A 72,089-nucleotide genomic window follows, 5' to 3' on the forward strand; every position below is an offset into this window, starting at 1 on the left:
ATTACCGGATTAAGTGTCATTACTGTGATAACCTCGGACATAAAGTGATGGAGTGTCAAAAAAGGATAAAATTTGGGAAACAGAGGAACCCGAACGAAAGTCAATCAGCCGCTACATCCAAGGTGATATGTTTCAAGTGTCGAGAGGAGGGTCATATTGCGCCCAGTTGCCCAATGTTGCGGAAAGGGAAAAATAACGGCAGTACACCTAAAGGAGGCAGTAACTCCAAAAACGAGAAACGGGTTGATTTCTGTGTAACGGAAGCTTCCATTGGTAAATTAATTCATCTGGGTGAGTCGTATCCATTTTACTTCGACTCAGGGGCTGAGTGTTCGTTAATTAAAGAATCCGTGGCATTGAAATTTTCCGGTAAAAGAAAGACTAATACAGTAATGATGCGTGGAATAGGAGATACCTGTGTTAAATGTACTTCGCAAATTTTGTCTTTAGTATGTATTAATGGATTTACATTGGAGATAATTTTTCATGTTCTTGCTGATAGTCACTTAAAATATGATATAATGATTGGTCGTGAAATTTTGAGCCAGGGTTTTGATGTAAATATTACTCAAAACGGCATTGTTATTAATAGAGCAAAAATAATTAGTGCGTGTAGTAAAGTCAAAGAAAACGAAATCAATATTAATGAGGTTGACACTGATATTATAGGGAATGATAAAAACCGTTTGATTTCTGTTCTTGAAAAATTCAAAGACTCGTTTATTACGGGGTTTCCACGAGCTCGCGTTAATACGGGACAATTAGAAATACGGTTAATAGATCCTAACGTCACTGTGCAAAGAAGTCCTTACCGGCTTAGTGAGGAAGAGCGAAGACTTGTACGTGAAAGAATAAGCAAATTAATAGAGGCGAAAATTGTACGGCCCAGCAATTCTCCTTTCGCGAGCCCCATATTACTTGTTAAAAAGAAGGATGGCTCAGAGAGACTATGCGTGGATTACAGAGAATTAAATAAAAACACGGTTGCGGATCGGTTTCTTTTACCTCTAATAGCGGATCAAATCGCGAGATTGCAGAAAGCTAAGTACTTTATTTCCTTGGATATGGCCAGTGGGTTTCATCAAATTCCTATTCATCCAAATTCCACGGAGTATACAGCGTTTGTTACTCCAGACGCGCAATACGAATACATAACAATGCCGTTTGGGTTGAAAAATGCACCGTCCGTCTTTCAGAGAGCAATTTTTAAGGCCTTAGGAGATCTTGCTTATTCGTACGTAGTTGTATATTTGGATGATGTACTAATTACCGCTGATTCGGTTGACCAGGCTTTAGAAAGATTAGATATCGTATTGAACACCCTTGTGAACGCTGGATTTTCTTTTAATTTCTCTAAATGCTCTTTTCTAAAAACTTCGGTTCTCTATTTGGGTTATGTTATTCACAACGGTGAAGTTCGCCCCAACCCGGGTAAAATACAAGCCTTGAGTTCTTTATCCGCACCGACGACCGTTACGCAGCTCAGGCAGTTTATTGGTTTGGCTTCTTATTTTCGAAAATTTGTTCCAAAATTCTCACAAATAATGAAGCCTTTATATGCACTTACTTCTAGTAATAAAAATATAAGCTGGACGGATAGGCACGAAAAGATAAGACAAAGAATAATATCAATTCTCACCGATGAACCAGTGTTGATGATATTTGATCCTAAATATCCTATAGAATTACATACCGATGCCAGTCTAGATGGATATGGGGCTATTTTGATGCAGAAAGTTGAAGGGAAAAACAGAGTAGTGGAATATTATAGCAAAAGAACTAGTCCTGCTGAATCCAGATATCATTCGTATGAGTTGGAGACGTTAGCAGTAGTTAACGCTATTAAACATTTCCGACACTATTTGCATGGACGAGAGTTCCTTGTTGTAACGGATTGTAATTCTTTGAAGGCGTCCAGCAATAAAGTAAATTTAAATGACAGGGTTCACAGGTGGTGGGCGTATTTACAAACCTTTAATTTTAACATTATGTATCGCGAAGGAAAACGAATGGCTCATGTAGATTTCTTTTCGCGGAATCCTATAGATATTGATCGCGTAGAAATTAACAAAATTAAAGAAAAGGAAATTAATCTGACTGAAATTTCTAAAGGATGGTTGTTAGCGGAACAGCGTCGCGATCCTCAAATTTCGGAAATTGTTACTAAGTTACAAAATGATGAACTCGCGGAGGATATTGCAAGTACGTACGAATTACGGTCTAGTACCCTTTACCGCAAAATACAAAGAAAAGGCAGGACTCTCAGTTTGCCTATTGTCCCAAGAGGTTTTAGGTGGTCCGTAATTAATCATGTGCACCAGTCAATTATGCATTTAGGTTGGGATAAAACGCTTGAAAAGCTGTATGAGTATCACTGGTTTAGAGGAATGGCGAAATATGTTCGTAAATTCGTGGAGAACTGTCATGCTTGTCAGGTTTCCAAGACGAGTTCAGGTAAAGTTCAAGCTGAACTATATCCTATACCTAAAATCAGCATACCTTGGCATACGATTCACATGGATATTACGGGCAAGTTAAGTGGAAAGAGTGATTTGAAAGAATATGTTATTGTTTTGATTGATGCTTTTACGAAATTTGTATTTTTGCACCATACGCGTAAGTTGGATTCCTTTAATACTGTTAAAGCACTCAAGTCAATTATATTCTTATTCGGGAGTCCTTGCCGAGTAATAGCGGATCAAGGTAGATGCTTTACTGGTAAAGAGTTCAAAGATTTTTGTAGTGAAAAACAAATTAAACTACACTTGATAGCAACCGGTGCCAGTAGAGCTAACGGGCAGGTGGAGCGTGTTATGGGTACTTTGAAAAACATGTTCACTACAGTGGAGACGACCGGCCGCACGTGGCAAGATGCGATTGGCTAATCGCAATACAATTGGCTTTGAATTGCACTACCAATCGTGTGACAAAATCAAGTCCATTAGAGTTATTGACCGGCAAAGCAGCAAGACCCTTCGGTTTGTTGTTGCCTGATAATATGGAAGAAAGAGAAATAGTTATCTCCGATGTAAGACAGCAAGCTATAAAGAACATTGAGATTAACGCTAAGTACGATAAAGAAAGATATGATAAAACTAAGGCTAAGGTAGTTAGATTTAATCTTGGAGATTTTGTGTTGCGCAAAAACGAAGAGAGAAATCAAACCAAATTGGATCCAAAGTTTAGGGGCCCATTTGTAATAGCAGAGATTTTAGAAGGAAACAGGTACGTTTTAAAGACGTTGGATGGTAAACGATCATACAAGTACAGTCATGATAAGTTAAGGAAAATGCCAGATAGTTGCATTCCTGCTGAGTTGGATATCTGTAGTAATGGTGATGGAAGTGACAATGACAGTTTGAGTACACCGATCCAGGAGGAACATTAACACTATGACCATAACATCTAGCATAGTGTTTCCTCGTACACAATGTATTATGTTCATGGTATCTAGTATCGATTTTTGAGGAGCATTAACACTATGACCATAACATCTAGCATGGTGTTTCCTCGTACGTTATGAACACCTAGTACGTTATAACGCCAAGTTCAGTGTTCTCATGTGCATCCAGTGTGGTGATGAGAACGAAGTTCAGTGTTCTCATGTGCATCCAGTGTGGTGATGAGAACGAAGTTCAGTGTTCTCATGTGCATCCAGTGTGGTGATGAGAACGAAGTTCAGTGCTCTCATGAGTGTCTAGTGTGGTTGAGAACGAAGTTCAGTGTTCTCATGAGCGCCCATTGTGGTAATGTGATGAAATTTAGTGTGTACTTTAGTGTGTACGACCATGTACGACCAGTAGTATTGAGGTGTGAACAGGTGTTAAATTGAATAAACTGATGACTGGTGGTTCACAGGATGCAACTAGCACTTTGGACGAAATTGTAATGTTACTGATTGTTGTGTTTCGATTTATTAAAGAGCATTTCATCGGAATCTTTGTTGTTGAACTGGGCCCTTGACTAATTGGAATATTTAGTTAGATTGTAAAATGTCAATTGTGTTAAGTCTAATGTTAAGAAAATCGAATATTTTAGATGCACCCGAGGACGGGTGATTGTCAGGATGGCCGTGTCGGAGATGTAGAGATGGCGGGCCTTTCTTTTGGAATTTTGGGAAGATTCCCAATACTTTCGGTTAAACTGTTTGTTTAAGCTGTTCAATAAAGTATTATAACAGTGGACTTGAGGTTGAGGTGACACTGCCGGTCACCGAACGTAGCCACGGTCTCGGGATGAACGTAAAAGTACTAATGTTGAGGGACACACGTTGTATTAACAAACAAGTCCCGAGGTGGGAGCAATAACGGCTCTACGCGAGCCTAGTAACGGTAACTGGAATTTTGTTGATAACCCTGATCAATATGCAATTGACAAATGTGATCGTGTCAGTCTTTTATTTGTATGATCACCTTGGAGAGTTGATACACAACGTCAAACGATTAGTCTAAAAGATACCGAACGTCATAGCTAACGTCATTTCAAGAATAGCTTATAACTAAATGTTCAAAAAGTTGTCCCGTTGACCGTGGATTCGTTAAACCCGAGAACATGGTATATTTAAGAGTGACTTTACATTATACAGTTAAACCTTGTTTAATCAACTCCTGTACATATTACTGTAAATATAAACCTTTGAACAACTATAATGGCTAGTCCTAATGAAGAAACACAAGGCGCCCCAAGAACCAGCACCAACCCAACAAACCCGATTAACCCGACATATGTATACCCCCCCCTCCATGTATCCTGACATTTACGAATTTCCTACTACGTCGGTCTACAACCTTCGTGTTATTCTTAGGCAACAGAAGCAATATTTATTAAGAACTAATATCGATAAAGTTGTTATGCGTAAAGGTAAGTAAGCGTAAACGTACATATAGGAGTGTTGCAAAGGTATCATCAAACTTGTAATGAATTTGTCTCTCGTCTCTTTTCGCGTTGCAATCTATTTACATATTATGTTTATTTTTGGTAGAGTCTGACATTGATATATCTACTTCCCGATTGGTATCGATCGCTTAAGATGGATAATCATGAAGACAGTGCGATGCAGGCTTACAAATAAAATGTTTACAGTGAAACTGTTAGAAACTTACAGTTCTAGAAAACTAGATTTAAGTGATTTTTGAATACGTTTAATTTTCTTGTAAAGACTCAACATTTTGAACAATTTTTTCCTATACATGCAAGAGTCTGTCGGCCATAGTTTCCAAGATATTGCGAGCAAAAAAACTATCGATACCATTACCGTGAGTAGTACTGCCTGTAATAATTGTACGTTCGTGGCAGTGTATGCGCTCGTATTAGTTTCCAGCGACCAGATAGAGTGACCTGACCGAAACCTGACGCTTATTCTCTGTTTATTGTGTATACCATATGATGTATACGAACGAAGGTGGGCCGAGACCGGGATACAGCTCCGTGGCCCAACTGCACATGGGAGGTTCTAAGAAATGTCTGTCTGTCTTACAATTCAATTAAAGATGAATATCATTAACGTATTGAGCTTAGCTTCTTTAAAAACCAGTCACCACGAGGAGGTCGGCAACACTTACATAAAATATTTTGTAAAATAATATCAATTATTTGAGTCATAAGTTATGACATGACAGGTATTTTTCTTGCAACCTCGAATACGCAATTGTGCATGGAACCTTTAAACTCACCCAAGACTCTTGTTCATAAACAGAAAATACACTGACACATATGCCACTACGGATGGACAACGGGGTACAAGACAGCTTTTTTACAAATATCTCTGAAAACAAAGTCGAGCTGGAGTAATATATATATTAAAGTTTTTCAAAATGTTGATTTCTACCACATATTTGAGAATCGTCGAAATTGGTAGGGTGAGCTTCTCTATAAATAATTATAAAAATTTTTTTACGCTTGCATATCAAAATATAGGTGTCAACAAGATAACATACAAGCTCGGATTTAATAAACCGATTCCGAAATAAGTCCATATTTCTTTATCGCAAACTAAAAATGTCCCGTTTCCGTGTGAAGTTGACAAATCGATTATGAAAAATGTACTTTTTCGCACATTTTACTAATTTACAATATAAAAATTGGGATTATCGTGACGCAACGAGTCTCATTTTACAGATTATTTTATTAACTCACAAAGTTCTACTGAAACTTTTTCATGTCCAACAAATAGCGTTCAAGGTATAAAACGATATGTGAAAAAAGGTTGTGTTTTTCGTTTAATCGGTATTTCTTTTATAAAGCATCAAGGGAAAATTGTTTCAAAGTCGCTTTATATAATATGCAAAAATATTTTTACTATCAATTTGTTCCTGAAAAAATATTAATTCAAATAGACTAGAAGGAAAACACTAGTGTATATGCCAGCTAATACGTTACCACATACATTAGAGAGAATATATGGTTTTTCGTATTTGTTATCTTATACTCGTACACACATACACATGTAAATCTTAAGCATGAAAAAGAGAATGATGCGCGCGCGAAGGGAGATGTTGAGTTTTTCTCGTTGACTGTTCATACTATTTTAAATATCGTATTATATTATGCAATTTGAGTCTGATTGTCGAAATTGTATTGATCTTACGCGCCAAAAGTTATTTGATCTACACAAAAACCGAACTGATCGACTTATTCGTGTTAATCAAGATTAAAGATTTGCTTTTGAAAAATAAAACGTTGTAGATGCTAAAACAAAACAATTTTCTAGACAACCGAGATAATCTCGGTGTAGCTTCTGCCTACCAGTTTAATTAGACGATTAATTAATTATTAGTTGTGGTTTGTGCAGTGTCGTTAGAAGAAGGTGTATCAAATACAAGAATTAACAGACTCGTTATTGTTGACAAGTTCTTAGCGATAAATGAAATGGTAAATAAATAAAAGAAAAGATAGTTTGGCTAATATGTAATAGACACGTAAGTGGAAAGCGAGATGAGAAGGCAACCAGTATGTAATTTCTAGAAAGAAAGCAAGGTTTACAATCAACGATCCGATAAAATTCATAAAATTCTATTACATAAGTGACAAAATATTCTTTAGCAATTCCGCTACTATTATTAAGAATCAAACACCTTTCGCGTTGTTCTGCGAAGTTACATAAGGGAAAGTCTAGCATGAACCCCAATAGAACGACAACACAAGGCGAGACAACACGACGACGAGGGATTTATAGCTATATACTGCAGATTGTAGATGTATGCTGCTACACGCTGCACGAATTGAGAGGATGGAAAGAGAAAGCGAAAGAAAAAGGCGAGTATAAACCTGTTTCAGTACAATAACGGAAATTCTTGGTTCAATTTCTTACGATTAAAGTCATCGGATCAAAGCATTAAACTTAAACCAATTTTATTTGAATCGGCGTTACTTTTATTACCACATTCGTTCTAAACAAATAACTCATTTTCATTTTCCTAATATTAAGTGGTACAAATTTGCTACGCAAACGAGCAAATCACAATTAAATTGTACTTGTTTCAGAATAACAAATTCCAGAAGAATTATTCGATTTTTTAACTTTTCACCGCGCAGGAAACACAGGAAAGCTGTACGGACAGACTGTCCGTTGGTCAACTACGATTAAGTGAATATGTACACACACACATATATGTTATACACTATATGCTATTCACAAAATTAAACAAGAAGAAGAAATTAGTCTTCTCGAATATTTATCATCGATCAATCTATCGAATGAACTTAAGTGATACAATGCCTGTCATTTTACTCTGTTCTCAACTTCCGATCTTTACAAAACAAACAATGTTAATTAATATACTTTATTGTTTTTTATGCCAACTTACCTATTTCATTGGGAATTGCGGCTGGGTATCGGTATCGTGTTTCCAGTGATGTTGCCTCCATTGTTACTAACGTTACGGGTATTACGTTCATCGGCAGAGGACCTGGGTAGTCTAGGACTTCCAGCAAACACGATACCCAATAAACATGTGGCAAGTACTACAGCTTCTCTCATGATCGAACAATCGCAGAGAATGAAAGGAATATGAAAGATATGGGAGTGAATGTATATTTAACGGCAATGTCAATGGCGAGGAAGTATAAAAGGGAAAGGAGAAAGAAAAGAAGAAGAAAAGAAATAGAAGAAGCAGAAGAAGAAGAAGAAGGAACAGAAGACAAAGAAAGAGAGAACGGCAGAAATAAAGAACGGAACGAAGAAAAATACGCGATTTTAAAAATTCACGTACCCACGGCACTCCCGACGAAGATCACTTAATGTTCGGTTAGTTGTTCGCATGCAAGTTCTTCTTCTTCTTCTTTTTAAGCCGAACATCCATTCATTCTCAACGCTTATATATATGTACAAAGCAATAAGTAAATTCACCAACGATAATGTTTCTAAGTGAAGATATATACGCGAGAATGTAAATGTTCTTTTCGACTGGAACAAAACCAATTTGCTCGAAGCACAAATCACGAAACACTCGGCAAAGAAAACACGACTATTACAAGTTGCAACAAACAGGAAAAGATCTTTCTTTCGCCATTACCAATTTTAAATTGTTTCATAACAATTCGTTATCATAACGAATGTTCAAGGTGATCACAGCGGAGTTTATCCCCATCCTCTTCGATATAACACTTTGATCACCGTATACGCACCAAGGATAAGATGAGATGATGAACTTAAGCGAATCCTATATTTTTCTCATTTTTCTCTTTGTAGCAAAATCATTACTTGTTCTGTTGGTTTCGCTCTACTTTTAATATTCGTTCGCCTTGATCGAAATATATACGACCGTTGTCATTACGAACATTGACATTCCCTTGATGAAGACACACACACACACACACGGTAAATGAGTAATTAGTATAGTCTCTTAGAAACGACTTAAAAAAGAAAGACAAAAGACCGTATCAATTTGTTGTATTTATATGTGCGCAACTGTTCCACAGACAAAATCAGAACCATTATTTAATTCTTTTGAATCTCGATGATTACGCGCACTTCGCACTGAATGTTGTGTATGACACCTGTTCCGTTTTCTTCCAAGTTCGATGATCTATCCGTTCTTCTCTTCTTCCTAGATATATAAGTTCGATATAAATTGAAACATAGATAAACTCTATGTCATATACGATTGTGCATCACCCTTCCTTATTCTAATGTTTTTCACTTTATTGTTCGTACGTCTCCTGAAATAGCGAGCAAAATATACAACAGTAATACGCAATTATGCGCACCGTATTTTAAATTCGAAACAAACAATCAGACTGCCGACACCATAAAGCACCAACAAGTTCCCGATCGCCGCTAAATAGTAAGAGTTACTTTCACGTACATACGTGTCCGCTTTGAAAGAGTGCTTGTACCTCTCCCCACTGATCTACCGACCATTCTGTGGTCTTTTTCCGTCCTTTCCCTCTGTAAGGCTATGATCCGATCTGAAACGGTTCGATCCGTTTGAATTCGTACTGTTCCGTTTCGTTGCAACTTCTTCTTCCCCTTCCTTTGCGTTGCCCTTCTCTTTCTCACCCTACCTACCACTCTACCCCTTCTTGACTGATGTCGTTGCCAGCGTCACCAGGAGAAGTTCCTATCGCAGGAACAAGATGACGTCACTTATAAAACGAAGACATACATGTATGTGATCATACGCGAATACGACTGTCAGTCCCCATCATTGTCTTGCCCCTTCGCTTATTTGAGTGCATCTGTAGTACGAGATATTCCGTCATTCTATGCTACTACTACATACACCATAAATACTGTTTTAATTCTTACTGCTGCCGTTCTTCATGCTTCCAAACTTTCAACAGTTCCAACAGCCATTTTACTCCTACTTTTGACTTTCTGACAATATCGATTACAGTTGATTGAAAAATAAACAGGAATAAACCGAACATTACCTGCGTTTGATATATTAATTTGTAAATACATATCTATATCGCATCGATATCTATCTAATATTTAATATATTTGCATCTAACGTATTGATAACTTTCATTTTCTTCGTAATGATTAGAAATCATCTTTTTATAAATCATTATTTATCTTTTAATTAAAATGTGTCAGAGCGCAGTTGGAACGAGGATTAAAATTACATAACTTAAACGTAAAATGAAGATTAAGGAAATAACTATTATTAAGGTGAGCTAATTCAAAGGTGAAAATTGCTTTTAAATAAGATAAATGTCGTCAGTTATTTATAGCTGAGCTTCTATCTCGTATCTATACTCTTCGTGTGAAATTACAAACAAATCAAAACATTATTTTCCGAATCTAAGAGAACTTGTGTGAAATATTTTGAGAATGTCATGATCTTACATTCTAAGAGAACATGTCAGACTTTTCACCTTGATCGAGACGTCGATACAATTGTTGATCAAGAAACGAGAACAGGCATACTCGGTATTACTGTGAAATGTGCATTCCATGATTATCAGGGCGCATCGATGTGAAATATGCATTAAAATTCCAACGACAACGACGAGAATGAAGAAATGGAAAAGATTAAATAACGAATCTAATCAAAATCGAAAAAAAGAATGCAATACAGTAATTCGGTAAATGCGATAAAGGAAAAAGTAACAAGATACGATCGGAAAGAAGATGTACAAGAAAATTAGTAAACCGACAGACTGGCAATGAGGTAGATCGTAGTATAAAAATGAAGAGAGGAAGAAAGCAGAGGGGAAAGGGAAGAGTACATTATAAATTCAAGTATACATAGGTATCGTCATATATGTATGTATGTAGATCGGTAAAATTGTTTCACTTATCGACACAAATTAACCGGAATGCTTTGTCACGGACTGAATACAGGATAGAGCTGATACCTGTCGCTGTTTTTACGTGTCCCATGTTTGGGGGACCATGTGACCTGTGAGGCGTGATATATTCCCTATGTTAGGGCAATGTATCAATCAGATCGATCAATGTAGATGCGCTTAAGCACGCTTGTCCAATGTAATAGGAAATACTCTAATTTTTTTGAAGTTGGTATTCAGTTGGAATTCGTGAGACACGAAGTCCCATATAATTATGTTACGTCTACTCTGTACTTAATCGATGCTATTACAATCTAATACATATCGCACGGTGCATCAAATATGAAACCTACGTACAAATAATATATGTAACAAAACATTCACAGTTCATATTTCATTTAATAATTCTAATGAGCATTCATAATCGTACATACATACAATAAGAAAAACAGAGTAAACATCTATAGAAATAGAAACAAGATTGGGATTTCATTTATTATGTCACTATAACTGTAACTGTAATCTGTACGTTCAGTATAGTATGTCAACTATACAAAATAATGACAATTTATCTCCCAACTAAATGGAACATCACGATATATAATACCTCGAATACGATCTACTAATGTCACCTTCTTCTCAATAATAAGGTCTTCGAGGATTGTTCTAAAAATAAAAGGAAGAAAAATAAACATTTGATTAGTGGTTAAGTATATGAAACATAACTTTGGTATTGCGAAATTTTTTAGATGTTTGACAAAATTACCAAAGGATTAGGCCTAAATCTGTAGGCAAGCATCATTCTCTTTCTGTAGGCATCGAATTCATCGTCGTCCCTGGATACACCATCCGGTCTTTCGGAACCTAAACCAGCACTGTCGAATCTATTGGTTGCTCTATAGAAAAATGAGAAATGTCGGTACAACATCGAAGATATTGGTATTAATAAATGAAGTAGGAAATGGTCACAGATAGATCAAATAAAATGCTAAGGAAATTCAATAATACGGTAAACTTCTATCATAAAAATAATTCACATGTATTATATGTTTATATGTGAAATTAACGCGAATATAATAAGTACAATCAGTCAGGAACTACTTACTTATTAATAGGTTCGATGCGACCATTGCCTTCGCTACCTAATCCTTGTCCTTCGCTCCAACCAAGTTTTTCTAGCATGTGAAATCCTAAAGAATTGCAAACTTCGTTAATTTGGTTGTCAAACATAACTTACTGACAAAAAGATACATATATATTTTAATATATGTAAATACATGGACGCGCAAAGAAAGGCAGGCTGCGTACCGATGTTATCTTCTTTTAGTTTGTACTCCTTGTAATCGCTAAGGTCAGGTTCCTTCCCCTGATTAACTGCGTTATATTGTTCCATAAATTTTTTAAGTTCATCCGGTGGCAAGATATCACCAATATGATGCTTTCCTTCTGCTTGGGCCGTCAATTCTTCAGCCCACATTTGAGTAGCCTCCATTTCGGCAGATTTGAGTTTGTGTTCCCAAGTACCACCTTCCGTCTCTTCGTCACTGTCGTATTCGTATTTGTGCTTACCCTGTGCTTCTAAACGTCTTACTTCTTCTCTTTTTCTTAATAAGTTTTGGTAGAGAAGATTTATCTGAATGAAGGTTAAAATAAACGGTGAGTGAGTTGGCAGAAATTACACATAGTTGAATTAACAAAGTACTAAGCTCGATCTTAATCTTAAATCTTAAATGAACGCTTGAAATAAAACAATTTTTAAATAAACAATCTTGTCACCTTGTAATGATCTTCGGCTTTTTTCCTTTGCTCTTCAGTGAGATCTAACGTCCCCAAAGTTTGTCGTGCATATTGTATCAAGGCTGGATCGTTCCTTGATATTTTAGTTAACATAGGGTTCTTTGTTTCCGTGCGTTGCACTTTTGGTGATGGAATTATAACAGCCGGTTGTCCAATTTGTCCAGGAATCGCGATACCTGGCTGTGAAAAGCCACTGCTACTTTGCTGTTTATTATGGCTGGTTAACGTGTTCATTTCTGCTACAGGCACCTTATTATCTGGATCACCCCATCGGCTACGTCTTTTTCGTTTACGTTCTTCCTTGTTGTCTTCCTTTGATCGATCTGTAGAATTGTTATCGCTCTCTCTCTCGTTTCTTTTCTGTTTAATGTACAAATAATTATAATCAATAATGGTAGATGATGACACGATGCAAAAATAAATATACATTATATATACCTTGTGGTGAAACATGCTTGTTAGAGGTAGGACCTTGATCGCTATCGTCATTATCGCTGAGAGCTTCTTCCGGACAATAGAGTTCCGCGCCGGTGTTTTTATTTTCCTTAACGGATTTTTCGATGCGAAATTTTGCCAATCCCCTGTACTGCATATAGGCTGCACTTTGCTTTTGGTGCAGAAACCTTGATTAAAACAAAACTTAAAACTTCTGACGAGTAACATAGTCTCCTAAATTAAATTCCTTTAGATTAAAAGAAACACAATAAAGAGGGAAAAAAATAAAAGAAAAAAAAAGAATAAGAAGAAAGAATAGAAGATAACAAGTGTTTTATAAGAAAACAGCTCGTATATTCGTATGTTCGTCCAATATGTCACGCCTTTGATTCGTCAATTACATTGAAGAATTTAGGTATTGTCTTTGTTTTATAAAAGAAATATTTTATAAACTAATTAGGGGAACATACTCTAACGTATGTTGTTTTACAGAGGATAAAATAGTAATTATAAATAATTGTAAATAAGAAATGAAGATAGACATTCACGTTTTGGACGCACGATATATGTATGATTAGAAAACTTATTGGTCAAATTTTAATTACAATTTCACGTATCGTTATTATCAAATATTATCGATAAGATTTCGCTATTTGATTAAAAAGGAAGTAGAGAATGGAGAAGTGATACAGACAAAGCAAGCATCGTAATACATTACACCTAGATGCTGTATCTAGTGCTTGAAATAGAGCAATGTTGTACAAAAAAGAAATAAAGAAAATGTGATATGTGCAAACGCTACACGTATAAAGACACTATAGATGGGGGACCAGAGAGGACAGTAGTTACCATAATTTAGGATCTTGGGCATTCTTCTCTCGTGCTTCTTATTCGATTTCATCCCCACAGTCAGTGACTATGCGTGCCAGCTGCTCAGCCTCTAGGGGACACACTTAGAAGCCTTTGTCAGACATGCGTAACAACGCTAAAAACTCTGGATTTTGTTTTTGTTTCTGTAGTGTAGAACACGTATTCGTCTACACGAATGATCAGCACGAATTTGCTTTTTGCAAGTTTCGTATTCGCCCACGCGTCTTGTATTCGGCGTATCGCGCGCGCGCATACGCATACGCACGCACACTTACATATTCTGGACTGCGCGAACAAGTAATCCATTTTACAAGAAATAACTTGTTCTTCGTAAATATAAACATCCGGCGATACGCCGAAACGAAGAAATAAATGAAAATAATCGACATATCGTACCTAGCTGTTCAGAGGCTTGTAGATCAGTCAATGGCCTCACTGGTGGTGGCACTTGTACATTAGGTGGTCCCATAGGTACCTGAGCGACTTGATTAGGAAGAGGGTAACTGGTCGACATTAAAGAAAGCGGCGGTCTGGCGTTTGGAATTAACGAAGGGGGTGGTACATTCGGAGGTGGAATATTAAGATTGGGCGCTGGAATTGAATTCATATTCGAGGCAACATTGTGAACTGGTGGTGGAGCGGACATCATCACAGATGGTATTACATTTGGCTGTGGGACGTTTGGGACATTTGGCACGTTTGATGCATTCGGTACATTGACCACGATTGTCTGCGTAGCCGGAATCGATATTACGCTTGGTGGCATTTGTGTCATTCTCGATAATATATTAGGAGGAGGAATGTTTGGAGGTGGTAAGTTTATAGGTTGTAATGGTGTAGGAGGTGGTACACCGCATTGCTGTCCGGTTGAAGCTAAGTGTCGTCGCGTACTCGATTCTGATGACACCAATAATGTGGACGATAACGAAGATAATGACAAAGAAGTTGATGGCGATGATGACGGTAACGACGACGACGACGACGACGTCGATGACGACGACGACGTCGATGACGACGACGACGACGACGTCGATGACGACGACGACGACGACGACGAGGGTGACGACGGCGGCGGCGGCGGCGGCGGTGGCAACAATAACGACGACGACGACGGCGGCGGCAGCAACAATAACGGCGATGGCGACGACGACGGAGTCTAAACAATATATATATATATATATATATGTCGGGTACACATTGGAATTAGGATTAGGGGCGTGAAACGAATCGTCGTTTGGTTTACGCATTGTCGATAAGCAATAGAGAAGACATTGACTAGTGCAGATACGATTATTATGGAATTGGACAAGCAACCGTGGCAATTAGACACTCGAGAAACTAATGATAATGATCCTAGGTTCAATAACGAATCCGCGGTCGACGGGGTGATGGATGAACGTGCCCACAAAATCTAAGTCGGACTCTTTGTTAAAACGGTGAATACCCACCGAGCGTACAGACGCTAAGTGAGTCGCTAATACGATCTCGCGAGAGAATGACTTTTCGTCGCGACGATGCTGCAGAGGAAAACTATGATGGGGTGTGTCTAAGGACACGAGATCATCGGATTCGTCGAGGATAGTCCTCGTTCGGAAAGTAAGGGAAATTAACGTTGCTGCTAATTGGTCAATCTCCATATCGGTGGTTAGAAAAGATGCCAGCCGCCCTCGAAGGAAAGTTGCTAGTGGGAGACGCCGTTCGTTGAAAGAAATAGATCTCCCCTATCTTCCCGTAGTTGGGACAAAGACTGTTTATCTGTTTGAAGGACTTTAGGTAACTAGATCTTAGTGTTTATAACGGCCCTCGGGCTAGCTGATCACGTACTGTGGAGACACATCGACATCTGGCAATCATCTTACTCGAAGAATAGGGACTGCGTGTGGCCACGGGACAGAGACCGTTGGAATGTTTACTGTCGCGTGTCGCCAGAGATATTTCTTTTAAGGAGAGCTATAGAATTACTTCATACCTTTGTTAGGCAAAGCGTTCATCCCGTGACCGCGGCTACGTTCGGCGACTGGCTATCGCCTCGAGCCCAAGCTCATTATCACAAATCTTGAACAAATACAATCGGATCGAAAGACGACAATTGTTTAATTACGCCTATGATAGAATCTAGATTACGGTGTTAAGGGATTTTCCCGGGGTTCCAAAGGGAGGACTCCGATGTCCTTTCATCTCCGACATATATATATATATATATATATATATATATATATATATATATATATATATATCGGAGATGAAAGGAAAGCCGAAGCCGTTCCTTGGAAATTTTGGGAACATCTTCTAGTAGTCTAGCCTGGACTTTATCATAGCTGTAATTGTTCGAGATTTGTGATATCAAGATTGGGTTCGAGGCGACAATTGGTCGCCGAACGTAGTCACGGTCACGGGATGTACACAGGCAGAAACTGCCTAACAACGGCGTTTGGAATTTTCTCGATGCTTCCAACGAGTCTGCCTAACAACGGCGTTTGGAACTTTCTCGATGCTTCCAACGAGTCTGCCTAACAATGGCGTTTGGAACCTTCTCGATGCTTCCAAACGGGTATAGAAAAACAAATGCAATTGTACAGCGAGAAAAATCTCGACGAGGCTGGCATTCGTCTTGTGACTGCTTTGGAGAGTGACACGTCGTGTTTCTGTGCTTGGGATCGGTCTGCGCTTGGTGAGGAGTCGTCCCGTTGATCGTAGATTCGTTTGAACTCAGAATTATTGTTTATAACGATTATTGACTTATTGTTTGTGAATCATATTATTCATTGAACTTGCTATCCGTTAAACGTATTATTCATTAGCTTTATTATTTGTTAGACTTAGTAACCATTCAACTTATTATACACTAACTTTATTTTTTGTTTAACTTATTGTTCGTTAGATTTATTTTCCACTAACTTTGTTATTTGTTAAGCTTATTATTCGCTGGACTTGTTATTTGTTGATCTTTGTAGTAGACTTGTGTATACGTGAAAGTATAGTCTCGGTTGTGTTGAACAATGGATGGCTCACGTGGGGAGTTGTCGCGCGCCCAAGATTCCAATCTCTCCCCGACATCAGAAGTGGGATCAGAACCACTTAAAGTGATGCAAGAACAGATGGCATTTATGCGCGAGTTAATTCAGACGCTAGCGCAAAAACGGAGGGAGCTTGAGCCGAATGTTAAACCCGGAAAATTTTCATTACCACGCTTTAACCCCGAAGTCGCAGGCGCCGATCCCGCCGCATCGTCCAAGGTGGTTTGATTCAAGTGTCGTGCGTATGGCCATATCGCACCTGATTGTCCGCTACTGCAGAAGAGAAAACCCGGCCCCAAGAACAAACGTCGAGTTGACTCCTGCGTGGTGGAGTCTCCAGCTGGTAGTTTAAGTCATCTGGGTGCGTCGTTCCCATTTTGTTTCGATTCCGGAGCCGAATGCTCATTAATTAAAGAATCTATATCTTCGAAATTTTCTGGCAAACGAACGACTGATGTAGTAGTAATGCGAGGCATAGGAAATATTTGTGTTAACAGTGCATTTCAGATCTTGTCCACTGCATTTATTAACGGTTTTACACTGGAGATAACTTTTCATGTCCTTGCTGATAGCTACATAAAATAAGATATCATGATTGGTCGTGAAATCTTGAGCCAAGGTTTTGACGTGAATATTACACGAAATAGCGTAGATATTTGCAAGACAAAAATGGTTAACGCCTGTAGCAAAGTCGCGGAAGATGCGGTCAACATTAACGAGATCAACACTGATGTAGTTGGTAACGACAAAGATCGATTGATCTCTGTTCTCGAAAAATTCAAAGAGTCATTTATTACGGGTTTCCCGCGGACGCGTGTGAGTACGGGCCAGTTAGAAATTCGGTTGATTGACCCTAATGTCACCGTACAAAGAAGTCCTTACAGACTTAGCGGGGAAGAGCGGAGAATAGTGCGCGAGCGGATAAGTGAACTGATTAGGGCAAAAATTGTAAAACCTAGTAATTCGCCGTTCGCGAGCCCCATGTTACTCGTGAAGAAGAAGGACGGATCAGACAGATTGTGCGTAGATTTCCGGGCGCTAAATAAAAACACGGTCGCGGATCGGTATCCCTTACCCCTTATTGCTGATCAAATCGTGAGATTGCAGAGTGCGAGATACTTCATTAGCTTTGACATGGCCAGTGGATTTCATCAGATTCCTATTCACCCTAACTCCACTGAATATACAGCGTTCGTCACCCCCGACGGTCAGTACGAATATGTAACGATGCCGTTTGGGTTGAAAAATGCACCAGCCGTTTTCCAGAGAGCCATTTTCAAAGCCTTAGGCGACCTTGCTTATTCATACGTCGTAGTTTACTTGGATGACGTCTTAATTATCGCTGACTCGGTAGATCAAGCCCTAGAACGATTGAACATCGTATTAGATACCCTTGTAAAAGCCGGATTCTCTTTCAACTTTTCAAAATGTTCTTTTCTAACGACCTCGGTACTCTATTTGGGTTATGTAATTTGTAACGTAGAAGTTCGCCCCAACCCGGGTAAAATACAAACCTTAAGCTCTTTACCCGCACCGACGACCTTTACACAGCTTCGGCAGTTCATCGGTCTAGCTTCTTATTTTCGAAGTTTCGTTCCAAAATTCTCACAAGTAATGAAACCTTTGTATGCACTCACTTCCGGTAACAAGAACATAAATTGGACGGATAAACATGAAAAGATAAGGCAAAAAGTAATTTCTATTCTGACCGATGAATCGGTGCTAATGATATTTGATCCCAATTACCCAATAGAGCTACACACCGACGCTAGTTCAGAAGGCTACGGGGCTATCCTAATGCAAAAGGTCGAAGGTAAAAATAGAGTAGTAGAGTATTACAGCAAAAAGACTAGCCCAACGGAATCTAGATATCATTCCTATGAATTAGAAACGTTAGCAGTCGTAAACGCCGTCAAGCATTTTCGCCACTATCTACACAGGCGAGAATTCCTTGTTGTCACTGTTTGCAATTCCTTGAAGGTGGAATTCCATGACAGGATTTACAGGTGGTGGGCTTACCTACAAACTTTTACCTTTGACATTATGTATCGGGAAGGCAGACGAATGGCTCACGTCGATTTCTTTTCGCGGAACCCCGTAGACTCGGATCACCATACGATCGTCAAAATTGCCGAAAAAGAAATCAATCTGGCCGAAATCTCCGAAGATTGGCTCTTGGCGGAGCAACGTCGCGATCCTCAAATTACGGAAATCGTCGATAAGTTGCGGAACGACGAGCTTGCGGACGACGTCGCGAATACGTACGAATTACGATCCGGCACCCTGTACCGTAAGATACAAAGGAGAGGCAGAACTCTCTGCTTGCCCATTGTCCCAAGAGGCTTTAGGTGGTCCGTGATCAACCATGTGCACCAGTAAATCATGCACTTAGGATGGGATAAAACGCTCGAGAAACTGTACGAGTATTATTGGTTCGAGGGAATGGCGAAATATGTTCGTAAATTAGTTGAGAACTGTCATGCTTGTCGAGTTTCAAAGGCTAGTTCAGGCAAAACACAAGCTGAATTACATCCTATACCTAAGACCAGCATACCCTGGCATACAGTTCACGCGGACATAACGGACAAACTAAGCGGTAAAAGTGATTCGAAAGAATATGTCATTGTTTTGGTCGACGTCTTCATTAAATTCGTATATCTGCATCATACTCCTAAAATAGATTCCCTTAGTATCGTTAAAACACTTAAGTATACTATATTTTTATTCGGGAGTCCTCGCTGGATAATAGCGGACCAGGGAAGATCTTTTAAGGGCAAAGAATTTCAAGACTTTTGGCAAGATAGACACATTAAACTCCACTTAATGGTAACCGGTGCTAGTAGAGCTAATGGACAGGTAGAGCGTATTATGGGTACGCTAAAAAAAATATGTTCACAACAATAGAAACGACCGGGCAGTCTTGGCAAGACGCGATCGGGGAAACACAACTGGCTTTAAATTGTACACCCAACCGCGTGACTAAGTCGAGCCCATTGGAACTAATAATCGGTAAAACAGCGAGACCCCACAGCTTGCCCGTACCCGACAACATCAAAGAAAGAGAAGTAGATATCTCCCATGTAAGACAACAGGCGATACAGAACATGGAGACTTGCGCTAGCTATGATAATGACAGGTTCGACAAAACGAAAGCCAAGGTAGTTGGGTTTAACCTTGGTGACTTTGTGTTACGAAAAAATTAGGAAAGGAACCAAACGAAGTTGGACCCGAAATTCAGGGGTCCATTCGTGATAGCAGAGATTTTGGAAGGGGACCGATATACTTTAAAGACCTTAGACGGTAAACGGACATACAAGGACAGTCGTGACAAACTAAGAAAAATGCCAAATAGTTGCGTTCCTGCTGAGTTGGACGTCTGCGACGATGACAGCGACGGTGATAATAACGATGCGAGTACACGGACCTCAGAGGATCATTAATACCACGTTGTGGCCGTGCATCCAGTGTGGTGCTCTGTGCCTTCGTAATATGTCCAGTGGGACACTCTGCGCCTTCGTAATATGTCCAGTGGGACACTCTGCGCCTTCGTAATACGTCCAGTGGGACACTGCGCCTTCGTAATACGTCCAGTGAGACACTCTGCGCCTTCGTAATACGCCCAACGTGGTAACACGATCCAACAATCTGAGATTCACCCGTGTACGAAATCGAAAATGATCTGTCGTGTCGTTGCGGTCTGACTGGTGACTCACAGAATGCAACTAGCACTTCGAAATACAAACTATGACACTACCAATTTGAGTTCTCTTTCATTTCTTTGCTTGTTAAACCTTCGAACAAAATCTTGCTGCCGAACTGGACCCTTGACTTATTTGGAACATTTAACTGAATGGTAGATAATATCAGTTACAACGAGTCTAATGTTAAAAAAAAAAACTCTGTATTTTAGCTGCACACGAGGACGTGTGACAGTCAGAATGGCCGTGTCGGAGATGAAAGGAAAGCCGAAGCCATTCCTTGGAAATTTTGGGAACATCTTCTAGTAGTCTAGCCTGGATTTTATCATAGCTCTAATTGTTCGAGATTTGTGATATCAAGATTGGGTTCGAGGCGACAATTGGTCGCCGAACGTAGCCACGGTCACGGGATGTCTCAGGCAGAAACTGCCTAACAACGGTGTTTGGAATTTTCTCGATGCTTCCAACGAGTCTGCCTAACAACGGCGTTTGGAACTTTCTCGATGCTTCCAACGAGTCTGCCTAACAACGGCGTTTGGAACCTTCTCGATGCTTCCAAACGGGTATAGAAAAACAAATGCAATTGTACAGCGAGAAAAATCTCGACGAGGCTGGCATTCGTCTTGTGACTGCTTTGGAGAGTGACACGTCGTGTTTCTGTGCTTAAGATCAGTTTACGCTTAGTAAGGAGTCATCCCGTCGATCGTGGATTCGTTTGAACTCAAAATTATTGTTTATAACGATTATTAACTTATTGTTTGTAAATCATATTATTCATTGAACTTACTATCCGTTAAACGTATTATTCATTAGTTTTATTATTTGTTAGACTTATTAATCGTTCAACTTATTATCCACTAACTTTATTATTTGTTAAACTTATTATTCGTTCAATTTATTTTCCACTATCTTTATTATTTGTTAAGCTTATTATTCACTAGACTTATTATTTGTTAATCTTTGTAGTAGACTTGTTTTCCCGTGATATCCATGTGAACCGTGTGCCAAGGTATGCTGGTCTTAGGTATGGGATGTAGTTCGGCTTGTGTTTTGCCTGAACTAGCCTTTGAAACTCGACAAGCATGACAGTTCTCAACGAATTTGCGAACGTATTTCGCCATTCCCTCGAACCAATAATACTCGTACAGTTTCTCGAGCGTTTTATCCCATCCTAAGTGCATGATTGACCGGTGTACATGGCTGATCACGGACCACCTAAAGCCTCTTGGGACAATGGGCAAGCAGAGAGTTCTCGCTCTCCTTTGTATCTTACGGTACAGGGTGCCGGATCGTAATTCGTACGTATTCGCGACGTCGTCCGCAAGCTCGTCGTTCCGCAACTTATCGACGATTTCCGTAATTTGAGGATCGCGACGTTGCTCCGCCAAGAGCCAATCTTCTGAGATTTCGGCCAAATTTTGAACGGGAGATAGTTACGTTGCTATAGTTTAAGAATGAGTCTACAACGCGTAGACTATTTTCATTTTCTTCCCCTACGAGATCTGACGAGATAAAGAGACGAACAAGAAATTGCATATTATATTAGTATTAACAGATGTAATACAATCATAGACAGAGAAAATGATTATGCGTGCTTGCTCCCAGGTTATAATCGAATTTTCGCAGTATTGTTAGTTCGATGTCACCGTCCTAGAATTCTAATACATAATATTGGAATTCCAATATCGCACCGCATCAGGTTTGCCGCTTTATTCAGCTTTTATTCGTCACAATCCTTCGATTAAACTTTCTTTACTCCACTCAGCTCCAAGATAAGTGTTACTCTTTCTTTTATACTGATTCTATATCTTGAGGTTAACACGAACATGAAATAAGAGAAGGCGAGTAAATGGTATATACAAATGTGCTTGAATTACGAAGCTTTTCATTAACAATTAAAAAATTTGCCTTGAGATGTTTCAGCCACGTTATCCATATTAACAAATCCTTCCTGTATTTTGAACGTTAAGAGCGGCAATTTAATCGATTTAGCTTCCACTGACACAGCGTGGAATCACTTTCGACTAAAAGTACGACATCTGTCCTAAACACGCGAAAACCTATCTTGACGGGTGTGTCGCAGAAATTGTTCAGCAACGAAAAAAGATCAACCGCATTCCTCCAAATGGAACAACACCTTTCTGAATACAATAATTGATCTGTCTTGTAGACACTTATAAGAAATTATTAAAGTATCTATGGGCTATTTAGAAAGTACAAATAGCTGACAGACGAAATACCTGAAGGCGTTCAAGAGCATGAAGAGTATAATGCGCTTCGAATTGCCGACATACCTCTAATTGCGGTGAATTGAATATTTCAGCCAAAATATGAACAACTGCATATACATTGGATTTGGACGGGACCGGAGTTGATATAGCGTAAACCGGCCGATGTACGCAGTATTTGGCAGCAAATATGCAGCATAACACACATCTAATTGTCGACATATCTGAAATAGAAGCGGAGATATGTTGATTTGAATATTTAAGACAGAATCTGTAAAGCAGTAACTACGCTAAATTTGACAGGGAATAGAGTCGATATAGCGTAAACCAGATGATGTGTGCTGTATTTGGTAGAAATTGTGGATTATAACGCGCATCGAATTATAGACATATCAGTAATAGTATCGGAAATACGTCCAAATGGATTTTGAAGCCTGCATATGCAGTACTGCAATAACATTGGATTTGACCTCGACCCGAGTTGACATAATGTAAACAGGAGCAGGACCGCTGTATTTGGCAGCAAATGTGGATTATAATCCGCATCGAATTGTCGACATACCACCAATAGCAGCGGAGATACGCTTAATTGAATACTAAAGCCTAAATGTGGAAAACTGAAAATACAAAGGATTTGGCGGTGACCGGGGTTGATATAGCAAAAACCGACTGATGCGCGCTGTATATGGCAGGAAATGTGTAGTAATACGCGCATCAAATTGTCGATATATCAGCAATTGCAACCGAGATACATTCAAATGAATATTCAAGCCTGAATACGCCGAACTGTAATATCACTGTTATTTGACATCGAACAGAGTTGACATAGCGTAAACAGGAGCACGTGCGCTACATTTGGCAGTAAATGAGGAGTACAACTCTCATCGAATTGTCCACATACCACCAATAGCAGCGGAGATACGTTGAATTGAATACTTAATCCTTAATATGCAGAACTGCAATGACAGTGAGTTGGCGATAGACCAGAATTGACACAGCAAAAACCTGCTGATGCGCGCTGTATTTGGCAGCAAATGAGGAGTATAACGCGCATTGGTTCGTCGACATACCACCAAGAACAGCGGAGATACGTTTAGTTGGAATACTTAAGCCTAAATATGCAAAACTGCAATTGCAAACGATTTCGCAGGAACCTGGGTTGACATAGTGAAAACCGGGTGATACGAGCTGTATTTAGCAGCAAATATGGAGTAGAACGCGCATAGAATTGTCGACATATCTCCAATATAAACGGAGATACGTTCAAATGAATGCTTACTGCTAAATATGCTACACTGTAATCACTATGGATTTCAGAGCACACAGAGTTGACATTGCACAAACCGGTTGATGTGCGCCGTATTTGGCAGCAAATTTGGAGTAGACCGCTCACCGAATTGTCCACATATCTCCTATGGAAACGGGGAAGCGTTCAATTCAATATTTAAGGCAGAATCAGCAAAATTGCAATTGCGCTGGATTTGACAGAGCACAGATTTGACATAGCGCAAACTAGCTCAAGGGCGCTGTATTTGGCACCAAATGTGGAGTATAACGCGCATCGAATTGTGGACATATCTCCAATGGAAACGGACATACGTTTAACTGAACACTAAATACAGAATATGCTAATCAGCAATTACGCTTTATTTGACAGAGAACAGAGTTGACACAGCGCAAACCGGTTGGTGTGCGCTGTATTTGGCAGCGAGTTAGGAGTATATCGCGCATCCAATTGTTGACATACCACAAATGGCCGCGGAGGTACGTTTAATTGAATATTGAAACCTGGATATGCAGTACTGCATTAACATTGGTTTTGACCTCGACCCGAGTTGACAAAATGTATACAGGTGCAAGTGCGCTGTATTTCGCCGCAAATGTGGATTATAACGCGCATCGAATTGTGGACATATCTCCAATGGAAACGGACATACGTTTAACTGAACACTAAATACAGAATATGCTAATCAGCAATTACGCTTGATTTGACAGAGAACAGAGTTGACACAGCGCAAACCGGTTGAAAGGCGTGGTATTTTGCAGCGAATGAGGAGTATATCGCGCATGAAATTGTCGACATACCACCAATAGCAGCGGAGATGCGTTTAATTGAATATTGAATGCTGAATATGCATACTGCAATAACATTGGATTTAACCTCGACTCGAGTTGATATAATGTAAACAGCACATAATGCATATAATGTAAAACGCGCATCGAATTGCCGACATATCTCCAATGAAACGTTCAATTGAGTATTTAAGACAGAATCTGCAAAATTGCAATTACAATGAATATGGGAGGGACGTAAGTTGAAATAGCGCTAACTGGCTGATGCGCGCTGTATTTGGCAGCGAATGCGGAGTATTCAGGCCATTCACCGCGGGCAGACGGACACCAGATATCCGCTCATCCTTACTGCGTACCCTCAATAGTCTTAAGGACCCGTCATAAATCCGAGTAATTTGCTAGCTAAGGTCCTTCAGACCGAACAAATATCTTTTTTTTTATTACTTTTTAACGACTATTGTCTACTACGGCTTGACAAGGGAAAGCTAGTTTTTCTCACGTACGGTGCTTCCTGCTAGCAACTTTCTATCGAGGGCGGCTAAGATCTTCCTAATCCACCAACCTTCGTTTGGCCAATCAGAAGCAATGTATACTGCCCTCACTTTCCTGTCCAAAATGTCATGATCAAATCCGATGGTCTCGCACCCTAGACACACCCATCGCTAGCTTTCCTCCTACACAGCATCGTCACCCAACTTTACTTGTCCTACACCGCAGGGAAAGTCAACGACTTGTCCTACACCGCAGGGAAAGTCAACCACTTGTCCTACACCGCTGGGAAAATCAACTACTTCTTCTACACCGTTAGAAAAGTCAACTACTGCTTCTACACCGTTAGAAGGGTCAACTTTCAACGTCGAAGTCTAACATCTAAATCTAACGCTATGTAAATTAACATACTAAATTCAACTATAACAGCCTTGTTCTATTGTACATCTATATTATCTTCGTGCGCCAATGTGTCATCTCGGAATTGTATCTACTCAACAGTGTAACTTAAGTGTTGGAAATAAAACCCCTATTCTCACCCCTATTATCTTAACGGAAATCAGGGGATCGATCTACTCGTGCTGTCGATTATTATAATCGTAACGGGAATTTACGACTCCAGTTGACGCCTCTCCTCACGATTGCGTCTCTTCGCGATTGGTCGAAATTACAATATGTATATAACATTCAATAAGCCTACCAATAACCGACTCGCGATTTGAACAAACTAATTAATAAATTACTACACAACCTAACAATTAAGCAAGAATAACCTATGATTCGACAACTCGGCGAAGAATAAACCTTGATTCGAAAACTTAACCAATAACACTTAAGATAAAATAAAATAAATAAAATCGATTAGTAAACTGATGGAAATGTCACAGTACGATTCGAAAACCTAACCAATAACAATTAGTATAAAATAAAATAAATAATATCGATTAATAAACTACACTAGACGTGAGCCGATCAAATAAATCAAGAATAAGAAGGATTATATACGACAAATTAGCAAAATAAAGGAAAAGCAACAAGAGGAAGATATACGGCAATCAATTAACGAAGATAGAATATGTAAAATACAAAATAAGAAAATAAAAAAAAGGAAGAATTAAAAATCATTGAATAAAACTAACTACTGAATTGAACGAGTCGCGAACCGAACAAATAAATCAAGAAATAAGAACAATCACATACTACGTAATAGTAAGGGAGAATAAACGGAACAATAGGAGGACACATTTTGATTAATCTACAAGTATAAAATATGTAAAATGATTGAAGAAACTAATTAATAAACAGTACAAGCCGTAAACTGCCCCGATGATTCAAAAATAAGAATGACTACAGAAAGGAAATAATTGATACAACAGGAATACATATTTTTAATTAACAAATACAAGGAATAAAATAGATAAAATATTAACGACTAAGCAAACCTGTTAACAAATCAAGCGATTAAGAACAATTAACACCATAACAAACTTGAAGATTTACATACAGAAAGTCTACCGTCAAGTATAAACATATATGTAATTCACATTAAACAAATAATAACCTAGTAAACATTAGAAATAAAACTGTCAATGCTATGTAACAAATCCAAAATTATCACATTACAAAATCATTTATGTATATATGAAATCAAATAATTAACATTCTAACGAATACATAACCTAAAATATACAATACTACATTATTAAAGAATTTTATATGAAAACCACACTGTCAGAAATATATATATGTCTGTGTGTGTTCTACACTATTAAATCAAAGAATTAGTAATCTAGTAAACATAAAATAAAATACATAATTAAGACTAGCCAACATTTCAGTAAATTTAAAGATTTATATATGAAAACTACATTACGAAACATACATGCATACATATTTCGAACCAAACTACTAATAATCTAAATGAACATAAAAGAAATAGAACACACAATATAACACTATTGAAACTAACTTTTTATTTTTTTTCTTTTTTTATTAACGTGGAGGAAATCCGCACGGACACCAGGACGCTTCTGGGGAAAAGCGGCGTGGTAGTGCCAGACTCCAACCGAATAAATCCTCCACGATAACCGTCCCGGCTGCGATCGAGAGGGGGCCGGGAACCGGTGAAAGCGATACACCGTGCCCCCCTCCCGCGCTCAATACGTCCCCTAATGGAGTGATGTGCGGCCACGTCACACCGCGCCCCGTCGCCGGAGCCGCCGTGCCAGGCAGTCCGGTTCCTCTACCGGGCTTCTTTGCGGCCCCAGGGCGCTGAGCTGCCAGCGCCTAAGCTTGCACCCCACCGAGGGACGCGGCGGACCTAGTGCGTCTCACCGAATCGTGTCCATGGCCTATGCCGCGCCCTCGCCGTTCAATCCTCTCAGGGTGAGAGTACCGCACCCTCACCCTCCCCGCTGCCTCTTTTCGAAGCATGACTTGCTCAAAGAAGGAGGTCACGGCCCTCCTCCTTCTCTGGCTTAAGGACAATGCCTCGAGGATCGTCGGCGGCGATAGATCACAACCGATTTCCACGATGAGGTCGTGGCGCGGCCGCACCCACGCCGGGCAGTATTCCAGCGTGTGCTGCACCGAATCCACGCTCGCATCGCAATGTTGGCAGCGCGCGGTCGCTATCTTCCCTACTTGGTGCAGATAGTCACCGCAGCAACCGTGTATGGTGAGCACCTGCGACACTCTGTAGGTCAGGGGAGGCCCGCCGCCGTCCAACCAAACGTCCCAGTTTGGAAAGAGGGCCCCGAGGACGCTTAACACCCTGCGCACCCACTCTCGTGACGATGCTGGCGCGCCATCTGTCTTGCCATCTATCGCCTAATCCTGACGTCGGCGCCCACCGAGCCCGCCCCACCTGACAGACCCCGAGTTGGGAGATAAATCTCACGACACCTCAGGGCCTGCAGTTCGAACGGGGGAAATCCGGCGGGCACCGCCGCTGCCGCCGCCGAAATGGTGCGGAAGCCTGTTACTACCCTGATGTCCGCCGTCCTGTGCAGCCTCCTGACCACTAGGAGACTGCGACGGTTGGTCATCAGGTCCTCCGCCCAGATCGGAGCTTCGTAGAGGAGCCTCGATCGCACCTTGCCGGCGTACAGCCGGCGCACTCCGACGTCGGGTCCGCCCAGCCGAGGCAGCAGACGTCCTGAGGCGTTCGCCGTCGCCTCAACAGACGGCGTCGGGCGCTCGAGTTAGCGCCGACGGTCCAGTGGCTGTCTAGGGTCAGGCCCTGATACTTCATGCTGGTTCCGACCCTGATCTCAGCCCGCTCCAACCTCAGGAGATAACCCGCTGGAGGCGTCCCGTGATCGGCCTTGCGACAAAACCACGTTGCCCCGGACTTCTCAGGGGACACCCTCAGTCCCAATCCCTTGATTTCGGCGACCACGCAGGCCACCGAAAGCTCCGCCAGGCGGACGGCTCTACCCCATGCTGTGCCCCAGACCAGCATCAACGTGTTGTCGGCATAGCACGCCAGTGCCGAGTTCGGAGGCATCGGCGTCCGAAGCACCGCGTCGTATGCGATGTTCCACAGCAACGGGCCCAACACCGAACCTTGCGGGACCCCGCGGTGTACAGCCCTCCCGGTCAACCCTCCGCCCGGGACGCTGCAGACAGTACTCCGGACCCGGACGCGGACCACATGACGCAGGTACGCGGGTATCCGATGAAATTCGAGAGCCCGGCATATCCTGTCCCAGAGGATGCTGTTGAAGGCGTTGACCAGGTCCAGCGACACTGCCAACGCCACGTAACCACGCTGCACGGCTCCCTCGACAAGGCAGCGGACACGGGCGACAGCGTCGGTCGTAGACCGCCCCCTCCGGAAACCGAACTGGTCATCGTGCAGTCCGGGCACGCTCCGGGACAAATGCGACTCCAGACGGGCAGCCATCCTCTCTCCAGCTTCTTGCCCGCCTCATCCGCAAGGCACACCGGCCGGAAGGCGGAAGGCGAGTCCGGAGAGCGCCCCGGCTTCGGCAGCAGGACCATCCGCCCCTCCTTCCACGAAGTGGGGAATTCACCTCGAGACAATCATCCGTCGAACAGACGCATTAGTCTCGGGGCCAAGACCCCGGCGTCGTGCTTCCAGAGGCGGGCCGGGACTCCATCGGGAACCAGAGCTTTCCGCGCTCCGATTCTCACGGCGGCCCCGGCCAGTTCTTCCTCGGTGACCCTAGATACCGGGCTCCAACTTCCCGCAGTGACCCGTGGTTCTTCTTTCAGTGGTCGAGGCTCCGGCTCCTCCTCTTCGGTAAAGCTGCCAAATTCCTCGCTCGCTGCTCCCGGAAACAGGGTGCCGACGACCTCCTCCAGGAACCGAGGTTCCATGCTCTCCATTAAGGGAGGCGCCCATGGACGGAGTATGTTCAATACCGTCTTGTAAGGGCGCCTCCAGGGATTAGAGTCGAGGCTGGCCAGAAGCTCGTCCAAGGCCCGCCTCTTCGCCTCCTTGATGGCTCGTTGCAGGGGCCTCCGCGCTTCGCGGTAGGCCTCGTACGGACAAGCCACCGTGTCTTCGTCCAACGCCGTCTACGGCGGGATCTGGTGTACTGGCGCCGAGCATGGATGCACGCCTCGCGGAGACGAGCGATATCCTCGAACCACCAGTACACTGCGCCGGCGTGGCGCGGCGCTCCAGACCGTGGCATGCACAAATCACAGATCGCGTGCATGTCGCGCCTCAGCCGGGTCGCTCCCGCTTCCGCGTACTCGTCGGTCGGGGATTCTTCCAACCAAGCCACGACTATAGTGGCCGCCACCATGAAGTCCTCGTCGCGGCGGGTCGCCGCCGACCGCGGGAATTTTCTTCTCCCTTCCGGTGGGCCGAAGGGCCCGCGCGCACCTGACGAACGATCGCCCATCGCGCCGCCGACCGCCACCTACATCAAGATGTAGAGGTGGTCCGAGAGGGTCTCCTCCTGGGAGTCCTCCCAACCGGAAACGCGGCGGGATGCGGCTGGATGCGGCTGGATGCGGCTGGATGCGGCTGGATGCGGCGGGGTTTGCCAATGTGAGGTCCACTATGGACTCGCCACGCACGTGCTGGGCGACCCCTGGTTCATAAGCCGGAGATCGAGTGCGGCCGCCCAGTCCTGTACGTCGCGCACCCTTCCGTTGGTCCTGCGGGAGCCCCACGCCGTTGAGTGGGCGTTGAAGTCCCCGAGGACCAATGACGGGCAGGCGCCCAAACGTCTCGTGCAAACCGCGAGTCCGTCCAGAAAGGAGGCGTATTCTGTCCGGCTGATGTTGGGCGACACGTAGACGGCCACCACGGCCAGGTCGCCCCATTTCACTGCCACGAAGCCCCATACCCGCTCAATCGTCGAGCAGGAAAGGCTTCCCGAAATCCCAGTCCAGAAATGGCAACCGAGCCGATCAGATCCCCAGCGCCTCGTGACGAATCGGAAATGCTGTACGGCACGGCCACTGCCGCCAGAGCAATCCGCCGCTCCGATAGGCTCTGAAACATTAAGTCGTGAGCGCGGCGGTAGCGTTTCAGATTGCACTGCAGGAACAGTTGTCCTCCTCCTCTTCTTCCGCTCACGTCGGGGAAGGCTCCATTTCCATAGCCTCCTCCGGGCCGTTCCCCTCGCAGTCGTTGTGTCCGACTTCTCCATCCTCTCTTCTCTCCTTCGTGGGGTCAGTTGACGGCGGTATTGTTTCCTTCCTCGTCACCGCATCCCCACCGTCGCCTGGGGCAGTTCTTGCTTCCTGTGCGGCCCTCCTCTTACGGGCAGGCGGTTTGCATGCCGGTGCTCCCATACGGCGCGACGCGGGCAGTCCCAGGTCCGCGCACACCGGACACGTGGGTACTCGCGCCGAGCAGTCCCTGGCGCGATGTCCTTCCGCCCCGTACCGGTAGCAGCGCTCCGACCGGTCGGCCGTCAATGTGCAGTTGACGGCGCACGTGAGACGACTCCATGCACTTGAAGCATTGGAGTCGGAGCGCAGGGAGAGCGAAAACACTCGGCGCTGACCAACCTATGTTGATCCTACCTCCTGGTCCGGCATCTCTTCCTCTGCTGAATCTCCTGGCCGCAGTCAGCGGGCAGCGTAGCCATACCGACCCGAGGTCCCGAGGAGCGGGGCATATAACTCTCACGTTGACCTCGTCGGCGTGGCAGCCTCCGGCATCAGCAACGGCGGCTGCCACCTCCTCCGCGGTGACCGAGTCCTCCAGTCCGGTCACTCTGAGTTCGGCCGTCCTTCGCGGGACGCTTACCTTGTCGGGCAAATCCTTCAGCGTGGCCTCCATCTGCTCGGCCAGTCGCGATGCTTTGCTCCCAGCGTCCTGGCCTGGGATTTCGAACAGCGGCGCCCCCGTGATCGCCCTTCTCGGTCTTAACTCCGCGATGTCGAGTTCGGAGAGCTTGACTTCTCTCTTCACCACTGACATCGCATCCCTGTACGTGGAGCCCGAGCAGCCCCTCACTGTGAGCGATACCGCGGTACACCGTGCGTGTCGGGGAAGGCCCGGCACTTTCACGCTGTGCGCGTCCCGCCCGGTAGAGTTGCGTTTGTTTCCTGCCCCGATAGCTCCGAGTCCATTGCCGCTGCCTGCTGCTCGCATGGATACCCTTCCAGTGCGGGGGCGCACCGGCCGAGCGGCCGCCTCCGCGAAAGTCCTTGCCCTCTATCAGCCGCCTCCGGTCGCCGTCCAGAGCGCCAAGGCCCCTATTCGCAATGTCGACGAAGGAAGAGACGACGATACCCGTCCCTTGGTTCTTCCGGCCTCGGTCGGAGCATGGACCGTTGGAAGAGGTTGCACCGTAGGCTTCCTGTTCTTTCGCCTCGCTCTCCCTCTTCGTCCTCCTACCACAGTGGTGAATCCTTCCGCGGGGTATCTCTCGCCGACCGCAATCGTGCTTGTACGATACTTGCGGAGACGCAGCGTTCGTAGCCGGACGGATTGCCCCCAACTGGCATTATTTTTCGCCGACATTCCTTCAACTTGCGGAGGAACAGGATCCTCAAATCCTCTAGTGGATCTCGAGGTCCTGGACCACCGAATCTATCCGTTCCCTAGGTATGTGTTTTACGTGTATCACTCCCCGACCCGTCGGGACAGCGGAGACGGCGCGACGCTGACCAGTGGTGTGGGGGAGGTGGGGGAGAGCGTCCCATAACCGTTCCCGTTGGGGCCCAGGGTGCATTTTCTTTTGTCCTCCTCGTAGAGGTGATGCCCACCTCTTGTCCTTCGCTGTCGTTGTTATCAACTTTGGCTGCCCTCTTCGTGCGATCTTTGGTCAGCAGTTCCACCGTCTCTTGGAGACGACTGACCTATCCCTCCAGTAAGCGCACCCTCCTTCCCAGGTATGCGACGTCCTCCTCTTCCTGATCGTGGGTCGGTTCCGCTTCTTTCAGGGTCGCTTGCTTGTCGACCGGTCCGGTCCTCATTTCTTCCCTCCACATGTCGTCGCCGCCGTCGGCAAAGCTGTGGATGACGACGCAGCGGGGCCCGCCTTACAACCCGCGGCTGCGCCGGTACTGGAGTATCCCTCCAATGCACCGAAAACGAATCTTCGATACGTTTTTCTATCCATTGTTATTCGAGAAATTGCCGAGGTCATCAACAAGGGTTTCCATCCTGGTGCCACTCACTCTTTCGCACCCTGCCCCGGTCAAGGCTGGTGCAGGGTGACGGGGAGCCCCACAAAAAGATGAGGTGAGTGGTCTTGCGGATACGGGCCCAAAAACTTCTCCCAGGTTCTCCGCACCGGATCGGCAAACTGGCTGGGGCCAAAGGCGCCGACCAGTCACCGTCCGGCTATAGGAGAATATCAGATTCATCGGGGTTTCCCAGGGCGTAGACGCCTCGCGCCCCACAGTATTACGCTATCTAGTATAATGTTATTACGTATTATGTAATATAGTATAACGTTATATGGTATAACGTTATTACGTAGTACGTTATATGGTATAATGCTCTAACGGATTACGTTATATAGTATAACGCTATATGGTGTAACGATATAACGTATTACGTTATATAGTACAACGTTATAACGTATTACGTTATACAGTATAACGTTATTTGGTGTAACGTTATAACATAATACGTTATATGGTATAACGTTATAACGCATTACGTTATGTAGTATTTCGCTATCTAGCATAATGTCATTACGTATTACGTTATATAGTATAACGATACAACGTATTACGTTATAAGGTATAGCGTTATATGGAATACGTTATAACATATTACGTTATATGACATAACGTTATTACGTATTACGAAGTATAGTATGACGTTATGTACTACGACGTTGTAACGTATTATGTTACATAGTATACCTTATATGGTTTAACGTTATTACGTATTACGTTATATAGTATAACGTTACATGGTAGAACGATATAAGGTAATACGATATATGGTGTAACGATAAAGCATATTACGTTATGTAATATAAATAAATTATGTATACATTTACTGCCTCCTGGCTTCCTTTGAAGCATCAGGAGCACGGATTTCAGAGCGTCCTATCCGAGTTTCGTCCCGTTTGACAGCGAACCCATTGGCACCTGGACCAATCGTGATTCCCATAAACTCACTGTTTTTAAAATGGGTATAAAACCATCATTAAAAAAATTACGCGTGTAACAGCTGTTATTATTTGTTATTACCGATTTTGTTTTACGCACATGTTTCTGTTTGTGGCTCGGACACGTTCTATCCTGTCTGGGAGTCCCGGATGTGCAGTTCCGAAACAGGTGGTGAGGAAAACATGATGTCCGAAACTCAACGGCTGGTGGGGCGAAGAGGCATTATACTGTGACCAGTCTTAAACAGACCGTCGTACCGCGAGGGTGCTGTGTTTCAGTCTCCACAATTACAAATGCTAAATAACACTAACGCTCGATCGAGGTTAGGTTAAACTATTAAACAAATCCGCAGCATACTAGGACAGTCATTGACAAACCATCGTACCGTTCGGGTGAAGCGTTTCAGTCTCAACAAGCGCAAGTAAAGTGCTAAATAACACTAACACTCGATTGAGGATAGGTTAAAGTATTAAACCTCCGCCGCGTTGAGCGTTAAGTCATTCGAGGTACGCGATATCGGCCGATTGGTTTGATTTGTCCGGTTGCTACTTAATCGAATTCACAACAAGATCCTTAAAATGAGCAGAAATAACTACAAAGAAGAACGAGTAAAGAGAGAACGTTCGCCTGAATGGAGTCAACCTACTGTTAGTGCGAAACGTAAACCAAAACAGGAAAAAGAAAAACCAAATTTCGAATTGTCTGGAAAACTAACAGAAGATACAAACACAGTAAATGGTGTGGTTATTAAATATTCCGAACCTGCAGATGCGAGAAAACCTAAACGAAGAAGGAGGTTATATCCGTTCAAAGAAGAGAAAGCATTGCCTATCTTGTATGTTCAAAGACACTCAGCTTATTTAATGGGTAGAGATCGCAGTATTGCGGATGTACCCTTGGATCAACCTTCATGCTCTAAGCAGCATGCGGTTCTAAAATATCGTTTAGTACCTTTTCAAAAAAAAGGTGGAGGCGAAGGGAAAAGAATTTGCCCTTATGTTATAGACCTAGAGTCTGCAAATGTTACATTTGTAAATAATATAAAATTAGAACCGAGAAGATATCACGAATTATTAGAACGGGATGTAATCCGTTTTGGATACAGCACCAGAGAATATGTTGTATTACGCGAACATAGTCGAGATGATTCGTCAGATGATTAACTATTACAAATACAACTGCTGCTCGTTCTGCTGCGTATGTACTATTGTATTTTATAAATTATAATATTTCTCAAACATTTTACCTTTTTCAGTAGTTTATTCATTTATATGTTTTATTTCAGGATATTAGTTAGAAGAAGGTTCGAGAAAGAAGTTATGACACATAATCACATAGCTATATAGGTATCGTCTATCACTGTAGCTAAGGCAAATTTGTGATTATCCTTAAATTGTACAATGTAAGATATTAACTGGACTCATGTACATAATATTTTTTACATTTTATATAACTAGAAATGTAAGTTAATTCTAATATGTCACTTTTGACGGAAATATATATATTTATATATAATAACATTTTGTTTACTTTATTTACCCAGACCTGTTAAATAATAAATTCTATATTGTATATACAATTTTATTACAGTATTTGCACATTAGTATAGACAAGTATATATAAAATATAAAAAATTAATACAATATAATTATTTTCTTAGTAATATATTCCCTATTACGATGTTGAAGATATTTACAGAATCTGGTTTATTTTTACTTCAAAGTTATAAAGTTTGTAGGGGAAGGAACTAATAAAGAAATAGTCTTTGGCTTTTGCTTCCTTGCTGTGCTTCCTCCCTGTCGTTCCTCCCACTCTTCTGCTACTCTTCTCTTCACTATTATCGCTTTCAGTTCTGCCAGTCCTTCTTCAGTCTCATTTAGTGTTTCTACCACGTTTCTTGCTCCTCCAATTATCTCACATTCCTCTATGATGTGTCTCAACTCCTCCTCTAATTTTTTGCATAATCTGCATCCTCTTTCTCCCTCCTCTTTCCAGTGTTCCCTCGCCCTGGTTTCGTTACCACATCTAAATCTTGCTCCCATACTACTGTCCTTCCATTTCATTTTTCCTTCTAGATAATTTGGTAGCCCTTCTTTTGCTATGTTTCTGTAATATCTGTTGTACTTAGCTTCCTTTATCCTTTTCTCCCTCTCTTCTGTTTCTCTCTTCCCACTTTCTTCTATGATTTCGTTAGCTGTCTTCCGTTCTTGTCTATCTCCTGCCTCCACTTGTGTCCTCCCCTCTCTCGCCTCCACTAATCTCATCATTCTTTTCCGTGCTCTTTTCCCTTCTTGGCCCTTTCCCCAATTCTTTTCTCACTCCTTTATTCACTCCTTTACTAATTCCTTCATCGATTCTAAAGGCCTTCTCCTCATACCTTACTGCTCTTTTCTGTGCCTTTTCTCTTTTTTCAAACAGCGCTACTCTCTCTACCAGTGCTCCAAACATCCTCATTCTCTTCTTGTAGTCCCTTTTAAATATCCTTTCTCCTACGCTCCATGTCTTCTTCATAGGAATTAGTGCCCTCTTTTTTCTGACTTGACTATGCATCTCATCACTCCCATTTTTCTGCGGTATGTACCCTATATACCTTATTTCGTCCACTTCTTCTAGTTCTTGCTCACCCCATCTCCATTTCCTTTGTGTCCTATTGTTCCTTCTCTTTTCAAACACTACTACTTTTGTCTTTTCCGTGCTCAATTAAAGTTCCACTTCCATTATGAATGTTTTAAATCTCTTCATCATTTCCTTTAACTCCTCTTGTCTGTCCGCTATCAATACAATGTCATCTGCATATGATAGGGACCATACCTTTCTGTCTCCTACCACTATACCTCCTGCTTGACCTTTCCTTATTTCCTCTTCCAGCCCTGCCACATAGTCGTTAAATAGTGTCGGGCTCAGCGTCCACCCTTGACTCACTCCACTCAGTGTCCAAAACTCTTTTGTGTTATGGTTCCTGATCCTCACTACGTTCTTTGTCCCCTCGTATATCTTCCCTATCCTTCTGGTTAACTTCTCGTTAACTTCCATTCTCTTCATTATCTCCCCCAGCTTCTGCCTGACGACCCTATCAAACGCTGCCTTTAAACCCGCGAAGCATGCATATAGCTTCCGTATTTATTGTCTTGTCTTTTGATCTCCTGCTTTTTCCTTTTCCTAGTCCCTCGTTTATAAGCCCTCGTTCTTCTCCCGTTCTTGCATTCCAATCTCCTCCTATGATCGTTACTTCCTCCTCCAATCCCTCTACATTTTCTTCTATTTCATTCCATGTCCTTTTCGTGTCTCGATTATAATTCACCACTATTCTATAGGTCCTCTCCTTGTACCTTATTTTTCTGTCTACTATGGCATCAGTTATGTTCTTGTACTCTATTTCCCTCAGATTTTTGTTTACGCCTGTTATTATACCCCCATTTGCCCTTCCCATTTTCTCTTCTCTCCTTGCTGCCCTGCATTTCCAGTCGTATTCCTTGGGTAGTCTATGTTTTACCCTTTCTCATTTGCTACGTCAAATATCCTCAAATATTCCAATACCGCTTTGTCCTTGTTCATTATCTCTGCTACGTTCCAGAAGCACATTTTCACCACCTTTATGTACCTCCCACCCCTTTTCTTTCCCCTTATCACATCCTCTCGATCCTCGTCTTCCTTCTTCTAATTTCTCCTCGCTTTCATTAAACCTATACCATTTGTCTTCTATTTTCAGCTTCTTATAACCTATTGTATTACCTTATATAGTGTAACCTTATAACGTATTACGTTATATGGTATAACGTTATAAACTATTACGCTGTACAGTATACCGTTATAACGTATTACGTTATATAGTATAACGATACAGCGTATTACGTTATAAAGTATAACGTTATAGGGAATAACGTTTCAACGTATTACGTTATATGGTATAACGCTATATGGTATAACGTCATAACGTAATACGTAATATGGTATAACGTTATATTGTCACGCTCCACGCTCCGCACGTGCCGTAACGAAGAAACGAAAGCTACTATATACAAATCGTGCGAGTAAAGGTTCGAATACACAAATGAACACACGCTACTACGAAATGAATTAAAAGATTAATGAATAAGGGCGACTAATAGATTAACAAGTAGGGATGAATATATACGGAACACGAAAATATGTCGAATAGAACCAACCAATAAATAAAATATATGTATGTCGGAGAAGGTTGGAATTTAGAGTTAATGGCGTGAAACGAATCTTCGTTTGGATTACACAGTGTCGTTATGCAATAGAGAAAACATTGACTAGTGCAAATGCGATTATTATAGTATTGGACAAGTAACCGCGGTAATTAGATACTCGAGAAGCTAATGACAATGATCCTAGGTTCAATAACGAATCCGCGGTCAACGGAATGATGGATGAACATGCTCGTAAAATCTAAGTCGGACTCTTTGTTAAAACGTGGAATATCCACCGAGCCTAACATTTCGCGACCAACCATACTATCATACTTTAAATAACTATCAGCGAGGACGTGAAAAGTTATCTCCAACATAAAACCGTTAATGCGTACGACGGACAAAATCTGAGAAGTACTTTTAACGCAAGTATTCCCGATTCCTCGCATTACTACTATATCGGTCGTTCTTTTACCGGAGAATTTCGGGGCTACGGATTCTTTAATTAACGAGCATTCGGCTCCAGAGTCGAAATAAAATGGTATCGACTCACCCCGGTGACTTAATTCACCCGTGGGAGACCCCGTCGCACAGGCGTCGATTCGGTGTTCTTTGTCGGGGTTGCTTCCTTTACGCAGCAGCGGGCAATGAGTCGCGATGTGTACCTCCTCGTTACACCTGAAGTACGCCACCCTCGACGTTGCGGCCAGTCGACTGTCTCCTGATTTCCGTATGTTACTTTTCTGCTGCAACCTTATCCTCTTGCGACACTCCGTCACCCTATGCTCGGAATTCCCGCAGTGGAAACACCTGAGACGGGGGTCTGACGGCCTGCTCTGCTTGGTTCCGGGGTTCGCTGATGAATTTCCTGCCGAAGACATCGGCTGACCGTCGTCGGGAAGAAGTTTCATCTCATCGTGGAATCGATCCTCCGTCTTGATATTATTCGCGAGCGTTAGTCGTCAAAAACGTTGGTCTCGGGGGCTCAACACATAAAGGATGACGGCATTCAGTAATTCGGGCGTCGTTAGATTTCCCAACCTCGTCTGTGCCATGGAACGGAGGCGACTACCATAAGATCCTAGGGATTCGGTTTCCGACGGTGGTTCTCCGGATATCTTCATCAGCGTCGAGGCTGCTGTCTCTCTGCCACCAAAGCGTAATAGGAATCGTTCCTTAAACATTGGCCAGGTACACTCTCCACCGCGCACTATTTGTGAAAGACAATGCGCAGCAGAACCCTTTAGGGCGCGATTCAGGGCATCAAGTAACGCATCATCTTGTATCGGATGTTTTTTTTTCAAAATCAGGTCAGTATGTGAGCACCACGCGTCAGGATCCGCGCCCGCGCCTTCAGGATCAAAATGTGGTAATGTTACATCCTTAGGTTCCGTACTCGGTCTTTGTTCTCTCGGCTGAGTTAACTGGCTCACGATGGCCGCGAGACGTTCCACCTCTGTTATCAGCTGTTCTGATCCCACTTCTGATGTCGGGGTAGCGTCGGGAATAGGGTTGCGGGCGTTTGAAGAATCTTCATTGAAATTAGTCATCGTACAAGTATAACAGGATATGGTTTATTAACGCAAGTTTGTACACCACAGGCTTGATAACCCGCTACGGCGATTAGGCACTCACGACGCTAGTGACAATGGCCCTAGATTCGATAACGAATCCGCGGTCAACGGGATGATAGGTACACGTACTCACAAAATCTAAGTCTGACCCTCTATTACGAAAACACACAATATGTACTGATCGAAAGGCGTTACTCTGCTCGTCGATGAGATCACAAGAAAAGTGACCTTCCGTCGCGATGATGCTGCAGAGGAAAACTATGATGGGGTGTGTCTAAGGACACGAGATCCTTGGATTCGTCGAGGATAGCCTTCGTTTAGAAGGCGAGGGAAATTGGCGTTGCTGCTAATTGGTCAATCTCCATATCGGTGGTTAGAAAAAGATGCTAGCCGCTCTCGAGGGAAAGTTGTTAGTGGTAGACGCCATTCGTTGAAAAATAGGTCTCTCCTATCTTCCAGTACCTGGGACAAAGATTGTTTGTCTGTCTGAAGGACTTTAGCCAAGTAAATCTTAAGATTCATAACGGGCCCTCAGGATAGCTAAATATGTACTGCGGAAACGCATCGACATCTGGCAATCATCTTACTCGAAGAATAGTGTCTGCGTGTGACGAGACACGGGACAGAGACCGTTGGAATGTTTATTGTCGCGTATCGCCAGAAATATTTCTTTTAAGGAGAGGTATAGAATTACTTTATACCTTTGATAGACAAAGCGTTCATCCCGTGACCGCGGCTACGTTCGGCGACTGGTTGTCGCCACGAGCCCAAGCTCATTATCACAAATCTCGAAAAAATACAATCGGATCGAATGACGACAATTGTTTAATTACACTTGTAATAGGATCTAGATTACGGTGTTAAGGGATTTTCCCGAAGTTCCATAGGGAAGGCTCCGATGTCCTTTCATCTGCGATAAATATAATAATCGAAAGTACATGTACATCGCCAAGTCGTCAACAATAAGCCAATCAAATGAAGATATAGTACATTAATATTGTGCAATCTAAAATTCACCTGTCTAACGCCTGCATTCTGCTAAAGACCCGACGATGCGCGCCCAAAACGCCACAATATAGATAAATAACAAAAAATATATAATAAATAATGAGCAGTAATAAATAAATAAATCAAAAAATAAAATTGTCGCGTACTCAAAAGAATAAATAAATAAATAAGTACCCAACAAAGAATAAATAAATAAGGCATCAATATAAAAAAAAATAACAAATAATAATAATAAGAACTAAATAAGTAGATAAATAAGTAAATAAATAAATAATTTAAAACAATAAATGAATGAGGTATAAATAAAATAAATAAAAATATTAAAATACTAAAGCAGTGTACTACATCTACCGCTACATACTCCAACCTACAAATCGCCACGTAATTGCTACAGCCTCATCATTACACGGCACACCATTACTTATTTATTCATTCCAACGGACCTAGTTTGGCTCGTGTAAACTAAATCGAGCCGACTGTACATACCCACAGACGTTGCCCGCAAGGTGGCGCCGCCTTACGTCTGCGCGGCGAAACCCCTCACCTGCTCAACGTTCTCTTCAAACTTAAGCCTCACATAACCGTCAACCATACAATGACATCCATTTCACCCAGTACTCGTTACGATAACAAAAATATTACGCATTTGGGGCCTTCACAAGCGTCATGCCATCGCGAGTGCAAACCTCTCAACACTAAAAAAATTCTTCAAGTTCCACAAGACGCACTAGCCATCGTCGCCTCAATATCCCCACAAAACGCAAAGTCTCATCGGAGACCGTTACGACTCATCGACAATCGAAAATCCACACCCATTCCTCTCTATACCACACCTCCACTGCTCCTCGCTCTAAAAAGAGCCACTCATCCACACCATCCACCCTCAAATGTAACAACCCCAAACACGCAACGCCTGCACCAAAGAACGCCTGAACAATGTAACCCTCCATTTGGCAGGAGCGTGCCAAAACACGTCCTCACCCTATGACGTCCCGAAGCGAACTCCGGCTGATAGGCCCCGTATTTGGCAGCAAATGTGGTGTATAACGCGCATCGAATTGTCGAGACATCAGGAATAGAAACTGAGATACGCTCAATTGAATATTTAATACAGAATGTGCAGTACTGTAATAACATTGGATTTGTCCTCGACCCGAGTTGACATAATGTAAAGAGGAGCAGGTGAGCTGTATTTGTCAGCAAATGTGGAGCATAACGCGCATGGTACTGTTGACATGTCTTCAATGGAAACGGAGATACGTTCAATTGAATATTGAAGCCTGGATATGTAGTACTGCAATAATATTGGATTTGCCTCGACCCGAGTTGCCATAATGTAAACAGGAGCAGGTCCGCTGTATTGGGCAGCAAATGAGGAGTATAACGCGCATCGAATTGTTGACATACCACCAATATCAGCGGAGATACGTTGAATTGAATACTGAAGCCTAAATATGCAAAACTGCAACTACAGAGGATTTGGCAGGGACCAGGGTTGACATAGCGCAAACAGGTTGATGTGCACTGTATTTGTCAGAAAACGTGGGGTATAAAGGGCATTGACCTGTCGACATATATATAATGGAAACGGAGATACGTTGAATGGATTGTTGAATCCTGAGTATGCAGTACTGCAATGACATTGGATTTGACCTCGACCTGAGTTGACATAATGACAGGTGCAGGTGCGCTGTATTTGGCAGCAAAAGTGGAGTGCACTGCGCATCGATCTGTCGTCATACCAGCAATAGCAGCGGTGATACGGTTAATTGAATATTTGAGACTAAAAATGTTAAACTACATCTACAAAGGGTTTGACAGGACACAAAGTTGACATTGCGCAAACCGGCCGACGTGCGCTGTATTTGGCAGCAAATGTGGAGTACATCGCGCATCGAATGGTCGAGATATCTGTAAGAGAGACTGTGATACGTTCAGTTGAATATTTAAGACTGAATCTGATAAACTGGAATAAAGCTGGATTTCACAGGGCCTAGAGTTGACATAGCGTAAACCAAGAAATGTACGCTGTATTTAGCAATATATTTGGAGTATAACACGCGTCGTGTTGTAGACATATGACCAATAGCAGTGGAATTGATAATTGAAGCATGAATATGCAAACCTATAATAACATTGGATTTGACCCCGACCCCTGTTGACATAATGTAAACAGGAGCACGTGTGCTGTATCTGGCAGCAAATGTGGAGCATGACGCGCACTGAACTGTCGACATATCTCCAAGGGAAACGGAGATACGTCCAATTGAATATTTCCGGCAGAATCTCCAAAACGGCAATTATGGTAGATTTGACAGGGCACAGAGTTGACATAGCACAAACCGGTTGACGTGCGCTGTATTGGGCAGCATACGTGGAGTAAAACGCGCATCGAATTGTGGACATATCACCAATAGCAGCGGAGATACATTGAATTGAATATTGAAGCCTGAATATGCAAAACTGCAATAACGTTGGATTTGTCCTCCACCAGAATTGACATTGTGTAGTCAGAAATACGTGCGCTATATTAGGCAGTAAGTGTGGAGCATAATGAGCATCGAATTGTCGACATATCAACAATAGCAGCTGAGATACGTTCAATCGATTATTTAAGACAACATCTGCTATACAGTAACTACGCTGGATATGTCAGGGCCCGGAGCTGACATAGAGCAAGCCGGCTGACTTACACTGTATGAGGCACGAAATGTGGGGTGTGACGCGCATCGAATTGTCGGCATATCTCTAATGGAAACGGAGGTACGTTCAATTGAATATTCATGTCCGTATATGCAGATCTGTGATAACGTTCGACTTGACCTCGACCAGAGTTGACATAGTGTAAACAGGATTACGTGCGCTGTATTAGGAAGCAAGAGTGGTGTACAACTCTCATCGAGTGGTGTACAACTCTCATCGAGTGGTCGACATATCTCCAGTGGAATCGGAGATACGTTCAATTGAATACTTAAGCCTAAATATGGAATACTGGAATTACAAAGGATTTGGAAGGGACCAGAGTTTACATAGCAAAAACCGGCTGTAGGGCGCTCTATTTGGCAACATATGTTGAGAATAACGCGCATCGAATTGTCGAGTTATCAAAAATAGCAGTGTAGACACGTTCAATTGAATATTGAAGCCCCAATATGCAGTACTGCAATAACATTGCATTGGTCCTGGTCCCGAGTTCACATAATGTAAACCGGTTGCAGGTGCGGTGTATTTGTCAGCAAATGTGGAGCATAGTGCGCATCGAACATGTCGAAGAATCTCCAATGGAAACGGAGATACGTTCAATTGAATATTGAAGCCCTAATATGTAGAAATGCAATTACAGTGACATGGCGATAGACCAGAGTTGACATAGCGCAAACCGACTGGCGTGCGCTGCATTTGGTAGCAGATGTGTTGTATAACGCGAATCGAATTGTCGACATATTAGTAATAGCATCCGAGATTCATTTAAATGAATATTCAAGCCTGAATACGCAGAATTGTATCAACATTGTATTTGACACCGCACAGAGTTGACATAGCGTAAACAGGAGCGCGTGCTCCGTATTTGACAGCAAATGAGGAGTATTACACGCATTGAACTGACGACTTACCACCAATAGCACCTGAGATACGTTTAATTGAACACGGAATCCTAAATATGCAAAACTGCAATTACCAATGATTTGGCAGAGACAGTGGTTGACGAAATGAAAAGAGATTTTGGGCTTTTTGGCTGGTTGTAATCCATCTGGTCCCTTTTTTTCATCTGCTTCAATATGTTGTTTCATATGTGTGACATAATCTGCCCTATCTCTCTCACGTTCCCTATCTCATTCTCTTTCTCTTTCCCTGTCACGGTCACTATCTCTTTCACGTTCCCTATCTCTTTCTCTTTCTCTTTCCCTGTCACGGTCCCTATCTCTTTCACGTTCCCTATCTCTTTCTCTTTCTTTTTTACTCATACCACTACATTTGGCACTGTTTACTAAGTGCTCCTTCCCTTTCAATATACTTTTCATTCAATATGTCCCATTCTCTTTGAACGCTACAACCCTAAGTCCATTGTTTACATCCATTATTTTCGCAATATTTCCTTTTGTAATAACCATATTATTATTATCCGCTAACTTACCTGAACTAATTAAGTTTGCGGACATTTCATTCACATAAAAAACTTTTCTCATATTTATTTTCGTTCGCTTACCAAATGCTTCAAAATAGCTTATAACATTTCCTACTTTAGTTGCCTTTATCGATCTATTATCGCCCAAATATATATTTACCGGTTTTTTAAGATCAATACATTTCCCAAAATTCTTTGCATTATTAATTATATGATCGGTACAACCGCTATATAATAGCCACACTATTTCGTTCTCACTTATCTCATTCGTCTCGCTGTTGTGTGCTGCGTGCGCCGTTGCTATCCATGTGCCTGCGCCTGAGTTGCCATGCTCGCTCGTGCCGGTTATTGATTGACGATGGAAATTTCCACGTCCCCTGCTCGTATTTCCTTTGTTTCCTTGTCCTCTGCTGCGACCACGTGTTGGCTCATGCCAATAGCTGTTACTGCTTCCCACTTGGACGCCATTTTGACACTCTCTCGCAAAGTGTCCTTCTCTTCCACATCTGAAGCGTCCTTCCTTTTTTGCAGAAAAGGCATTGGTTTTGTTGAAGTGGTCACAACTTATAAGAAAACTCTACATCTGGTCTTTTCAGTTTCTCAAGCACTGAAGCCATTGAGAGCGCGTAAACAAAAGACTGCGACGAAGTCAGTCCGTAAACAGTAGACAGGCGACGTTGGCTTCGGGATTTTCAGTTATTGGGTAACACAGCTAGCGTGCGGATCTGGACCAGCTCAAATTGTATTCTTACATATAATTACACTTATATTTAAATATATTGTCTGCGTGACAATTTATCCACGAGTTTCCTCTGATTACACATCGAATAACCTCAACAGGTTAACCTCAACTGTAAATTGCAAGGCAGCAACGTGAAGTGAATAAATTATTAAAGAGTTGTGCTTAGTAAAGCAAGGGATAGTGCTAAAATGGAATCAGCAATTGCGAAGATCGGTATGTTACGCGGCGAAGAAAACTGGCTGCAGTGGCGTTTTGTTATGAGTACACTTTTGGAGGAAGATCACGACCTGATCAACGTGTGTGGAGGGAATCTCTGTCATCCAGGTAACAGCGCGGAGGAAGAAATCGATGGTGAAAGATTTTTGAAGGCAGATCGGTTAGCGAGAAAATTAGTCGTGACTTCAGTAGGAAAGAAACCGTTGGATCTTCTTTTATGTTGCACAACAGCACATGAAATGTGGAAAAATTTGAATACAGTATATGACAGAGTAAGAGTACAGAGTAAGTTGGAATTGATAGCGGCGAAGATGAAAGCCCTTGGGAGTGAAATTGGCGAGAAAATGCTGATAACACGCATTTTATCGGCGTTACCAAACAAATTTGACCATTTTCACAGTGCGTGGGATTCGGTGGAAGAAGGGAAGAAGACCCTAGACAGGCTTAGTACCAGGCTGATGACCGAAGAAACCAAATGGAAGAAAGACGACCAGGAAACATCGGTGGCGCTGGTAACAAAGGGTAACAATTATAAAAGGGAACAGCAGAAACAGTCAAGCAAATGTGAATACGAGAAACAAGAACCAAGCTGTTTCAATTGTGGAAAAGTTGGCCATCTAAAGAAGGATTGCTTTAGATGCTTTATATTCAAAAGGAAAGGCCACACCAGTAAAAATTGTTTTAAAAATAATAAAAGAAGCAACAGTAGAAACAACCAGGAACCTAGAAATCAAAATCGTGATCACAGCGGAATTGGTCTATTAGGAAGCACCTCAGTGATACAAGCGGCAAACCCTGATGTTTGGATAATCGACTCAGGAGCTACGGATCACATGACAGGACAACGGGAATGGATCAGCGTCTTCGAAGAATTCGATAACACTGTGCAGATAGAGATCGGCGATGGTACGTTCATGGATGCGTGCGGCAAAGGAAAAATCAAAGTAGAGACATTTGTGGACGGCAAATGGGTGACATGTACAATGAACGATGTTCTGTACGTACCAGGTACGAAAAGAAACCTATTTTCCATTAGATCTGTTGCGAGAAGAGGCATAGATTTCTGTGGTTTATAGGAAGGGACCAATTGTATGTTTTTACAAAACCAGAAAATAATAGCAAAAGTTTCTGTTATCGGAAATTTGTATAAAATAGATATGCGAGTTATCATACCGTCAGTTTGTAATTTTATCAATAGAGCAGAGTCAAACGCGGACACATTGCAGTTATGGCACGAACGGCTATGTCATCAAAACATCGGACATGTTAAAGAGTTTTTAGAAAATTCGAATATGAAAGTCGTGGAGGATAGTAGCTTTTTCTGTGAAGGTTGCGCGTACGTGAAACGTAAGATCGAGTTTTCATGAGAAAATCAATCGTGCGACTAAACCTCGCGAAATTATTTATACGGATGTATGTGGACCTATGGAAGTCGAGTCATTAGGCAAGAAACTGTATTTTCTTACATTTAAGGATGATTTTTCAAAATTCACAAAGATTTACTTCTTACGACATAAGTCAGAAGTAATCGAAAGATTAAAAACTTTTTGCCTAGAAGTTGAGAATCAATTCAATGATAAGATTAAATAAATTCATAGTGATGTAGGGAAAGAATTCAAAAATAAAGAAGTTAATATATCGACAATTGATGCGCTGTATACTGCACATTTATTGCCAAATACAGGGCACGTCAGCCGGGTGGCCCTTTGTCAACTCTGTGCCCTGTGAAATCATGCTTTATTGCAGTTTTTGAGATTCTGCCTGAAATATTCAATTGATCGCGTCTTTGTTTCTATTACAGATATGTCGACAATTCGATGCGCGTTCTACTCCACATTTCCAGCCAAATACCGCGCGCATCAGACGGTTTTTGCTATGTCAACTCTGTGCCGCGTCAAATTCATTATAAATGCAGTTTTGCATGTTCAGGCTTCAATATTCAATTGAACGTATCTACACTGATATTGGTGATATCTCGACAATTCGATGCGCGTTCTGCTCCACATTTGCTGCCAAATAAAGCGCATCTGTTCCTGTTTACATTATGTCAACTCGGGTCGAGGTCGAATACAATGTTGTTGCAATACTGAATATTCAAGATTCAACATTCCATTGAACGTTTCTACACTGCTATTGGTGATATCTCGACAATTCGATGCGCGTTCTGCTCCACATTTGCTGCCAAATACAGCGCACATCAACTGGTATGCGCAATGTCTTCTGTGTGTCCTGTCAAATCCAGCGTTACTGCCGTTTTGGAGATTCTGCAGGAAATATTCAATTGACGATATCTCTGTTTTCATTGGCGACATGTCGAAAATTCGATGCACGTTATACCCCACATTTTTCCTGCCTCATACAGTGCACATCAGCCGGCAATTCTATGTCAGCTTCGGGCCATGACATATCCAGCGTACTTACTGTATAGAAGATACTGTCTTAAATATTCAATTGAACGTATCTCTGTTGCTATTGGTGATATGTCGAAAATTCGATGCACGATACAGTCCACACTTGCCGCCTAGTACAGCGCACGTACTCCTGTTTACACTATGTTAACTCTGGTCGAGGCCAAGTCCAATGTTATTACAGTTCTGCATATACGGACATCAATATTCAATTGAACATATCTCCGCTGCTACTGATCATATGTCGATCACTCGATACGCGTTATACACCACCTTGCTACTGGATGCAGGACCCATCAGCCGGTTGGCACTGTGTCACCACAGGCCACCGCCAAGCTCATTGTAATTGCAATTTTGCAGATTCTGTCTTAAATATTCAATTGAACGTTTCTCCGTTTCCATGGCAGATATGTCGGCAGATTGATGCGCGTTATACTCCACATTTGCTCGAAATACAGTGCACCCGCTCCTGTTTACATTTTGTCAACTCGGGTCGAGGTCAAGTCCAATGTTATTGCAGTACTACATATTCAGGATTCAATACTCAGTTGAAAGTGTCTACACTGGTATATGTGATATCTCAACAATTCGATGCGCGTTAAACCCCAAATTTGCTGCCAAATACAGCGCCCATCGTTCAGTTTGCGCTATGCAAACTCTGGGTCCTGTCAAAAACTGCGTAATTGCACTTATGGAGATTCTGTCTGATATATTCAATTGAATGTATCTCAGTTTGTATTCCAGAAATCTCGACGATTCTATGCGCGTTATACTCCACATTTGCTACCAAATACAGCGCACATGAACCGGTTTGCGCAATGTCAACCCTGGTTCCTGCCAAGTAAATGGTAATTGCAGTTTTGCATATGTAGGCTTCAGTATTCAATTAAACGTATCTCCGCTACTATCAGAGGTATGTCGACAATTCGATGCGCGTTCTACTCCACATTTCCAGCCAAATACCGCGCGCATCAGACGGTTTTTGCTATGTCAACTCTGTGCCGCGTCAAATTCATTATAAATGCAGTTTTGCATGTTCAGGCTTCAGTATTCAATGAAACGTATCTCCGCTGCTATTGGTGGTATGTCGACAATTCAATGCGCGTTATACTACACATTTGCTGCTAAATACAGATCAACCATTCCTGTTTACATTATGTGAACTCGTGACGAGGACAGATCCAATGCCTTTGCAGTTCTGCGTATTCGGGCTTGAATATTCATTTGAATGTATCTCGGCTGCTATTGCTGACATGTCGACAATTCGATGAGCGTGATACTCCACATATGCTGCCAGATAAAGCTGCACCTGTCTATATTATATCAACTCGAGCTGTCGTCAAATCCAATGTTATTGCTGTTCTGCATATTCAGGCTTCAATATTCTATTGAACGTTTCCATCTCCGTTTCCATTGGTGATATGACGACAATCTGATCCGCTTTCTGCTCCACATTTGTTGCCAAATACAGCGCGCATCAGCCGGATTTTGCTATGTCAACCCTGGTCCCTGCCAAAACCTTTGTTTATTGCAGTTTTGTACATTTAGGCTTATGTATTCAACTGACCGTATCTCAGTTTTTATTCCAGATATCTCGACAATTGGAAAATAGTTCAATGGAAAATTGAATTCTGAATACGCAGTACTGTAATAATTGGACTTGATCTCGACTCGAGTTGGCATAATGCATACAGGAGCAGGTGCGCTGTATTTGGCAGCAAATGAGGAGTATAACGCTCATCGAATTGTCGATATGGCACCAATAGCAGCAGAGATACGTTCAATTGAATATTTATGGTGGAATCTCCAATACGGCAATTACACTGTATTTGACAGGTCACAGAGATGACATAGCAAAAACCGGCTGACGAGCGCTGTATTTGGCAGCAAATATGGAGTATAACGCTCATCGAATTGTCCAGGTACCTGGAATAGAAACTGAGATACGTTCAATTGAATACTTCAGGCTGACTCTCCAAAACTGCAACAACGCTATATTTGACAAGGCCCAGAGTTAGCGTTGCGCAAACCGAACTACGTGCGCTGTATTTGGCAGCAAACGTGGAGTTTAACGAACATCGAACTGCCGAGGTATCTGGAATAGAAACTGAGATACGTTCAACTGAATACTTAAGACAGAATCTACAATCCTGCAATAACGCTTTATTTGGCAGGGCACTGAGTTGACATAGCGCAAACCGGCTGATGGGCGCTGCATTCGGCTGCAATTGTGGAGTGTAATGTGCATCCAGTTGCCCACATATCAACAATACCAGCTGCGATACGTTCAATTGAATATTTAAGACAGTATCTGCTATATATATGTCGGAGAAGGATTAGAATTATGGGCGTTCGATGAACATTTACTCACATTATCATAACGGATGTAGCTAAGGTTTATTGGTACAAATGTGGACACTACAAGGGGCTATGAGTTATAGCGCGATAGGATGGTCGAGATGATAGTAACCACGGATTCAGGTCCGATAACGAATCCACTGTCCACGGGAGGACGTGTATCAACGTAATACACGATTCGAGTAACTCAATCAGTAATTCGTACAATGACTAACTAACTCTCTACTTCTCTAGCTCTCGATCCAAATGAAACCGCTCTTATACACTCCTGTCCCCACTTCTCGGGTCAATCTTTGTTCTTAATGAGGGCCATATAATCATTCCATAACTTTGTCAGGTACACGCCCTCCCGTGACCGTGGCTAAGTCTACTGACCCGCTATGTCACTTCGAGCCCGAACCCATCGTCATAAAGGCCAGATTGAAACATTAGAACTATTTCTTACTTTTATTACTTAAGTGTAGCTATAGTAAATGTCTGGATTAGGGTATTGGGGGTTTCCCCAACATTCCAGCCGGATAATCCCGATGTTCCTTCATCTCCGACATATAATATAGTATTGTGATGTATATAATGTCGCTGGAGATGTCAGGGCCTGGAGTTGACATAGAGAATACCGGCTGATGTGCGCTATATTTGGCTGCAAATGTTGAATATAACGCGCATCGAATTGTCGACATATCACTAATAGCAGCGGAGATACGTTCAACTGAATATTGAAGCCTGAATATGCAGTACTGCAAAAACATTGGATTTGACCCCGACCCGAGTTGATATAATGTAAACGGGAGTAGGTGCGCTGTATTGGGCAGCTGAGATACGTTCAATCGAATACTTCAGGCAGAATCTGAACAGGCTGAAAACAGTAATTACAATGTATTTAACATGTTGTTGTATTTAACATAACCGGTTGATGAGCGCCGTATTTGGCAGCAAATGTGGCATGTAACGCGCTCCGAATTGTCGACATATCTCCAATAGCACCGGAGATACATTTTATTGAATACATAAGCATAAATATGCAAACCTGGAAATACAAAGGATTTGGCACGGAACAGGGTTGACATAGCGAAAACCGGCTGATCCGCGCTGTATTTGGGAGCAAATTTGGAGTAGAATGCGCATCGAATTGCCGTGATATCAGCAATAGCAGCCGAGATACATTCAAATGAATATTCAAGCCTGAATAGGCAGATCTGTAATATCATTGGATTTGACATTGAACATAGTTGACATAGCGTAAACAGGAGCACGTGCGCTGCATTTGGCAGCAAGTGAGGAGTATAACGAGCATCGAATTGTCGACATACCACCAATAGGAGCGGAGATACGTTTAATTGAATACTGAAGCCTATATGTGCTAAACTGCAATTACCAAGGATTTGGCAGGACACAGAGTTGACATAACGTAAACCAGCCGAAGGGCTCTGTATTTGGCAGTGAATGAGGAGTACAACGCGCACCGAATTGTCGTCATACCACCAGCAGCAGCGGATATACCTTTAATTGAATGCTGCATCCTAAATATGTAAAACTGCAAGTACACTGGATTTGGCAGGATACACAGTTGACACTGCGCAAACCTGTTGATGTGCACTGTATTTGGCAGGAAATGTTGGGTATAACGCGAGCCGAATTATCGACATATCAACAATAGCAGCGGAGGTACGTCTAATTGAATACTTAAGCCTAAATATTGCAAAACGGCAACTTCGGTTTATTTCTCCCCGTCCAGGGGTGACATAACGAACACAGGAGTGCGTGCGCAGGTGTTAGGCAGGAAATGTTTAGAATAACGCGCATCGAATTGCCGACATACCACCAATAGCAACGGAGATACATTTAATTGAATACTTAAGCATAAATATGCAAAATTGCAATTACGCTGGATTTGACAGGACACAGAATTGACTTGGGGAAAACGGGCAGCAGTGCTCTGCATTTGGCAGCAAATAAGGAGCATAACGTGCGTTGAATTGTCGAGGTATCTGGCATAGAAACTGAGATGCGTTCAATTGAATATTTCAGGCAGAATCTCATAACTGCAATAACGCTGTATATGACAGGTCCCAGAGTTGACATACCGCAAACCGAACTATGTGCGCTGTATTTAGCAGCAAATGTGGGGTACAACGCGCATCGAATTGCGGACATATCACCAATAGCAGCGGAGATACGTTCAATTGAATACTTAAACCTGAATATGCAAAGCTGCAATTACAAGGGATTTGACAAGGACCAGCGTTGACATAATGTGAACAGGAGCAGGTGCGCTGTATTGGGAAGCAAGTGTGGAGTAGAGCGCGCATCGAAATTTCTACATATCTCCAATGGAAACGGAGATACGTTTAATTGAATACTTAAGACAGAATCTGCTAAACTGCAATTAAGCTGGATATAACAGGGCCCAGAATTGAAATAGCGTAAACCAAGTGAAGTACGCTGTATTTGGCAGGAAATGTGGAGTATGACGGGAATCAAATGGTCGTCATATCTACAATGGAAACGGAGATACGTTCACTTGAATGTTTAAGGTAGAATCTGCAAAATTACAATTACGCTGGATATGGCAGGGCACTGAGTTGGCATAGCGCAAACCGGCTGATGTGCGCTGTATTTGGCAGGAAATGTGGAGTATAACGGGCATCGAATTTTCGACATATCTCCAATGGGAATGGAGATACGTGCAATTGAATATTTCAGGCAGAATCTCCAATAGGGCAAATACCCCGGTTTGACAGGACACAGAGTTGACTTAGGGTAAACGGACTGATGTGCGCTTCATTTGGCAGCAAATGTGGAGCATGACGCGCATCGAATGGTCGAGATACGTGTAATAGAAACCCTGATACGTTCAATTGAATATTTAAGACTGAATCTGCAAAGTTGCAAATACGCTGGATTAAACAGGCCACAGAGTTCACTTATGTAGGACGGGCTGATGTACGCTGTATTTGGCAGCAAATGTGGAGTATAACGCGCATCGAATTGTCGAGATATCTGGAACAGAAACTGAGATACTTTCAATAGAATATTGAATCCTGAATATGCAGAATTGGAATAACATTTTACTTGCCGCGACCCGAGTTGACATAATGTAAACAGGAGCAGGTCCGCTGTATTGGGCAGCAAATGAGGAGTATAATGCGCATCGAATTGTTGACATGCCACCAATATCAGCGGAGATACGTTTAATTGAATACTGAAGCCTAAATATGCAAAACTGCAATTACAAATGTTTTGGCAGGGACCACGGTTGACATTGCAAAAACCGGCTGATTGGCGCTGTATTTTGCTGCGAATGAGGAGTACAGCGCGCATTGAATTTACGACATACCACCAATATCAGAGGAGATACGATTAATTGCATACTGAAGCCTAAATATCGCAAACACCCAAATACATATGTATCCCAAGTACAGAGTTGACATTGCGCAACCCGGTTGATGTGCGCTGTCTTTGGCAGCAAATGTGGAGTATAACACACATGGCGTGGTCGAGATAGCACCAATGGCAGTGTAGAAACGTTCAATGGAATTTTCGATCCTGAATATGCAGTACTGCAATAACATTGGATTTGAACTCGACCCGAGTTGACATAATGTAAACTGGTGCTGGTCCGCTGTATTTGACAGCAAATGTGGAGTATAATGCGCATCGAATTGTCGTGATACCACCAGTAGCAGCGGAGATACGTTTAATAGAATATTTAATGCTTAATTTGCAAATCTGCAGTTGGGATGGAATTGACGGGGCCCAGAGTTGACATAGCAAAAACGGGCCGATTTGTGCCGTATTTGGCAGAAATTGTGGATTATAACGCGAGTCGAATTGTAGATATATCACCAATAGCATGCGTAGATACGTCCAAATGGAAATTGAAGCCGGAGTATGCAGAACTGCAATTATAATGTATTCGACAAGGCCCAGAGTTGACATAGTGCGAACCGGCTGATTTGCGCTGTATCTGGCAGCAAATGGGAAGTACATCTCACGTCTAATCAGCGTCCAATCTCCAATAGCAGCGGTGATACGTTGAAATGAATATTCAATAATGCTCCTGTTACGATACATGTAATATTCCACTTTAACGGAACGAATGTGTTGAAAGTTCTGGATCTTTGGAGCCGAGATAGTGTTATAGGAACACTAAATTTACACTAACGATTCATATTAAAATAGTAATATATTTATTCCATGGACGATTCCTAATACATTCATCGATTCATACTTTCTTCCATACCCGACTCTTGACCGACTCTGAACCGACTGACTAGTTTCCAGTCATCTGCTTTTCTGGACGCAGCACACACACATACCTCCAAACATCGACACTCACATACAAGTATCTCTACTACGCATTTAACCAAGTCCAGCACAGCAATTTACACATATCTCAACAGAATGTAACGCATTGCGCGACACAGCGTCAATGTAAGATACATTGTCGACATTTCGTCAGAATATTGGCGCATCTGAAACAAATTGCCGTCTCAATGGAACCATTTTATTTCAAGATTTACGCTGCAGTTCTGAATCGTTTTCGCCGGACAAGACCGTTTCACGTTCTCGCAAGAGCAAGCAGTCAAATTAAGGTACATACTATCAATTAGAATCTAATACATTTTTGTGATCCAACGTCGATGGGACGATTTAGCTTGGAAATATTCGGAGGACCACGTATCCTTCCAACGGCGACCGCCGTACGAGCAGCGGATAAGCTTACTTCGCGTCTTAGGTTCCATCCACCACGTACTCTACTTCTTGATTCTTGGTTGGCAGCTTTCGTGGCTGCTGGTCCGAGAAACTCTTTCCTGACTCGCTTTCTCGTATGCCGCATGTGACGTCTTGCTCTCCTCCGTAGACACTTGTCCGATCTACATACGTTCAACCATTTGCGCGAGACAAGCGCGGCGCTTTGCAGAGTCTGGGGATCCAATTTTCGAAGTATCAGGTGCGAAATCTCCAGTGGTAGTTCGGAAATGGTATCTACCTTGCTTGGCACGAACAGACCAACGACGCGTAATAGAGATCTAGAAATCTCCATGTTGCTTCTACTGTTCTGCGAGCACGACTAACGGCTTGACTGAGAATCGAGGCCTATATATGAGCTGCTCGTCACGGTTGACTGCGAGTTCCGCTTCCGGGTGAGAGAGCTGGTCAGTTCGCCCGCGTGTGCATGTATTTTCATACATATATATCGGGTTTCCATTAGAATTAGGGTTAGGGGCGTGATACGAATCTTCGTTTGGATTACACATTGTCGATATAGAATAGAGAAGACATTGACTAGTGCAAATGCGACTATTATAGAATTGGACAAGTAACCGTGGTAATTCGATACTCGAGAAACTGATGACCATGATCCTAGGTTCGATAACGAATCCGCGGTCAACGGGATTATGGATGAACATGCTCACAAAATCTAAGTCGGACTCTTTGTTAAAACGTGGAATGTCCACCGAACGTGCAGACGCTAAGTAATTCGCTAATACGACCTCACGAGAGAATGACTTTCCGTCGCGATGATGCTGCACAGAAAAACTATGATGGGCTGTGTCTAAGGACACGAGATCCTTGGATTCGTCGAGGATAGCCTTCGTTTAGAAGGTGCGGGAAAATGGCGTTGCTGCTAATTGGTCAAACTCCATATCGGTGGTTAGAAAAAGATGCTAGCCGCCCTCGGGGGAATGTTGCTCGTGGGAGACGGCGTTCGTTGAAAAATAGGTCTCTCCTATCTTCCCGTAGCTGGGACAAAGATTGTTTGCCTGTCAGTAGGACTTTAGCCAACTAAATCTTAAGATTCATAACGGGCCCTCAGGATAGCTGAATATGTACTGCGGAGACGCATCGACATCTGGCAATCGTCTTACTCGAAGAATAGTGTCTGCGTGTGACGAGACACGGGACAGAGACCGTTGGAATGTTTACTGTCGCCTGTCACCAGAAATATTTCTTTTAAGGAGAGGTATAGAATTACTTCATACCTTTGATAGACAAAGCGTTCATCTCGTGACCGCGGCTACGTTCGGCGACTGGCTGTCGCCTCGAGCCCAAGGTCATAATCACAAATCTCGTACAAATACAATCGGATCGAAAGACAGAGTGGAGTTCTAAACCTTTTTAAGGGCCATGGGTCACTAAGCAAGCCAGTCTGTGAACAACTAGCCAACTGTCAACATTCATAACGCTTACTTGTATTTTACTTGTAACTTTGTTTAATAAAAATCATAAAGTATTGTTTCAATACACACATTGTGTCTTCCACACAGTTTATTAATCTTAATTTCAAGATTAAATTCTAACAGGTTATGGGCCCAGACCCAATGTGCTAGTGTTGAAATAAGTTCCTGATTAAAGTAAATATTAAACAATTAACATACAGTCTTAAAGTAAAGTATAAGTGTAAAGTATAAGCGTATAAGTGCGGGCTATAGCAAATTAACAATGACGGGTAGTGCACGTTTCGAAATACAAAGACTTAACGGCAGCAATTACGAGACGTGGAGAGATAAACTCGAATTGTTATTAATTAAAGATAAAGTTTGGACAGTGATCAGAGATCCAACTCCAGCGCCCGAAAAGATGGATCAAAATTGGCTAGAGAAGGACGATCAGGCTCGCGCGACAATAGGGTTACTTGTCGGGGATAGTCAGCTTATTCACATTCGGGGATCAAAATCGGCGAAGCAAGCATGGGAGGCCCTAAAGAACTATCATCAGAAAGCATCATTATCAAATAAAGTATTTCTGCTCAAGGATATATGTCGAATGAACTTAGCTGAAGGCGGTAATTTGGAAGAACACTTAACGGAAATGTTGAACATGTTCGATCGGCTAACAGCATTAGGAAAACCTTTGGGTGAGGAGATATCGGTAGCAATGATTCTACGTAGTCTACCAGAGTCATACAATCCTCTAATTAGCAGTCTGGAAAGTAGACCGGAATCAGATCTCACCATGGAATTCGTCAAAGGAAAGCTCATCGACGAATATAAACGGCGCAGAGGTTCAGGATGGACAACAGACCGAAACGAAACGGTAATGAAAGTAAGTGATGGTAGTAACAGTAAGACGAAATGTTTCTTTTGCGAGAAACCCGGGCACATGAAGAAGGATTGTCGTAAATACGCCGCATGGAAAGCAAAGAAAAATAAAGCGAATAAGGTGGTGGAATATACATCTGATGAAGACCAGCAAGCTTTCGTGAGTACAGAACATAAGGCATCTGAGAAAATTTCCCAGGAACTTTGTCTTGGAATGAGTAATAAAGATAGAAAGCGTACAGATGTATGGATTATTGACTCAGGGGCTACGAGCCACATGACGGCAGACAGAAATTTTTTCAGCAGTTTCAATCCAGATGAAAAGGGTCTTGTACTTCTAGCAGACGAAGATAAGGCAGTTCAAATAAAAGGCAAAGGATCTGGTATCATAAGGCACCCAAGTAACGGTAAGGTAATAGACATGCATGTTGACAATGTGTTGTACATACCTGGACTAAGCTCGAACTTACTCTCGGTAAAAAAACTAACGAGTGACGGGTATAAAGTAAGTTTCGAGAATGACGGTTGTCGTATTGTAAAAGATGGAGTAGTAGAAGTATTCGCCAAAGCCTCAAGCAACTTATACCTACTGCCGACCATCGAAAGCGCATGTGCAATTAAAGAAAAGGAACACAATGCAAATTGTCAACATACCTGGCATAAGCGTTTTGGGCATAGAAACATAGATGCGATAAAGCAATTAGAAAACGGCCTTGCAACCGGGATAAAGATAAAGGACTGCGGAATAAGAGAAATTTGCGAGTGCTGTATAAAAGGAAAAATGACGAAAAAACCTTTCCCTAAAGAATCAACGACAAGGACGAGTAGTATACTGGATCTCATACATACAGATGTTTGTGGCCCAATGCAGACTGCAACTCCAGGTAAGAAAAGATATGCTTTAACTGTAATCGATGATTTCAGTAGATTCACAAAAATATATCTGATGGAAACAAAACACGAAACCACGAGATATATTAAAGAATTTGTGCAATCGATGAAAAATCAATTAAATAAGACACCTAAAGCAATAAGATCGGATCGAGGAAGGGAATACGTCAACAACGACCTGAGGAATTATTTGCAAAGTGAAGGTATAAGGATTCAATATACAGCAGGATACTCACCGCAGCAAAATGGAGTCGCTGAAAGAAAGAATCGCTCACTAATAGAAATGGCTAAATGTATGCTTATCGACGCCGACATGGACAAGAAGTATTGGGGTGAAGCAATACACACAGCCAACTACCTGCAAAATGTCCTACCCACAAAACACACAGGTAAGACGCCGTACGAATTATGGTATTCTAAACTACCTGACGTCAAAAATCTTCGTTCTTTTGGTACTATGGCATATGCACATATACCTCAAGAGTGTCGAAGAAAATTAGACGAAAAAGCAGAAAAGTTAAGGTTTGTCGGATATTCGGAAGAGTCAAAGGCATATAGGCTACTTGATACAGCTACGGATAAAGTGAAGATAAGTCGTAATGTGATCTTTCTTGAGACTCATAAGGAACCCGGGACTGAAGAAATTATCATTGAAGAACAAACTGTTACTGAAGGTACAGTGGATAAAACAGGAAGTAACAATAAGGAAATTGTTGAAGAAAAAGGACCCAAAGATGAATCCGAAGGCAAAGACAAGGAAAATAAAACAGCGAGTGAAGATATTCAAGGTTCAGAACCAAGGCGATCAAAAGGATTAAATAAAGGAATTCCTCCCGACAGGTACATGGAAGCACTAAACATGGCAGTTAGCCTAGAAGAGCCAAAGGATCGAAAGGATGCATTATCAAGACCAGATGCAGAACTGTGGATAAAGGCAATGGACGAGGAAATGGATTCACTTAAAAATAACAAGACTTGGGACCTTGTGATTCCGCCTAAAGAGCGAAAGGTTATCGGATGTAAATGGGTCTACAAGATAAAGAGAAACACCGAGGGCAAAATTGTGAAATATAAGGCAAGACTCGTCGCAAAGGGTTTTTCACAAAAATTCGGTAAAGATTACGACGAGGTGTTCGCGCCAGTGGTAAGGCACACTACATTTAGAATCCTACTGACAATTGCAGGTAAGAAACACCTCATGGTTAAGCATTATGACGCGAAGACAGCTTTTTTAAACGGTCATCTGAAGGAAACAGTTTACATGGGTCAACCTGAAGGATACGAGATCGAAGACCGCAGGTATGCATGTAAACTGAATAAAAGTATATATGGCCTCAAACAAGCTGCTCGAGTGTGGAATGAGCAGCTACACGAGACATTAGTCGAACGTGGTTTTAATCAAAGCGAGGTGGATCCGTGTCTGTACACTTTAATGGTAGGCGAAGACTCAATTTACCTCATTGTGTACGTAGACGACATCCTCATTGCGGCGAAAACAAATGAGAAGATAGAAGAAATAGCCAAGAGTCTCAAGAATCGTTTCCCGATAACAGATCTAGGGGCTTTACACCATTACTTAGGGGTCCAAGTAGAGAGAAATGAAGGTATTCACTATATTTATCAGTCAAGCTACATAGAAAAGATTGCATTTAATGTAGGACTTTATGACGCGCGGTTTTCTAAAATACCACTGGACCCGGGTTATATGAAAGCTAGATGTGGCGACGAACCAATGGAAAAAATGGAGCAGTATCAGCAACTTATCGGAGCTTTGCTGTACATAGCAACTATTACACGACCCGATATATCGGCTAGTGTCACGATACTTAGTCAGTTTAATAAGAATGCGACACAATCCGACTGGACAGAAGCTAAGAGGATCGTGCGATACTTGATGGGTACTAAGGATCTCAAATTAAAGCTCGGTGGAGATTTCAACAACGAATCAATCGAAGGATACGCTGATGCTGATTGGGCTGGATACAGCGTTGAAAGAAAATCTCACAGCGGCTACGTTTACCTACTATATGGAGGATGTATAAGCTGGACGTGCAGCAAACAATCATGTGTTGCATTATCATCAACTGAGGCAGAATACATTGCACTGGGTGAAGCGTGTCAAGAAGGACTGTGGATAAGTTATATCTTAAGGGACATTCTGGGCGAAGACTCACTAAAGTTAATTCTCTACGATGATAATCAAAGCTGCATCCAAATAGCCACAAATAATAAGTTTAGCAACAGAACAAAGCATATAGAAACTAGATATCATTTTGTAAGACAATTACGACAGAAGAAAGTTATTGAATTAAAATATTGTCCTACTGATCAAATGATAGCTGACTTACTAACTAAACCTTTATGTGCGACTAAATTGGTTTTTCTATTACAGAAGTGCAATTTACAGAATCAATAATCAGCGACTAATATCGTTGAGGAAGGGTGTTGGAATACAACGATATCAATCGCATGCAGATAAGGTGGTTGATCGTATGGATTCTTCCTTTCGTTGTCCAACGCTATCCCCACTAGTGCGCGTTCGTGAGATGCACCATGGCGGCTAGCACGTGCATGCTCTTTCGAGAATTTGGCGGAAGAAGCTTAAGGATACGGATGGAACATTCTCGATGGGCACGTCGAGAAGCTACTAGAAGGTTCTGTAGCACATGTGACGCCACACAGACACTCAGACAGGTCACACTCATTACTGCATACAGAGTGGAGTTCTAAACCTTTTTAAGGGCCATGGGTCACTAAGCAAGCCAGTCTGTGAACAACTAGCCAACTTTCAACATTCATAACGCTTACTTGTATTTTACTTGTAACTTTGTTTAATACAAATCATAAAGTATTGTTTCAATACACACATTGTGTCTTCCACACAGTTTATTAATCTTAATTTCAAGATTAAATTCTAACAGAATAAATAAAATAAATAAAAATATTAAAATACTAAAGCAGTGTACTACATCTACCGCTACATACTCCAACCTACTAATCGCCACGTAACTGCTACAGCCTCATCATTACACGGCACACCATTACTTATTTATTCATTCCAACGGACCTAGTTCGGCTCGTGTAAACTAAATCGAGCCGACTGTACATACCCACAGACGTTGCCCGCAAGGTGGCGCCGCCTTACGTCTGCGCGGCGAAACCCCTCACCTGCTCAACGTTCTCTTCAAACTTAAGCCTCACATAACCGTCAACCATACAATGACATCCATTTCACCCAGTACTCGTTACGATAACAAAAATATTACGCATTTGGGGCCTTCACAAGCGTCATGCCATCGCGAGTGCAAACCTCTCAACACTAAAAAAATTCTTCAAGTTCCACAAGACGCACTAGCCATCGTCGCCTCAATATCCCCACAAAACGCAAAGTCTCATCGGAGACCGTTACGACTCATCGACAATCGAAAATCCACACCCATTCCTCTCTATACCACACCTCCACTGCTCCTCGCTCTAAAAAGAGCCACTCATCCACACCATCCACCCTCAAATGTAACAACCCCAAACACGCAACGCCTGCACCAAAGAACGCCTGAACAATGTAACCCTCCATTTGGCAGGAGCGTGCCAAAACACGTCCTCACCCTATGACGTCCCGAAGCGAACTCCGGCTGATAGGCCCCGTATTTGGCAGCAAATGTGGTGTATAACGCGCATCGAATTGTCGAGACATCAGGAATAGAAACTGAGATACGCTCAATTGAATATTTAATACAGAATGTGCAGTACTGTAATAACATTGGATTTGTCCTCGACCCGAGTTGACATAATGTAAAGAGGAGCAGGTGAGCTGTATTTGTCAGCAAATGTGGAGCATAACGCGCATGGTACTGTTGACATGTCTTCAATGGAAACGGAGATACGTTCAATTGAATATTGAAGCCTGGATATGTAGTACTGCAATAATATTGGATTTGCCTCGACCCGAGTTGACATAATGTAAACAGGAGCAGGTCCGCTGTATTGGGCAGCAAATGAGGAGTATAACGCGCATAGAATTGTTGACATACCACCAATATCAGCTGAGATACGTTGAATTGAATACTGAAGCCTAAATATGCAAAACTGCAACTACAGAGGATTTGGCAGGGACCAGGGTTGACATAGCGCAAACAGGTTGATGTGCACTGTATTTCTCAGAAAACGTGGGGTATAAAGAGCATTGACCTGTCGACATATATATATAATGGAAACGGAGATACGTTGAATGGATTGTTGAATCCTGAGTATGCAGTACTGTAATGACATTGGATTTGACCTCGACCTGAGTTGACATAATGACAGGTGCAGGTGCGCTGTATTTGGCAGCAAAAGTGGAGTGCACTGCGCATCGATTTGTCGTCATACCAGCAATAGCAGCGGTGATACGGTTAATTGAATATTTGAGACTAAAAATGTTAAACTGCATCTACAAAGGGTTTGACAGGACACAAAGTTGACATTGCGCAAACCGGCCGACGTGCGCTGTATTTGGCAGCAAATGTGGAGTATATCGCGCATCGAATGGTCGAGACATCTGTAAGAGAGACTGTGATACGTTCAATTGAATATTTAAGACTGAATCTGCTAAAATGCAATAATGCTGGATTTGACAGGGCCTAAAGTTGACATAGAGTAGACCAAGAAAAGTACGCTGTTTTTAGCAATATATTTGGAGTATAACACGCATCGTATTGTAGACATATGACCAATAGCAGTGGAATTGATAATTGAAGCATGAATATGCAAACCTGCAATAACATTGGATTTGTCCCCGACCAAAGTTGACATAATGTAAACAGGAGCACGTGTACTGTATCTGGCAGCAAATGTGGAGCATGACGCGCACCGAACTCTCAACATATCTCCAAGGGAAACGGAGGTACGTCCAATTGAATATTTGCGGCAGAATCTCCAAAACGGCAATTATGGTAGATTTGACAGGGCACAGAGTTGACATGGCACAAACAGGCTGAAGTGCGCTGTATTTGGAGCATAAGTGGAGCAAAACGCGCATCGAATTGTGGACAAAAATTGTGGATGACGTTACTGTGAAATAAGTTAAGCTATTAAACAATCAGACAGATAAAATTCATATTAAGCGTTATATTATATTATCGATATTCGTTCATTTACTCGTGCTAATTAAAAAATAAAATGTTCTTTTTTCTTGAGTAACACCTACATCACTGTTTGCGATATTTAAGATTCTTATTTAATGCTTATTTAGAAGTCAGGTACCTTTTTAATTCTTCTCAAGTTAAACGATTAAATTTACTCGTTATAGTTGTAACATAAAATGGCTTTATGTCTTCAATACCGCCTGCATCGCTGTACGTGATACAGTTATTAATTATGTAGCAAATAGTATGATCTAATTGGCTGTAATCGCGGTTACGTATTTCATCGTTAAATCTATCGATGTATCGGGCTATTAGCGGGAGACTTACTGATTCCTCGAGGAATGGTTTGATTCTTATAAATTAATGTTTTAAATGTTGCCAATTAATGTTTCAATTGTTATAAATTAATAGTTTAATCGTTGTTAATTATTTGCTTAAATGTTATAAATTAATAGCTTAAGTGTTATAAATTAATAGTTTGAATGTTAGGAATTAATGGTATAAATGTAAAAATTAATAACTTAAATGTTGTGAAATTGTGACTTAGATGTTGTAAATTCATGACGTAAATGTTGTAAATTAATGGCTTAAATGTTATAAATTAATAGTGCAGTCCAGTGTAAATCATCCAAAATGATCTTAGGGGCTTTTGGTGATCCAAACTGGACTGTTGCGTAGTTCTTGGCTTGGTATCGTTTTCCAAAGATTAATCGACTGATTAATTTTTGGAAAACGATGCCAATTACCAGGTGTCACCACGAGGAGGTGACTACGCACGAGACCCGCCCACGGGTTATATAACACTACACATCGATCTCGACATTCAACCTATTGGCAGAATGTCCAGTTTTGACACTACTTGACCACGGGCCTGCGTAAAGAAATAGTTGTTTCGTAGTCTAACTGCGAAACACATATCTCCAACGCAGCGCTAACATGAATCTTTACAAACGTAGAACAAGGCATACGTAACGCAACATCTATCTCCCACACAACGATTACATCATCAGATTACATGATCAGAACAAATATACAATAATTCGCATCCCTACTGGCAACATTCGGTATCAAAGACACATTTATCTAACTTGGAACGAAAAGAAGAAAATGAAGCTACTGACACTGTCCCGAAACGGACGAAATCGCGATCTATTGAAAGAATTAACAAACCTACGCGACGTACCCCCGTAGACGAGATAACCCCGAGGTTCAACGGAAAGCCCAAGAATTGACCGTAACTCGATTCCTGTTTCGCCGTTCGAAACTTACACGAGTCGCGGTCGATGGCGCCGACCGATGATGCCAGTGATCTACTAGTAATTCAGCCGTGTATCCAGCACATAGGCCAGCAACTTGACACACTCCAACTGAACAAGTGGAACCCGGGGAGGGACCGCTGAACAGGATTACGAAGGCAAGAGGCCCCAACTGAACAGTGGGGTCCACTCACAGGGAGGGACCGCTGGACAGGATTACCAAGGCACGAGGCCCCAACTGAACAGTGGGGTCCACTCACGGGGAGGGACCGCCGAACAGGATTACGATGGCAATACCTCAACTGAACAGTGGGGTCCACTCCCGCGGGGCCGAACAGGATTACGGAGGACGTAAAATTGCTGGTCCCTGACCGAGTACCGAAGTACCAATCGGACAGGACTGCAGATCCACGACTGAATCCCCAACAGATTAGCAAGCATCACCGGCACCACGACAACTCCCGTGATCCGATGCAAACGTTGAGCAGTCACCAAGACAGAGCTGTCCTTGGGCGACCTACGAATCCGAAGAGTTGTCTAGAGCACATTGACCCGCACGCACCCGAAATACACGCGAGCGAGTACTCCACGCGACAGTTTGAAAGAACTGAGTGATCGCGAACCGATATATCGTGGGAACAATTTTTCCAGTATGGTAAGCGAGGGGATCAAGAGAGACGAGATCTTTATTTGTCGTTCCAAGATAGATAAGTATCTTTGTACAGAATGAGCTTACAATGTACATAACATAGGTATCTATCTTATGATTAATAAAAGCTAATACGCTCGCATCCCACGGTGTCCTGCGATGTCCCACGATGTCCCACGTCCCCCCCGCGGGGGGGTATTAGTCCAGTCTAGATCACCAAAACTATTTTGGGTAATCAAGACCAGACTATATTCAAGTAGTTTTTAGCTTGATATCGTTTTCAAATAATAATACTAATATTCCAAATAGTACTTGGTGTACTATTATTTGGAAAACGATACCAATTACCGGGACCCACACGAGGAGGTAACTACGCTCGGGTCCCATTTACATATGAGTTTTTACGCATTGGAAGCAGAGATGTAAAATTATTTTATAATAAAGCGACATTGTAGCATCGGCATTGTTTTGTCCGAATTTTATTTTTACATTACTTGTAATCTATCGGTTTTGGTACTCCGAGGCAAAACAACAACACGATTTGAAATGTCCTCTGACTCATGTGCAGCTACAGATAAGATGTCGTTGCCTTCGGTTAAACTACACTTGCTTCCTTGATTCCATGAATATGGTGATGTTTCCTTGGTTTTTAGCAGACATGGAAAATTACATCTTAAAATTACACTCTGCGTTACCACTGCTTTTATACAAAATAGTGAAATGAGAAATTAAGTACTGTATTTAAAATTAAAAAATAATGCTATATAGAAATAAAATAGCACTCCAGGGACCTGAAAGATTTCGTTAATAAAATAAAACAATATATATCATTAATTCACTCACTACAAATTGATGGTACTGATTTAAATCAATGAATGTAGAGTTGCTTCCGATTAATGGTACAACTGTTATAAATTATGAGCACAATTACTTTGAATTAATGGGAGAATATGGTTATAAATTATTGGTATAGTTGTTAAGAATTAATGGAGGAATTGTTTTAGATTAATGGCTTAAATATTATAAATTACTGGCTTAGATGATATAAATTAATAGTATAAATACTGTAAATTAGTGGCTTAGATGTTGTAAATTAATAGCTTAAATGTTATAATTTAATGGCTTAGATGATATAAATTAATAGTTTAAATGTTATAAATTAATGGCCAAATGTATAAAATAACAGTTCAAAAGTTAGAAATTAATGGCTTAAATGTTATAAATTAATAGCTTAAATGTTATAAATTAATAGCTTAAATGTATAAAATAACACTTTAAATGTTGTAAATTAAGGGCTTAGATGTTGTTAATTAATAGCTTAAATGTTATAAAATAATAGCTTAAATGTATAAAATAACAGTTTAAATGTTGTAAACTAGTAGCTTAGATGTTGTCAATTAATTGCTTAAATGTTAGAAATTAATGGCTTAAATGTTAGAAATTAATAGTTTAAATGTTATAAATTAATTGCTTAAATGTTATAAATTAATGGCTTAAATGTATAAAATAACAGTTTAAATGTTGTAAATTAATGGCTTAAATGTTATAAATTAACAGTTTAAATGTTATAAATTAATAGCTTGAATGTTATAAATTAATAGCATAAATGTTATAAATTAATAGTTTAGACGTTATAAATTAATTCCTTAAATGTTATAAATTAATGGCTTCAATGTTATAAATTAATAGCTTAAGTGTTGTAAATTAATGGTTTAGACGTTATAAATTTCTAGTTGCAATATTATTATTTGGTATTTTTTCTTTATTTACCTTATATTTAAATTCTTCTTCGATGTTCACTCTCCGGAATTTCAGGCACAAAATAGCTCGCGCGCGACTTCCGTGTTCCTTATATAACTTAACAAGACGTCGATTTGTTAATCAAACGGTAACGATTTTTTGACATAGCAGGAGACGGTTTTTCCATTGTAACAAAATCAAATTGAACGATTTCTTAATTTTTATCGTAAATTGGCATCTTTTACGATTTAATACGATATCCATTTTTATCATTTTAATATTTTCTACAAACTAAGACTACATTCACACCTCCTTGATACTAGTTTTCGACTATCAATTAGTTTGAACAAAAAGGGAAAAGAGCCTGTATTTTCGGCCTATCGCGGGGAGACGCGCTTGCGAGAGTGCGCGTCAACGGGAGTCGTAAATTCCCGTTACGATTGCAAGAATCGACACCGCGGATAGATCGATACCCTTATTTCGGCTAGGATAATAGGGGTGGTTGAATAAGTATAACACTGTGATTAACAGAGCTATAACTTTATATATTTTCAACACTTTTACTCTGATATGCAGCAACGTAGACGATATGCTAAGATATGACGTAGTCAAGGAACGAGTAAGAGAGGCAACCGAAGTAGCCTCGTAATCGACAGGATGAATGTTGTAGAAAAACTGTAGGTCGTTCTCGTAGGATTACAGAAGAAAGCTCGGTGTGGGTGTTCCCTTTTTATGAAGGACGTGGATTCGTTGTTCACACTTTTCGTGAGTAGAGTGAGGGCACGATCTATGATGTCCATTGGTTTAAGTCAATGTTAAAGAATGACTAGAGGGGATGAAGCCTCCTACCAATGTTGCTAGTTGATGTCTTGTTTAACGGAAAACCTGGATTTCCCGGTGATTAAACATTCGTTTTTTACTAAGTCACTACCAGCTTTCTCCGGGTTTCCTAATAGCGTGTAGTAAATCCAAGGGCCTTTCTAAACTGGCTATAAACAAAAAGCATCTCTAGGATATGGAGCTTATTCCGTAAATTGACGACATATGTCAAAACAATAGCATTAAAAGCTGTCGTTTTACGGGTTCCTTGGATTTGTTGAGGGTCGAAGGACGGTGCGTAGACCGTCGGCGGTCAAGCAGCGCCGGATGGCGTGCAGAAGTCTTGCGCGACGTAACAGAGCCTAAGGGCAGTCGATGACGTTACTGTGAAATAAATTAAGCTATTAAATAATCAGACAGATAAAATTCATATTAAGCGTTATATTATATTATCGGTATTTGTTCATTTACTCGTGCTAATTAAAAAATAAAATGTTCTTTTTCCTTGAATAACACCTACATCTCTGTTTGAAATATTTAAAATTCTTGCTGGATGTTTACTTAAAAGTCTGGTTCTTTATTAATTCCTTTCAAGTTGAACGAGTAAATTTACTCGTTATAGTAACAACATAAAATGGCTTTTTTCTTCAATATCGCCTGCATCGATGTACGTGATACAGTTATTAATTATGTAGTGAATAATATGTACTAATTGGCTGTAATCGCGGTTAGGTACTTCTTCGTTAGATCTATCAAAGGATCTATTAGACTATATGCGAGAGACTTATTGATTCCTCGAAGAAATATCAAATTCTATGAAAATTAACTAAATGATTTTATTCAATTAGTATTCGACAATGTCTGTCATTGTATTTTCGACCAGTCGCGGGGAGACGCGTTCGCGTGATATCACGTCAACGGGAGTCGTAAATACCCGCTACGATTATAATAATCGACACCACGAGTTGATCGATCCTCTGATTTCTGTTAAGACAATAGGGGTGATTGTTTTGATATAACACCGCATTAACAGGATGTAAAAGATATGTCGGAGATGAAAGGACATCGGAGCCATCCTTTTGGAACTTCGGGAAAATCCCTTAACACCGTAATCTAGATTCTATCATAGGCGTAATTAAACAATTGTCGTCTTTCGATCCGATTGTATTTGTTTGAGATTTGTGATAATAAGCTTGGGCTCGAGGCGACAGCCAGTCGCCAACGTAGCCGCGCTCAATGGATGAACGCTTTGTCTAGCAAAGGTATAGAGTAATTCTATAGCTCTCCTTAAAAGAAATATTTGGGGCGGCACGCGACAGTAAACATTCCAACGGTCTCTGTCCCGTGTCTCGCCATTTGCAGACCCTATTCTTCGAGTAGGATGATTGCCAAATGTCGATGCATCTCCGCAGTACATGTTCAGCTAGCTTGAGGGCCCGTTATAAATCATAAGATTTGGTTAACTATAGTCCTTCAGACAGACAGTCTTTATCCCAACTACAGGAAGATAGGGGAGACCTATTCTTTGAACGAACGGCGTCTCCCACTAGCAACTTTCCCTCGAGGGCGGCTAGCATCTTTTTCTAACCACCGATATGGAGATTGACCAATTAGCAGCAACGTCAATTTCCCTTACTTTCTGAACGAAGGCTATTCTCGATGAATTCAATGATCTCTTGTCCTTGGACACAAGCCACCATAGTTTTCCTCTGTGGCATCACAGGAACGGAAATTCATTCTTTCTTCCGATCTCATCGACGAAAAGAGTAACGCCTTACGACCAGTGAATATTACGCGTTTTATTAACAAAGAGTCCGACTTAGATTTTGTGAGCACGTACGTCTATCATTCCGTTGACCGCGGATTCGTTGTTGAACCTAGGATCATTGTCATTAGTTTCTCGAGTATCTAATTACCACGGTTGCTTGTCCAATTCTATGATAGTCGCATATGCACTAGTCAATGTCTTCTCTATTGCATAACGACAATGTATAATTCAAATGGAGATTCGTTTCACGCCCCTAACTCTGATTCTAATCTAAACCCGACATACATATATTTGATCAATTTTCTTATTTACACAGACGTTGAACGACGTGTATCCGTAACGATTTATCAACGTTGGTGGTAAATTGCGCGAGACGAAGGAACGTAACCTGGAGAAAAATGTTCATGCAATAAGAATAGTATAAGATATATCTATATACAGGGTGGTTCGTAACTGGTGGTTCAAGCGGAAAGGGGCTCATTCTACGCCAAAGAACAGTCGAAAAAATAGAATAAAAATTTTTCGTTTGAGGCTTTGTTTCTCGAGAAATACTGTTTAATAAAACAGTAAAAGAAGCAATGGATACTACGAACTATGATTTCGGTTAAAATAGTAGGCGTGATTCAGTTAGTATAACACTGTGATTCACAGAGGTATGAAATATATATTTCCAACACTTAAGTTACACTGTTGAGTAAGTATAAATCGTAGATAACAACTTGTCGCACGAAGATAAGATAGATATGCACAATGGAGCAAGTCTTTTATAGTTGAATTTGGTATGCTAGTGGACGTAGCATTAGAGGATACTTAATAGACGTTAGATTTAGACGTTAGACTTCGAAGTTGTAGTATGTAAAAGAAGTAAGTTGACTTGACCCTCATGATGTCGCAGGAGAAGTAGTTGACCTTTCTAGCGGTGTAGGAGGAGTAACGTTGGGTTACGATGCTGTGTCGGAGGAAAGCTAGCGATGGGTGTGTCTAGCGCACGGGACCATCGGATTTGTTTATGATATTTTGGTCAGGAAAGTGAGGGCAGTATACATTGCTTCTGATCGGATAAACGAAGATTGATGGATTAGGAAGGTCTAGCCGCCCTCAATAGAAAGTTACTAGTAGGAAGCATCGTACGTGAGAAAAACTAACTTTCCCTTGTTAAGCTGTAGTAGACAATAGTCGTTAAAAAGTGATAAAAAAAAAGGACATTGGTTCGGTCTGAAGGACCTTAGCTAGCAGATTGCTGGGATTGATGACGGGTCCTTAAGACTATTGAGGGTACGCAGTAAGGACGAGTGGACATTTGGTTTCCGTCTGGCCCGCGGTGTATGGCTTGGTCTAGGTAGAGGGACGCCCGAAGTAACACCGATTTTTTAAGGAATTTAATAAAATAATAATTTTTAATCAATAACGAAATTTTAATTGATAACGAAGGAGGATTAATATAGAAAATTTATTTTCTACGATTTTCTATAGCAAGGATTTTTTATTTCGCGAGAGGAAGTTGTCGGAAAGAGTTTCGGACTAATTCATAATCCAGAGAAGATAAAGTACCAAAATAAAAACTTTCGTATTTATACAAGTAAGAAAATTGAACTATATATAAAATTCCATCTATTCGATACGAGAGGTTATGGGAATTTCGTATATATTGAATTTAAAAAGCAGTCTTCCATAAAATACATGAAATACAACGCGTTGTTCACCACTCCAATAATTGTCAATCACCAAACTACGAATCGGATATCAGCGAAGAGCCGAGTTTAAACTCCGCAAATCAAATTCGTTCCAACTATTTCTCTTCGCCACTAAAACGAAAACTAGTGACGACCAAAGAGAAACAAAGGAGCAAATAGAAAAAAAGGAGGAGAAACGAAAGAAGAAAAGAAACCCTTCAATCCAACAAGTCGTATCGCGTATCTCTTTGAAGAAAACTTGCAAAGAATCGGTTTACCGTTTCTTAAGGGTATGATGCATACACTTGAACTTTAATAATTTACCTTAATAATGAATAATACAATTGAGTGTTATATATTTTAAAGCAGGGCAAAGCGCATACACCCACGTCATAATTTTCACATTCAAGATGCTAGTGCTTTTCAAATTGTTCGTTTTCTATTTTCCAGCGACATTTTCAGGTTAAAAATTCTAAAATATTGTAAGAATGCGGATCGGAATGTTAAAAAGAGCATCTAATTATGGTATATTTATTTTAACGGAAAACAATAATTGATATCTGACACTTGTGTATCAAAAATATACTATATATTCTGCCTGTATATACTGTCAACATTGTTATAAAATATTG

General features: G+C 41.6%; 1 long non-coding RNA gene and 2 pseudogenes across 1 annotated transcript; 1 reads left to right on the plus strand and 2 right to left on the minus strand.

Annotated features, from left to right (window-relative positions):
- Positions 1-11,325: 11,325 nt before the first annotated feature.
- LOC138189234 (uncharacterized) lies at positions 11,326-11,909 on the minus strand. The gene is made up of 3 exons (XR_011175969.1): positions 11,840-11,909; positions 11,501-11,630; positions 11,326-11,400 (listed from the first exon to the last, which is right to left on the minus strand). It is a non-coding gene; the product is annotated as an uncharacterized LOC138189234 (long non-coding RNA).
- A 47-nt stretch (positions 11,910-11,956) lies between these two features.
- Positions 11,957-16,893, minus strand: LOC138189230 (SURP and G-patch domain-containing protein 1-like; annotated as a pseudogene).
- Positions 16,894-34,463: 17,570 nt separating this feature from the next.
- Positions 34,464-35,092, plus strand: LOC138189231 (smad nuclear-interacting protein 1 pseudogene; annotated as a pseudogene).
- Positions 35,093-72,089: the final 36,997 nt, after the last annotated feature.

This window comes from Bombus flavifrons, unplaced genomic scaffold (assembly GCF_040668555.2).
Source record: "Bombus flavifrons isolate JBK064 unplaced genomic scaffold, iyBomFlav1_principal scaffold0020, whole genome shotgun sequence".
NCBI lineage: Eukaryota > Metazoa > Arthropoda > Insecta > Hymenoptera > Apidae > Bombus > Bombus flavifrons.